This window comes from Enhydra lutris, unplaced genomic scaffold (genome assembly GCF_002288905.1).
Source record: "Enhydra lutris kenyoni isolate GAN:26980312 unplaced genomic scaffold, ASM228890v2 scaffoldscaffold17, whole genome shotgun sequence".
NCBI classification, from domain to species: domain Eukaryota; kingdom Metazoa; phylum Chordata; class Mammalia; order Carnivora; family Mustelidae; genus Enhydra; species Enhydra lutris.
In genome coordinates this window covers 41,971,733-42,043,189 of record NW_019154101.1, presented here as the reverse complement: position 1 = coordinate 42,043,189, position 71,457 = coordinate 41,971,733, and the positions used below count along the sequence as shown (strand labels likewise).

Sequence of the window (71,457 nt, the reverse complement as noted above, 5' to 3'; positions counted from 1 at the left end):
GCCAGAATTCTTTAAGGGCATTAGGAGACCATGGAAAGTAAGTTTATTACTGTTAATAGTGTTGTCAAAATGAACGGCAGGTACTTTGCTGCAGAAAACCAGTATTTATCTTATTCAGGGAAGTGAGGGGAAAGAATAAGTAAGGCAAATTTTATTTTATTTATTTATTTTTTAAGGAAAATTTTGAAGTAAATGATAACTCCTTATTTTGTTTAGACCAAAAGCTATTGCAAGGTTCCCAGAGTAAGAAATAGGCACAGGGTGACCTTTGGAAAGTTGATTTAGAATGAGCTCATATTTGCAAATGTGAACAAGTCGTCTAGTGCAGAACTGCTCCATTGGGTGTATCTGCTACAGAACTTGTATCCTCTACTTCTTGCTGTTGTGCTTAAGAAATTGAGACCTATCTGTCTGTATTGAATGGATACTTTTTTAAAAAGTCATGAGTTGATCTGAAAAGAGACTGAAAAAAACTTTCTTGGACATAGAAAATGTGGTCATGGCTAGCTCTGTACTTATTATTAAAAATTCTTGAAATATTAAATGATAAGCAAGCTACAAAATTCTGGACATTCTTTGAGTACAACTATGTAACAAAAAAAACCCAATTTGTTTGACCTAGAGACTAGCAGGAAATGTATCCAAATACTATTGGTACCTGTGTTGGGGTATAATTATTACAATGTCAGTATTATAACATTGTATTTTTCTCATTTCTGAGTTCCACATTTTTAATAATGTAGTTACCTTTTGTAATGAAAAAAATAACTTGGTGATAAAGTATCCTTTTGCTTATTTTTATTTTTCTTAATACTTTATGTTAGTTGAAAATTAATTCTTAGTAATGGAATTCTTGTGAATTAGAACAGTGGCAGGTAAATTTTTCAGTTACGTTATTATTTTCCCCGACAGGGAGTGTTGATGGTTGGCCCACCCGGCACAGGAAAGACCCTCCTTGCTAAGGCAGTAGCTACGGAATGCAAGACAACGTTCTTCAATGTGTCTTCGTCAACTCTGACTTCCAAATACAGAGGGGAGTCTGAGAAGCTTGTTCGTCTTCTGTTTGAAATGGTGAATGTTTGAGACCACTCTAATGATTCTTTACCTCTAAAAGGGATGGAAGTGAGTCGTAACTATTTCCAGTATGTAGAATAGCTGGGCTGGATGATACTGTGTCCAGAGTGTGATTCCCGTGCCCTTGAAGCTAGAACCCACAAATCCACGAGTAACTGGAGTTTTTCTGTGTCTCCTTTCCTCCAGAGGAAGAGCCATCTCTGTTGGCTTATGGACATGCTCACATTATGGGATCTGCCTTCCTAATCTGTTCTAGGTGTTTGAAATTATTATGTTTTTTAAATCAGTAGGCTTATTTATAATATGATAAGTGCAGTGTTGTAATAGTAATATGAGATGGTGAAAATCAAGTAGTTGTGGAAGTTAGATCCCTCTAATCTATTAACTGAGCTAAATACCTTAAGTTTAATGATCCAGACTTTTGTTCCTCCTTTTCCTATTACTTTGAGTTTCTTTTTTCCCTTCTTCAACTCCCACTAATCTGAGTATCAGTAGAAGGAATTATAATTTAACAAGTTCATAGTAGAGTGGATTAAATTCAACAGCTTTTTAGACTTCTGACTCTGTTAAGCTTCACTGGTTATTTCAGTCTTGCCTCATTTAAGAAATAGTGTAGTTACGTGTATCAGGACAGAGTTATGCTTATTATATGGACAGGGACTTGCATGCTTAACTTTAAAGACTTCACTGTGGACAACCCTTTAGATGACCGTGTTAATGTGACATTAGATCTTACTTCCTAGACTCAGAATAAAACAAAACAAGTAAATGAAAACCCTTACGATTTAATGTTATCCATTTTCTGTAAAGGTTTCTCCCTCTTTGAATTCCCATTTTCTCCTTCAAGTTTGATAATTCATATGGCAGGATGCAAATTCCAACAGGTTCTTAATAGTTTATCAGAAATTTATACTGTAGTAGGGGAATCTGTAGTTTATACTGTAGTAGTGGAGAACCTCTTAGATGAGTTTGAAAAATCAGTTTGCCCTTTGCTTCAGGGGAAGGAGAATTACATTTGCCAGGATTTCAGAATACTCAGGCTTTTAAAAAATGTAACGTAAATAGAATGAACGGCTAAGTTTGGAGTCTTTAGGGTCCGGTGGCCCAGCTTCAGATCCCACCTCCGTCATCCCTTTCCTAGCTGGCTAACTCTGGGCAAATTCCTTTGCTGCTCCTCAGTTTATCTGTAAGAGGATGACTGTAATACAGGAGCTGCCTCTGTAATGTTTGGACGGCACAATGAGCTAATGCCTGTGAATTGCTTACTGTAGAGCCTGACTCATAGGGGCTAAACAGTAGTAGCTGTTCTGTTTCAGGATTATTTGATATATTTTCTAAAGGAGAGTTTATATTAAAAAAAAAATGGCCATTTTTTTCTGTGCCGGGAAGCCTCTTACAAAATCCTAATTTACATTATTTTTTATGGTGAGGGCTATGAAGGTTTATCAAACAGCTTGTTTTTTACTGGCTTCCCTGATGTTAACCATCTTTAAGTAAGTGCCTGCTTCTCTGGAATCTGCTACTTTGAGTTGTCTGCTGCTGAGTAGTGGGGCTGAGTAGTGGGGCTGAGTCACTGGCCAGTTTGGAGCTTCTGCCTTTGGGACTTCTGATTAGGGCTCATATTTAAAACTCAAATTAAAACTGGTTTAATTTTTCCCCCCTGTTCATCATATGGACTCTTTCCTGGAGTGAAGAGTACTGCCTCTCACATCTTGTTTTGTCTGCTCTGTAGATGACTTGCCTCTCCCCCAGGACCCAGCCCCACTCCCCTGAATCTCTCAAAGCAAACATATTTCAAGTGTTATTTTCTCTTTTCTTTTTTCTTTTCTTTTTCTTTTTCAAGGCCTGTATTTTTAATAATGCCACTTAAATACAAATCTTTCCAGGATTTTTCTCATGACATGGTAGCAAACACATAACCAAAACTTAATGGTGTACTTTTTGTTGTATTGTCAAGAACTTTCATTTTCAAGTATCAGAAACCTAATCAAATGAGTTTAAACCAAAAGAATAGTATATTGGATCATGCAGCGAGGACTTTTCAGAATCTATTTCAGCTTTTTAGACCTAGCAGGATCTAACAATTTAGATGTTTTGGGGGATGTCTCTTTGACCTTTGCCTGTCTACCTCTGGGTTGGCTTTGATTTTGTGTGGTGGCTCCGATAGCCATCAGTGCCTTAAGCCTTGTTTTTATTGTCTTTATAGTAATCTCTGAGAAATTAGCCCTCATTGGATATTTCATTTAAAAATAATAACTATGGAGGCGCTTGTGTGATTCATTTGATTAGGCATCGACTCTCGATTTTGGCTCAGATCATGAACTCAGAGTTGTGAGATCGAGCCCCACGCTGGGCTCCATGCTTAGAGGGTTCTCTCCCTCGCTGTCCTCCTCTCGCCCTCTGCCCCTCCCCTCACTCGTGCTCTCTCACTATAAAATAAATCTTTAAAAATGATTATGAACTTCTTTAGTTACTATAATAAATGTATTGTCAAAAAGAAAAATGGCAATTTAATTAGGATTTCTTAGAAGGAATCTATGATTTTATTTAAGGTAATGATTTTCTGTAACCATTTTTTTTCTAGAACTGTAGAACACTTACCAATATCTGTAAATGTTTTCCCACCACTGTTGACTTGTTGTAGCATATAAGGTAATTCTGTATTTATATCACTCATGAATAAATAAATACTGCCAGTTAAAGTACGCCATATCATATTGAAGTCTAGGATGAGTTTCCATTTGAAGCTGTCTTGTAGCTGCTCCAGTTTATCTTCTCCCAATGCTGGGACGAGAGAGAGATGTGTGGTGTGGCGGGCTCCTGGGCTCTTTTCTAATTATTGCCGATTATTTTTTAAATGAAATAAAAACCTGATGTTACATGGTTTCTGTATTTAGGCTCGATTTTACTCTCCAGCCACCATATTTATCGATGAGATAGATTCCATTTGTAGTCGCAGAGGGACTTCTGAAGAGCACGAAGCAAGCAGAAGGGTGAAAGCCGAGCTGCTGGTTCAGATGGATGGTATGTGTATGTCTGTGCGTTGACCAAGCTCTACTCCTAGGGCTAAGCCACACAGCTCCTGCCGACCAGAGAGGGCTGGCAAGGAGGTCCTGGAGATCGACTGTATTGTGGGGACATGCCAGAAATAATGGCTGTTCACAGAGCACTCGTGGGCATATGCTCGGATTTCTTATTTTCAGCATGAAATTGAAATAAATGTAAATAAATTTGCCTGAGGGATATGTATGTTTTTGAAAAACTTTAAGAAACTGGTATGTAGTTAAACTGGGCAGGTCTTTTGGTTAAATCTATTTTGCGTCCTACTTTTTGCATATTAAAACATTTTTCTTGGACCACAAATTCATATATGTACCATTTAGCCTTAGAAGTCTTAGGGAGGCTTAACAGTTACACTGCCTTGCAATTTAGTGCTGAATATGTGATGATCTTTAAGTAGTTGAGCTCTATTTTCTATACTCTGACTTCCTGTCTTTTTACATTCTCCTCTCCCATTTTTTTAGGCGTTGGAGGTGCTTCTGAAAATGATGACCCTTCCAAAATGGTTATGGTTCTGGCAGCTACTAATTTTCCCTGGGATATTGATGAGGCATTAAGACGACGTCTTGAAAAAAGAATCTATATTCCATTACCATCAGGTTATCTGCATTTGAATCTTGTCTGAAAGCTCATGTTAACTCTTAGGTAGTTTTGCTTAGAGATTTTAAAATTTGGTAGTAATTAATTTAATTTCCTTTAAAGAGACAAAAGTAGGTTGTCCTTCCTTATATTAACTGGTACCAGAAAATTTTTTTTCTGAAAGCCTTAGTTCCAGAAAATTAAAAAAAAAAAAAAAAAGATTTATTTATTTGAGACAGAGAGAGCGAGCGATTGCACAAGCCAGGGGAGAGGCAGGAGAGGGAGAAGCAGACTCCCTGCCAAGCAGGGAGCCCAGTGTGGGGCTCAGTCCCAGGACCCCAAGACTATGATCTGAGCTGAAGGCAGACACTCAGCTGACTGAGCCACCTGGTACCAGGAAATTTTAAATTTAGAAGGGCTCTTAAATTTTTAAGCAAATGAGCTCTAAGAATTGGAAAACAACTTCTTATACAAAGTAGATTTGAGAAAAAAATATGTTTATGTTGAAGGCTTACATTTTTTTTTTAAAGTGATATGCTTTTTTTTTTTTTAAGATTTCATTTATTTATTTGACACAGAGAGAGAGATCACAAGTAGGCAGAGAGGCAGGCAGAGAGAGACAGTGGGGGGGCAGGCGGGGGTGGGGGTGTTAGCAGGCTCCCTGCTGAGCCAAGGAAGGCTTACATTTTTTAATTTGTTTCCATCATTAGCAAAAGGCAGGGAGGAGCTGTTACGAATAAGTCTACGTGAACTGGAATTGGCCGATGATGTTGACCTTGCAAGCATAGCAGAAAATATGGAAGGTTATTCAGGTGCAGACATTACCAATGTGTGCAGGTATGAATTATTTTGAAAGCATAGGGTATGTGGGTATAAACTTCTGTTATGAAGTTTTATGCTGAATTAATAAAATGGGTGAAGAATAAAGACCCACATTAGAATTTCTAGTGAGAGACAAGAGTTTTGGGATTAAGTTTGTGGTAAGGTGCTGGTAAGAATTTGGGTATCTTGCATGTCATTGAACAGTCTGCAGTGCTTTTGAAAGCTATAAGTTCAGGAAGCTGATATTAGAACAATTGGTATAATATAGAAAATAAGTAATTTTCTTGGATTAAAAAAATGTTGGTGTACTTCTTCAGTATTTTTCCTAAGAAGTGTGAAATGGATTGGGCATACTCCAGGGGAGTACAATCTCATTTTCAGTGCAGGTTTTTTAAATATGACAGGAACAGGAGTAAAAAAGAAAAAAGACAGTCTCTAATCCAGTTGATTCAAGTAGGTTTTGTCCTATTAGTTCATATGTTTATTAGCAAGGTACTCACTGTAGAGTATACCACACGGGCTTGTTGTGAGCGTCGGTGAGAACGTGTGGATGGAAGGCAGCTGTAGGGTGCTGTCCCTTTGGTGGCTGTTATTAAAGCTGAAACTTGATGAAAGGAGAGGTCCTTGAGTCTAAAGTTTCTTCTTTAGAAACAAAAAAAAAAAACACCAAAAAACAAGACAAAACTAATACAGAAGGGAAAGCTGAAACACACTAACTTGACCATTTAATTTTTCCAACCCGTGTAGAAAATAGTTTTTCAGCCATCTGGTTCTCTCCTGTCTCTCTGATGTTTATTCTTTCTTTAATTGGACACGTACAATGAAATTCAATTGCTAGCTTTTTTTTTTTTTTAAGATTTTATCTATTTATTTGACAGATCACAAGTAGGCAGAGAGGCAGGCAGAGAGAGAGGGGGGAAGCAAGCTCCCTGCTGAGCAGAGAGCCCAATGCGGGGCTCAGTCCCAGGACCCTGAGATCATGACCTGAGCCGAAGGCAGAGGCTTAACCCACCCAAGTGCCCCAATTGTTAGCTTCTTTATTACACCCTTTTACTTTTTCTTGGCTTCCTACTCAGTATCAGTTATTTAAATTGATTAATATCTGTAATTCATCATGGAATATTTAACAGCTAAAAAATATCTCAGAACAGGCCTTATATTCTGATAAGAGTCTATGCAGTACTAAGTGTGTATAGTGGGTAATTACAGAATAACACGTACTGAAAAGATTTTCTGTTCACAGAAAATTATTCAATCAAAATAACACTTTGTTTTAATTTAAAACCTAGGGATGCATCTTTGATGGCAATGAGAAGGCGCATTGAAGGTTTGACGCCAGAAGAGATCAGAAATCTTTCAAGAGAGGAAATGCACATGCCTACAACTATGGAGGACTTTGAAATGGCTTTAAAAAAGGTCTCTAAGTCCGTTTCTGCTGCAGACATTGAAAGATATGAGAAGTGGATATTTGAGTTTGGATCATGCTAAATTCTCACATGTAAACTGTGAGAAACCTGCCTTAAGTGTTTGATTAATAATTAAATGTAGTATTTCATTGCACTGAGTGCTATATTTTTTTAAACTTTGATAATGGTAAGATTTTAAAAAAAAAGTATGATTCTGAATAAAGGCAATTTTTTAAAGCTGCAAGCACACGTGTTTTACTTTAGCATTACCCGATTTTCTCTTTCACGGACCACGTTGTGTTGCAGCACAGGGGCAATTACTTAGCCTGGAAAAGTGTCTTTACATGCACTTCTAAGTACAGCGTCTTCTCTTCCACTGTCCAGCTGCTGTTCCTTCTAGGGAGTAATACTGGCTCTAGCACCTTGGATGCCAGTGGATAACTGAAAATTCCCAAACGTTTTTACAGAAGCAGCCAGTTGATGCACAAACCACGGCCCTGGTGTGCCTTCCTGCTTGGGGTTACAGTAGCTTCCCTCCCCTTCCTGGGAGAGCTTTAAAGACCTTTCATTTCGTAATGCACTAAGAAAAATAAATATATATATATATATATATATACATATATATATATATATATATATATACACATACATACACACGCGCACACACTCTTGCTTGACTTTATTCTGCCCACATTCGAGGATGCACTGTAGGCAAGTGGATGCTCGTAAGCCCGTGCTGCTCACTGTGTTCTAATGAACCCATTCACTCATGGATACAAAGCATAATTAAAATAGTTAATGGTGCAACTGTAGGTTAATAAATGGAATTAATGGTATAAAATCTTATAGGTAAGATACCCATTTAGGATTACTTTTTAAAAAGTAACTTACTGTATCATCCCAACCATAGAAAAGAGCATCATGCCGTGGTCCTGGGTCTCACTGGTAGAGAGGGAAGGCAGACAGGACTCTGCTCGCTGCAAATCCCATACCACACTCTCCAATGGGCCACAGAGACTCCTGCATGGTTCTCCTCACTTGAGTCCCTATATGCTTAATGGATGCAATAAGACCCTGTCATTATTTGCAGTTAGAACTAGAATCTTTAGCATCTCAAGGTGAGGAAGGACATAAAGCAGGTGTTACTAGCTGGGTTACTTTAGGATCAAACCAAATCGCATGCTATTATTTATTCTTCTATAATATGGAGAAAGTATGTTTCACAGGGCTGTTATTCCTTATTAAAAATAGCTAGGCAAAATGAAATCTCACTCCTTCATTTCGCTACCTGTCGTCCTTCCCCATACATACATATCTATTTAGCCTAACTCAAAGGGGGTTTTACTGCCCCCCCCATTTAAGGTGGTTTTAAAAACCAGTCACTACACTCTTGAATGGTATGTTTAAAATGATGGGTTGCATAAATAATTAATTAAACAATAGGAAATACCATTTGGAGTAAAGTATTATATGTCTAGATTGCATAAAATAGATGTCAGTGTGAATGATGGTTAAAAAAAAGACCAAAACACCGCTGAAGGGTAAATAGCTCTAAGAACCACAAGAGCAGGGACATGGTCTAATTCCAGGATGTTGACGGACTCCTTAACTGATTTGAGCCCTGGTTTCAGCCAGTGTATTGTGAAAGGAGCTCTTCCTTAGAAGCAGTTCTTGCCTGGGAAATGTTTTTATACCAAAACTCTATACTGTTTTCCTCAAAAAAAGTTTATTTTAGAGTGAGAACATGTCACTACTATTTTTAAATCCTGGTGCATTCAGGTAAGTAGTCTTGGTACAGGATATAATCAAATCATGAAACACTTCAGTGACTTTATACTGAGTCACATACTTAATATAAAGGCACATTAAATTGAATAAAAAAATAAGTGTTAAATTCTTGAGCTTTTAAATTAGAATTTCATAAAGTGCTTTTCATAAAGTCTCATATATTATAGTAATTAAGTGGATAGAATTTCCTTTACAAAGGCACCTTGAAAAGTACTGGCACATGGCATTTTGTCCTTTTTTTTTTTTTTTGGTAAGTTTGAAGTTTCTTCATGTCTTCTCTTCCACTTCATTTAAATTTCCTTTAATTCATCATCTGAATAGCCAGCCCTGTTACAGAATAAGGTGACTTTTAACTTGTCACTTTAAAGGTCAAGTTTTAGGCAGTTTTAGGAGTTTAGCAACTTCCCTAGTATATAAACAGATTCTTAGCGATTTAAAGAAAATTCTATTCAAGTGGCAAATTTAGAGCCAAAAGACTAATTCAGAGTCCATGATTTGCGATGGTGCTTTAAACACATGCTTTATCTTCAAGGTTTTCTGCTCTTTTTTTCTCAGGATTATCTGGAAATAAGTTGATAGCTGTGACAGGTATAACATTTGCTTTATCCAACTGAAGAATTCCTCTGAAATATAAAAACAGAAATTAAATATTTCCTGTCTACAGTTTCATAGTAAGACAAGGCTACTTCAAGGATCTTTACACAGTATTCTCCCTTTTGTTACTTAAGTACCTGTCCAAGGAGGAGGTCTCTGGATTGGATCCAAGACCCGTTCTGCAAGTTCAGTATCATCCCAATCAAGATGTCAACAGAAGGTAGTTGTTTATGGAACTGATCAAGCTGATTCTGAAAGTTCACAAGGGAGTACAGCAAGAATAGCTGTAACATTTTTTAAAAAGAACAATGGAGGGGCGCCTGGGTGGCTCAGTGGGTTAAGCCGCTGCCTTCGGCTCAGGTCATGATCTCAGGGTCCTGGGATCGAGTCCCACATCGGGCTCTCTGCTCAGCAAGAAGCCTGCTTCCCTCTCTCTCTCTCTCTCTCTCTCTGCCTGCCTCTCCGTCTACTTGTGATCTCTCTCTGTCAAATAAATAAAATCTTTAAAAAAAAAAAAAGAACAATGGAGAGCAGAGACAGTTGCCTGGCTTTATTAAAGCAATACAGTAATTAAAACCGTGCTAGTGGCACAGCACGAGACAAAGCAGCGAAGAAGAGAGTCCAGAAATAAGATGAATGTATGTGGGAACTGCATTCATAATAAGGTAGCATTCTGATTCACTGGGCAAATTACAACTGGAACAATGGCCTCTGTTTTGAAAGCAAAAACTAAATCATAACTAGCTTAACCTATACACAAGTGATGGTAAAAACCTAAGTTTTAAGAAAAGTAATTTTAAGACGGGAAAGGTATACTTAAGAAAAATTTAAAATCCTAAAAGACACAAAGGAAAGCCATGAATTGCTCTGAGCCTAAATTTAAAACTTTTGTATGATACCAGAAACAAGAGCAAAAGACAAATCGTAATCTGGGATTAAAAAAAAAATTGTAATAAAACAAACCATAGGAGACTCTCAATCTCACAAAACAAACTGAGGGTTGCCGGAGGGAGAGGTGGTTGGGTTATAGACATTGGGGAAGATATGTGCTATGGTGAATGCTGTGAAGTGTAAACCTGGCAATTCACAGACCTGTACCCCTGGGGCTAATTAATACATTATATGTTAATTAAAATTGTTTTTTAATTGTAATAGATATTATGTGTGTATAACAGATAAAGGAGCTCCCACATACCAATGATGATAGAAAACAAAAACAGGTAAAAGTTATAAACAGGCATGTCACAGGAGAAATACACAGTCAATTATCACAAAGATGCTAGACTCCACTAGACCTGGGCTAGTGAGGACACAAGGAAAAAGAAAAGGCAAGTTAAAATGAGACTGTATTTTTGTCCACAGTAGCAAAAACAAAAAAGACTGCTGTCAGCTGTTGATAAGATACACATACTCTTTGACCCAGTAATTTCACTTTTAGGAATCTATCTCTGTAAATACACACATGCCAAGACATATGTGTACATTTAACAGGTACACGAGAGCATTATTGAAAAGAACATGAAACTGGAAGATACTGAATGTCTAGTGGAGGAGTGGTTACATGATGGCTTAGCTATGCTGGAAAACACTAGGCAGCCAGAAGGAGGACCAATAAGCAAATACACGTGCTGAGAGGAAAAGGTCTTAAGGCCGAAGTTCCCATATGCACCAAGACCCCTGGGGTGGCGCTGCAGACTCATGGGCCCTACAGACTGTTTTAGATTTTCAAGATTTCATTTGAAGGGTAGCTCACAGTTTCAACATCAGGTTGTACTACACATTCCTTTCAATGAGGTCAGATCTTTGCAAAGCTGGACTTTGGCAGCTGTGATCAAAAGCAACACTGTATAAAAGCTAGTGGTGGACAGGAAGTGAGGGTGGCAGTGTCCCATCTGATTCCAAGATAAGAGTTTTCTATAGGGCCCTAGAGGGCACACACAGCCCATTTGCAAATATACGTAAGAATGATATATATCTCTATGTAAATTAAGAAATAAAGGGGTGCCTGGCTGGGCTCAGTTGGTGGAGCATGTGACTCTCGATCCCAGGGTCATGAGTTCAAGCCCCACATTGAGTGTAGAGACTATTTAAAATAAAAATCAAGCATTAAAAAGAAATAAAAATTTTTCTTTTAATTTTCATCTGGCCTTGATAAGGGGACCAAGGAAAAAATTACTGGCACACTGAGATAGCTATGTACCTGTCATTAAGTGAATAAAGCAATGTGAGGGACAGTTAAGAATCTAGCTGATAAACAACCTTATTATTATAAACATAATACTTTTGTTTTACCCAAATGGGATCATACTGTTTACCATACATTTTTATCAATACACAGAATTTGGATAAAAGATGCACACCCTAAAAGTTAACCATGATCACCTCTAGTTACAACGATTAAAAAACAGGGAAATGAAGAGGTATTTTAATTTATGCTCTTTGTATTTCTATACTGATGAAATATTTTACTACCAGAAAGTAACCTTAGTACAACTGCCATTGACGCAAGTATACTGCAAATCTGGTTTTTAATTTTACACTGTATCTCTTCCCACAGAAATGCCCATAACAAAACATTTGGTAAAAAACAATAAAAAAAAAAAAGTGCAACATGGTTTTCTAGGCAGGTTTGCCTAAAAAGTTCAAAAAAGGTCCCAAGCTTCCTGGCAGTCAAAGGAAAAAGGAAGAAACTATTAAGTTCCAGAATTTTCATTTTCAGAAAGAAATGGGAAATGTGAATTCTTCAGGGGAAACCAAACTAAAAGGTGGGAGAGAGACTAATATTTCTTTACTCCGCAGGCTCTTTGCTTGCATCATGGCCTTCTAACAAAGCCTCTAAGGTTTTAGTTCAATGTTACACATAAAGAAATGGGAGTTTCAAAGACCTTACGACAAGCAAGTAGAAAAGCAAATGTCTGAATTGAATCTTTTTTTCTTTCCTATAAATCCTAGGATTTTTCTAACATGGTACAATATAACTTAAGTCAAAAACTGTGGTCATTTCTATCTACTGAAAATTATTTCTATTAAGACAACTAAAATGACTATTTAACTTATTAAATTTCTTTTCTTTTTTTCCTAAGTAAACTCCACTTCCAACATGGTGCTCCGACTTGCGACCCCAGGGATCAAGAGTTGCATGTTCCCACAACTGAGCCAGCCAGCTGCCCATTGCTTGTTCAACTTGTAAAAATGCTAACAAAAAATTCACTTTTACATGTATAAAATAATTTCTTATGGTTTAAAAAAAAGCCATACAGGGGCACCTGGGTGGTTCAGTTGTTAAACGTCTGCCTTTGGCGCAGGTCATGATCCCGGGGATACCGGGATAGAGCCTGGTGTTGGGCTCCCTGCTCAGTGGGAAGCCTGCTTCTCCCTCTCCCACTCCCCCTGCTTGTGTTCCCTCTCTTGGTGTCTCTCTCTGTAATCTTAAAAAAAAAAAAAAAAGCCATCCAGAAAGGGAAACAAAGTATCTTTACCTCCGTTCCCACTCATTAGAAGTAACTTATTTTGTCATTTCAGAAGTTTCTTGTGCATTTATATACGCATATACATAATACTTTTGTTTTACCCAAATGGGATCATATGCTACGCAGTGTTTTCCCCCACCTAATAGATTTTGGATTCTTTGCTTCTCAGCTGCACAGAATCCCACTGTACATGTGAATTGCTTGCTAGTCAGTCAAGCCACCATTGATAAACAGTTCAGAGGTTTCCTCTTTTGCTTTTGCTTTGTTACAAGCAATGCTGCACCAGTCTTCTAAAATCCACTTCATTGAAAATTGATACTTCAAGGTAGAAGGGCGCCTGGGTGGCTCAGTGGGTTAAGCCTCTGCCTTCAGTTCAGGTCATGATCTCAGGGTCCTGGGATGGAGCCCCACATTGGGCTCTCTGCTCAGCAGGGAGCCTGCTTCCCCCTCTCTCTCTGCCTGCCCCTCTGCCTACTTGTGATTTCTCTGTCAAATAAACAAATAAAATCTTTGAAAAAACAAACAGATAGATGGAGGTAGAAAATTATACATGGTGAAGCCCTTGTTTCACTTGTTAGTCTAACATTGCATTTTTCACTAAAATGCAATGTTTCCTTTCTCTCTCTAATAGGCTAAGATCTTAGAGGGTAGAGTTTGTCTTATTCACATCTGAATCCCCAAGACAACTGTCTTGTTCATGACAGATATCCAATAAATGTTTTAGTTTTGTTAAAGTTGGAAGACAAGCTAGGAAAAAAGCAGACATCATTTTCCCTCCATCTCATCTTATAGCCTTCCTAATATTTATATTTTGTACTCTAAAATACAGTAAATACAACTCGCTTTTTAATCATTAAAAACACTAATGCTGTTTAAAAATAATAACTACTGGGGTACCTGGGTGGCTCAGTCAGCTAAGCAGCTGCTTTCCACTCAGGTCATGATCCCCCCGGGCTCTGGGATCGAGCCCCATGTCAGGCTCTCTGCTCAGTGGGAGCCTGCTTCTCCCTCTCCCTCTGCCTGCTATTCTGCCTGCTTGTGCTCTTTCTCTCTCTCAAAAAAACAAGTAAATAAATAAAATCTTAAAAAAAAAATACTTACTTGTATTCACAAACTGGGAAGAGCACCTTTAAGATGGTTATTACCACAACTGCTCCTATAATTCCAACCACCATGACGTTCAGAAACATAAAGAATACTGGAAAAACACTGCTCCAGAACCTACATAGATCTTTTCTGAATTTTTCCATCCATTGACACATCACCTAAAAGAGGAGTTTTGATTAGACAAGCCAAGTACCATCTGATCTCTAAGAGACTTTAAAAATTATGTTCTAGGTTTAAGCGATGATAAAATTCTGCATCTTGACTGTGATGCTGGTTACATGGGTGCCTACATTTATCAAAACTTACCTAACTGTACATTTTAAATGGGCACTATTTTATTTTAAAATATACCTTGATAAAATTATTTACAATTTAAAAAATTATGTTCTAGTAATACAGGCATAGGAATGTTACTTTGTTATCCTTTACAATTATTTACACTATCGTGTATAAATTAAGTGAACGTTACTGCTAAATGGTAAGAGGTTCAGCTAGTCTATGCCAAACAGACCAAAGGCAACCATGGGTTTCTAATAGTTGGATGACAACAGCAGGAGAGAAAGACAAACATGTTAATGGCTCTTGGCCCAGATGGGAGGTTCACTGGGCACAGAACACGTCAGAACAGACACTAAGGTGCACGGACAGGGAGGGAGGCATGTAGGCAGAGTGAGGGTGCTGGCGTTCAGGCAGCAAAAAGTGACCAGAGTTTCTACAACAACCCCAAGTAGGCAATCCCAACTGTCAGTGGGAACCTAAAAAAAAAGTCTTTGGAATCCTTTGGACCACAGATCTTGCTCACTTAAACAGAAATTATTTCAAGTAAGAGGCTGAGCTAATACATATGGAGGTATCAAGATACTCAGTGTGAACCCCGTATATATATCCTGGCAGCTGTATCACGCCCTTAGTAATATAGGAGTACTTACTAGGTGGAAATACATTCTTACATTTGTACCCGGTGTATTTAATCCTGGTAACAACTGCATGATTTTACAGATTAAAGTGGATGCCCCATTGCACAGATAAAGAAACTGAGGTTAGAGAGCCTAAGAACTTGTTCAAGATCACACAACTAGTACGTGGCAGGACCAGGATTCAAACCCACGCGGTCCAACTCCAGAAAGTACACCCTTCACCACGTGTGCTCGGTCACTGTGAAGATCCTGAGGGCCCTGGGCCTCTGTGTCTCTGTGTGTGTGTCTGTGTGTGCGTGCGAGCACACGCATGTGTGCTCGAGACAGCAGTCGCAGAATCAATAAACAGGAATATGGGAATGACTCTGGAGCTGAAAATCCCCCCAGAATGATATCCAGGGACTTGATAATCATTATCTAACTGTACTATTAAATGGAACTTGAAAAGAAAATGGGAAAACCTGAAAGCCTCACACTGCAACAGTGAGGAGCCCACTATTAACATTTCACACTCCCAGTCCTCGTGGTTTCCACCTCATCTGAAATGCTGTTTTCTTCTACAGAAGTCTGTAATAGAAAGATAATCCCGAATACCGGATGTACCTTGTAAGAAGACGGAGGCTCTGCTCTGAGAGGAGTCTCAGGTAGTTTGCCAGGGAAAGCGTCTTCATCTACGGTGGTTTCCACATTCCTGAGGAGATACTGGCTGGTGGTCTGCAGTGAGCTGACACCTTCTACTGAGAAGGAAGAGCCACGTCACCAAAACGCTAGATACACACTAGTGTCTCTCTTCCTAGTTCTACTGTTACTATGCCAAACACATGTAGGATACTAAGAATATACTTTCCCATCCATAGGAGAAAAAAATAACATTTCACTGTTCATGTTTAAATGCCAGAAAGGAGCCATAAACTCAGACAGTAAGAGGGAGCTACACCAGTTATGATTCTACCACACAGAACGCAGAAGTCCAATTTTCAGAAAGTTGCGTGTTTCGGTGGGAAAAAATAAATTCTTCTTTCTCTAAATGTAGCTAAATGATATTCTGATTGTGTATTTTGTGACGACTGCCCAGAGTAAGGGTAGCAATTTACCACAAAATGTCACTAAGCAGTCACCACTGATCACTTTTTGTTTTGATCACTTTCTATTAAGACTCAAGATAGGTTCCTGGAAGTTCTTAAATGTTATAAAGCATTTCTGAAAGAAGCCTACTTCCAAACATATTAACTATGATTAGAAAGCTATCCACTAAAGAAGTAATTTCCTTAATACTTTAAGTAACAGCCTTTCAAAGTACCTTTTTTGGAGAGGTTGGGAAGGGTAAATAAAATGTCGCTGTCTCGGGAAATAGAATACAGCATGCTTTCCTCCAAAGGTAGGGTGTAGTTTGAATGTCTGAGTATCGCCTGGTTCTTAACTAAAATATCAATTTCAGTAACATCCTTTTGTTGAGCCTAAGAAAGAAAAAAGAAACAATTACTCTTTATTTTAAATAATGGCACAACCCCATAAGAATCTAAAACTAACTTTTCCTCCTTTGTTGTATTTAACTAAAAAACTTATCCAGTTCACAATTACTCTGCATTCCCTGCACTCTGAGGCATTTAATTAGCAACTTTAATCTGAGTGTTTTAGCATTCAGTATTAGAAGCTCGCTCTCTGTCCCATTTTATCTACTTAGCCAGGGGGAAATGTGGCAGAGCTATAAACCAAATTCAATCCCTTCAATCGCTCTATTTACTAATGTTTATAATATTTTAAAGTGATATAAACATGTATGAATATAGTCATTTTTTTAAAAAATTAAAGACTTCAAATGCTAAACAAATGTTAAAACAAGTAAAAAATTCTAAATGCTTGCAGACAGGCAACATCGGGGTAACATTCTTCCTTATCAAGTCAGAAATAAATAATACAATAATGTAACACATGCATAATACCCAGCATAAATCTTTAGGGTTTAATTCCCAATTAATAATCATATTATCGTACCTGTTTTCCATCAATCTCTACTACCTCTTCTTGAATGACAATTAGTTGCAAACTGGAACCAGATGTCATAGGCCACTCATGAACTAAAATCCTTACACTGACAATTCCAAAATATTCTTTTTCCTCCACATTTTCCAGATTTCCATTCTTCACTATAAGAAAAAAAGTAGTGACAGCTTTGAACAAAACAAATGCCACCAAATGTATTGCTGTGTTTGATTATTTTGATAACATTTACATGGAACAAGACAGTTGCAGAACAATTTCTTTGGCTTTCTCAATCTCTGACTTCACCGGTGTTACAGAATTTATGAAAATAAAGACAACTCGACAAATCCTCACCATGTCTACAGTTGCTGAAAAGGAAAAATGCTCGATGGCCTTTAGACTACCACACTAGCAACATCATTCCTATTCCTTTACATAGTTTGTCAAGGAGGAACGAACAAGGCATAACTATTTACAAAGCAACCAGAAGACAGAGCTAATCCCATGTAATAGTAAAGTAAGTACATTCATCCATCCATTCACTCATCACAAACTCCAGGGATCTAGGGACCCCAAAGCAGTGAGGACACTAAGTTGTTTTCTCAATTCTTTCTCCAATAAGTGACCTGTTGCTGTTGGAGGGCAGGGATGAGGGAGAGGCTGGGACCGCCCTGTAATTCCTCTCCACTAAGGGACAGCGGGGCAGGATCAGCTGCCGGCCAGACTCCTCTCTGGCGGAGAGCCTCCGAAACACAGCAGTGGAGAAGGGTCGTGACAGCTGTAGCTGGTCTACAGAGCCAGCGGTGACCTTCCGGAGGCAGAAAACACTACAGGAAAAGATAAATCAATATACATCAGTGAAACCAGTGGAAAAGGAGTATTTAGCTTCTCAAACGTTAGTCTCTCAAATGTTACCATATGAGGATGGTCAGCCAAAAACAAACCCAGATGGATAGTCTGCATACAGATCCAGCTGTTTAAATTGATTCTATGCTCTTCCCTAAGATCCTTAGGGCTCTTCCCTTTATCTGGAATGTTCTCTACTAGTCCCTCGCTTCTCATCCATTTTTAATAAACTCCTACTTAAGAGTTCTAGCTATTGTATCCCTGTATCTCTGAGTTCCTGCCTTTTTTTAAGCACTAACTTTCTTGCAGTGTAGCTCTTGGTTTATAAGCCTGTCTCCTTACTAGGCAGCCTTCCCCTGACAGTATGCGTTGGGTTCGATGTTCTGTGGCTTTTATTCAGCAGTGATTCTATCCAGAATCAGACATACTTAATTTAAAATAAATATGCCATCATCAGTTACAAATACTATTCGAAACCAGTCTAGTGGTTCTAAATCCCAGTCTAGGGGTTCTAAATCCTAACTATGCATCAGAATCCACTGAGGAATAGTACAGACGCCCAAGCCTCATCCTAATCAATAAATCAAAATCTCTGGGGGGTACAGACTACCATTTCTAACTTTTGAAACAGGTAGACATTTCCATTAAGAGCCAAGTGACCTAACCTTTTAGTTCAACCTAAATCTTCACAAAACTGTTCCTCCTTTATTTCCCTGTTTCTGTAAATAAATCCACCCTCCTCCAAACTCGCAAGGACAGAAGTTAGGAGGTTACATTTGACTTCTGCACCCCCATTCTCTGTATCCAGTTAGTTGCTTCCTTCAGGCCACCCCACGTCCAGTCTCTCTTATATTTCTCCCTTCCACCAGGGGTGGGGTTGGGGTGGGGGGGTGGAATATGTGGTTCAGTAAGTACTCAACCAACATATGGTTACCTAACTATTCCCTTCTTCAATCCCTCTCCCTTCAAAGCATTCACACAGAGGAGCCCGACTAATCTTCTGTAACGCGTTCTGACTACACAGCTGCCTTGCTCAGACACCTCCAGCGGCATCCCTCTGACTAGTTTGGTAGTTCTCTGAATGGTCCTTCTTCAGGCTCCTTCTGGGGGCACTTGCTGCTCTCTCATTCTGGTCTGCCTAACCTCCCTCCCTCCCCTCCTCTAAGGCTTCTAGCTGTAAAACTTCCCCTCTCCTGTGGTCCATCTCTGCGTTTTCCCTGGTTGCCCATTGGTCCTGCTCACAAAACAGCATGCTTCTTGTCAGTGTATCTGTCTGCCCAAAGGCTGTGCACAAGGGCACAAGAGATTCAATAGAGGAGAAAATGCAGTCATATAAAGACACCAAGGTGGTGACTCTTCAGCCCCCAAATCTGGCACCCCTGCTGGAGAATAAAATTAAATTAAAAAGCACAAAAGCCCTTGATATTCTGACTTTCCTGACTATGGTAGGCAGCTTTAAAAAATGGCTCTCTACTTCCCTTGAGTGTGGCAATTCATGTCCTTGCGTTATTCCCTTCCACCAAGTATGGTCTGGACCCAGTCACTTGTTTCTAACAAATAGAATAAAGTAAATGTGATGGGAAGTCACTTCTGTGATTAGATTATAAAGACTGCAGCTTCTGTCTTGTGAGGGTTCACTCTTGCTGGCAGCCTCCCTCGTCCTCCAGCCAATATAGCCAGCTGCCATCTCGTGAGATGCCCAACAGAGAGGTCCATGCGGCAAGGGAAGGAGGGAGGCCTCTGGCCAACCTCCTGCAAGGAATGGAGGCCTCAGTCCCACAGTTTTGTTTTTGTTTTTGTTTTTTTTAATTTTATTTATTTATTTATTTGACAGACAGAGATCACAAGTAGGCAGAGAGAGAGGAAAGGAAGCAGGCTCCTGGCCAAGCAGAAAGCCCGATGCGGGGCTCGATCCCAGGGCCCTGGGATCATGACCTGAGCCAAATGCAGAGGCTTTAACCCACTGAGCCACCCAGGCGCCCCTGGTCCCACAGTTCCAAATCCTGTCAACAGCTGTGAGTGAGCTAGGAAGCAGATCTTCCCCAGCAAAGCCTGGGGAGGACTACAACCTTACAGGACAGCCAGATGTCCCAGGTAGGCCAAGCTAAGATTCTTGACCTACAGGAACCAAGAGACTGTTGTCGCCTACTAAGTTTAGAACTAAACTGTTACAGAGGGCAGCTGGGTCACACCCAGTGGCAAATTCCTAATGCATATGCCATCAATGGAATTACTACTTAAACCACCAACAGCACTTCTTTTCCTAGCTATGAAGAATTAGCTTGTTGTATACTAACCTTCTCACTGAGAGCCACCAGAAAAGATGTAAAAAAAGAAACACTCATATACACTCAAAACCCACATCTGTCTAGAGGCAGCAGAGAGCTAAAAAGTCAGCCAGCGCCCCCACAAGGCATTTACTGATTCTCAAGCTTGACAGCTAGAGAAGCTGCAAAGCTCATTTAGGAAGTAAGGACTCAGAGGCAGAGAAGCTGAACAGAGCTAAATGGGCAGATTTGGGCAGTCCCACGCAGAGGGCATAAAATAAAGGTTATGGCTACAAGATCCTAGAGAGAAGGGAAGAACAGAAGTAAGCGAACATTCTATGCAGTCTTCTCCTGCAGAAACATGTGCTGATTAGTAAGTCGGGTGGGCCAAGAAACCAAGCCTCTAAGACACTAAGAAGCTAAGCAGAATGCTGGCAGGCTTATGACAGTGGAGTGTGAGGCCCATACAACAGGGGCCCTCCTAATCACCTCCAGTTGTCACTCGGGACCTACGATGAGCTTCACCTGGGGCAAAACAGTTAATAAGAAATAGACTAAGCCTCACAGAGATAAGAACCCAGCCTTCAGTCAGCCCAATCCTCGACTTAAAAATTATGGTATTGTGCCCCTTATTATCATGACTGCCAGGGGTTAAAGTCAATCCTCTCTGGAGTAAGATAATAATATCTGGAGACTTTATAACTTTTTGTACACAATATCAAAAAAAAAACATATGTTGAAGGAGAAGGATCAAAAGAAAACACAGATCCAGAGGGGCTCAAAAAATTAGACTGGGCAGATTTTAATTTTAAAATTAGGGATGGCTGGGTGGCTCAGTTGGTTAAGCGTCTGCCTTCAGCTCAGGTCGTGATGATCCCAGCGTCCTAGGATCAAGTCCTGGATCAGGACTCAGCAGGGAGCCTGCCTCTCCCTCTGCCTGTGGCTCTCTCTCTCTGACAAATAAAAAAATAAAATCTTTAAAAAAAGAAAGTAAATCTTACTTTAAAAAATAAATAAAGTTACTGAAAGTAATAGGTTCAAGAAAATAGATGATAGTGGCGCCTGGGTGGCTGAGTCAGTGAAGCGTTTGCCTTAGGCTCAGGTCATGATCTCAGGGTCCTGAGATCGAGCCCCCGCGTCAGGCTCCCTGCTAGGTAGGGAGTCTGCTTCTCCTTCGGACCCTCCCCCTGCTCATGCTCTCTCTCAAACAAATCAAATCTAAATAAAAAAAAGAAAGGAAGGAAGGAAAAGAAATAATGGGTGCCTGGGTGGTACAGTGGGTTGGGCACCCAACTCTTGGTTTCAGCTCAGGTGGTGATCTCATGGTCGTGGGATCCAGCCCCCAGCGTTGGGCTCCTATACAGCGCAGTCTGCTTGAGACTCTCTCCCGTGTCCCTCTGCCCCTCAGACCAGGAACCCCCCCCACCCCGCCCGCCGCCCCGCTGCTCATGCACACTCTAAAATAAAGAAATAATCTTTAAATAAAAGAAAATATGTGATAAAATGAATAATTTCACCAGGTAAGTGCAAGCTACTAAAATCAAAATTAAAAATACAAAATTAGGGCACCTGGGTGGTTCAGTGGGTTAAGCCTCTGCCTTCGGCTCAGGTCATGATCTCAGGGTTCTGGGATGAGCCCTGCATCAGGCTCTCTGCTCAGCGGGGAGCTTGCTTCCCCCCTCTCCCTCTGTCTGCCTCTCTGCCTACTTGTGATTTCTGTCAAGTGAATAAATTAAAAAATCTAGAAAAAAATATATATATAAAATTTTTTTAAAAATCGGTGGGGGAGGGAGAGTTGGGCCAATATCTGGGGCCTGAGCAGGAGATGGAAAACAAAAGAAAAAAGAAAAAAAAATTTTAAAGAATAAAATGGACATCCTAGAAGTCCAGTAAATGAAAATAACTCAATTAGGCAGAGCTAATGAATTAGTGTGCAGAGAGAATGAAAAGAAAAAAAGGATAGAAAAAAACAGAAAACAGTATAAAATTTATATGGAACTTTATGAGAAGAGTCAAACATACATGTAAATGAAAAGCAAGAAGGGAATAACAAAGAGGACTTTTGGTACTTTTTGAAAAGATAATGCTCAAAAATTTTCCCAAAAAGACAGGAAGTCACAGATTAAAGAACCCTACACTTGGGCACATCGCAGTAAAACTAATGAAAACCAAAGACTAAGAAAAAAATATTAAAGGCAACCAGGAAAACAAAACAAAACCTTATTATCCATCCTAGAGCAATGAGCCTCAACAGAAACTCCAGAAGTGAGAAGACCATGAAACTGGTCTTTAAAATGCTAACCTATGAAGTTCTATCCTCTGTTTCCCCATCCAGTAAAAAGATCCTCCTAAAATGCAGGCAAAGTAAAGATGTTTTCAAATAAAAGCTCACATAGTTCATGGCTAACAAATCTGCACTAAGGGGATTTCTTGATCCCCTACTAAGGGGAATTTTTTAGGCAGGGGAAAAATGAGCCCTGATGGGAACATGAAACACATATACACTAAGTGAGCATGGGGTTTTTTTGTTGTTGTTTTTTTTTAATTTTATTTATTTATTTGACAGACAGAGATCACAAGTAGGCAGAGAGGCTGGCTGGAGGTGGGGGGGAGAAGCAGGCTCCCCGCTGAGCAGAGAGCCCGATGTGGGACTCGATCCCAGGACCCCAGGATCATGACACGAGCCGAAGGCAGCAGCCTAACCCACTGAGCCACCCAGGCACCCTGAGTGTGGGTTTTGAGTTTTGAGTGTACATGTGTGTGTTTCTTGTTCCCCTTCTTCATTTCTTCATTCAGGAAGGAATGAAGAGTGATGGAAAGGGCAACCATTGAGGTAAACATAAGTGATTACTGGACTACACAAATAATAAGAACAATCATGTTGCATAATCAGGGGCATGATGCATAATATTAAGATTTAAGAACACAAAGAGTTAAAATGTATGACAGTAACAGCAAAAATGCAGAAAGGGAATAAATGGAGTTTCCATGTTCTGAGGTTCTTGCTTTGTTTGAGAAGTGATAAAAATACTAGTTTATTGATCTCAGAGGTAACCATTAAAAGAACAGGAAAATAATATAAAACTAACAAGACAGAGGGAAATGATGAAAGAAAAAATAAAAAACCCAGAAGAGGGCCAAAAGGAGAAGAAAAAGGGACATGGAATAGATGGGACACAAACAGGAAACAAATGATTCAGATTAAAGATTTAAATTTAAAAAAAGATTTAAATCCAAATATATTAGTTATAACATTAATATAAATAAATCAAAATCCCAAATAAAAGATTGACAGATTGATTTAAAATAAGACCTATCAGTATATGCTGCTTATTAGAGATTCACTTGAATTGTAAGGACCCAGAAAGACTGAAAAAAAATGGAAAGATACCACACAACAATGCATCTTCCTCCCACCTGCCAGGCCAAAAAGCAATTGCTGTTAAAATAATATAGATAAAGTTGACTTAAAGGTAAAAGTATCACTAGAGATAAAGACATTTTATAATGATAAAAAAGTCAACCTACAAGGAAGACATACCACTTCAAATCTGTATGCATTTGGTAATATTGTGTCAAAAGATAGAAAGCAAAAATTGACACAGCTGGGAGAACAGACAAATCTACATAGTGGAGATTTAACACACATTCTCAGTAACTGACAGAGCAAACAAATGAACAAAAATCAGTACTTCCCTAACAGACTGAACAACACAATTAACAAAAAATTTCACCCAACATATGTAGAACATCATATCCAAGTAATTATATGATGTACTTTCTTTTCAAGGACACCTGGACATCACCATTTCCTAAAACTGACTATCTTGCTAAGCAAGTCTCTGATTTCAGGGGTTAAAATTATACACCATGCACCTCTGATGACAGAGGTGGAAACAGTAAAAAGTTCCAAAATATTTAGGAATTAAGCACTGTAACTTCTAAATGACCCACAGGACAAGGGACTCTCACTACAAATAACTGGAAGACACTGTGAGCCGAGTGACTATAAAAGTACGTAACAAATTAAGTACAAAATACAATTATTTAGAGAAAAATGTACTGCCTTAAATGCATATATTAAAACAGGTAGTAAGACTACTGTACATATTTCTCATACTCCTTATTTCCTTCAAATACTGTGGTACAACATAACATATCTGCTTGTCTTTAAACAACCCAAGATTTTAAAAGATTAAAAAAATATTATCTGGACATAAGGGTAGAAGCAACCAGAGAATCAGAGCAACAATTCATTTTTCTCTTTATTTTCTCCCAACTGTGATAAGCACTCCTTCAAGATTTTGCCTCTTACTTGTAAATCTCCACTTATTACCCCTCTTTATATTCTTACATTAGTATCAACCAACCAGAAATGCAGCTCCGGACAACGACAATCTCATGAGAAAAAAATGTGAATATGCCAGGAATAACCAAAATAAAGTAGGATTTGAATTTTAAACACATTAGTATTATTATACACTCCAGTAATGATGTATATTATTAATTTAAAACGAAAATACATCACAAAAAAAACCGTGTTTCACAAATTTAGTATTACTAAAAACAGAACAATTATGGAAATAATTCAGTAGTACTCACCTATCAAAGTCTGACAGCTTATTCGGGTTACACCACTATTTACAGGGAAGTCATTTACATATACCTGTCCACTCTCATAGGTTATGTTAAGAACAACCTTAAAATAAAGCAGCATATACATTAATTCCAATGGTGTATAAATGATGACAAATTCTTCATGTCAAAAATACATTATCTAACTAAATTAGATGTGCAGGGAAAAGTAACAGAGGCTACCTACTACTTAGCTCAGTGATACTAAAACATAATCAAAAGGAGACAAACCTGTTCTTTGGATACCTCCCCATCATCTTTCAGGGTAGTTACGTTAATTCTGATGCTGTCCTGCAAAACATACACGAAGTGGATAGGTATGCATTCCACCAAGTAAGAATAGCTCAATTCTTTTTCTTTTCCCCTCAACTATATTTAGCATCATCACTCAAAACATCAAAAGAACATTTTTTAAAACCCAGCATTTTTATTTTTACAGCCTTTATTATGCCCTTATTCACAATTCCACCTTCTCCTAATCTATATTTTTTCCACTTCATTATGAAATGTCACATTTATAAGCATATAATATGCAAACTTAACACTCATGTACCTACTACCTAGGTTAAAAACCAGAGTATCGTCTACACCTTTTAAGTCTCCTGCGTGACCTTCTCTGTCCTGTTCCCCTCCTTCCCCTCCATTTTCATCATTTCTTGCTTGTCTTTATGGTTTTATTGTGCTTGTCTCTCTCCAAACAATATGTTGTTTAGTTTTATCTGTTTCTAGGCTTTATGTAAGTGGAACAATTTTGTACGGATTCTTCTGGAACTTCTTTTACTTAAAACTTTCGATGCATGCAGCTGAAGACATTTATTTACAGTGCTGTGTAAAAGCCCATCATATGATTACCAATTTACTTATTTGTTCCACTATCCATGGACATTTGAGTCGTTTCCAACATTCTCATTTTCATAAACAAAACTGCTCTAAACCTTCTTCTTCTTTTTAAGATTTCATTTTAATTTATTTATTCGACAGAGAGAGAGAGACAGCAAGAGAGGGAACACAAGCAGGGGGAGTGGGAGAGGGAGAAGCAGGCTTCCCGCTGAGCAGGGAGCTGGATATGATGTGGGGCTCAATCCCAGCACGTGGGATCAGGACCTGAGCTGAAGACAGACACTTGCCATCTAAGCCACTCAGGCACCCCCTTTTTTTTTTCTTTATTTTTTTCCTAGTAATCTCTACACTCAACGTGACGCTCAAACTTAAAGGCCATGTGTTCCTACGACAGCCAGCCAGGCACCCCTGCTCTAACTCCTCTGAAATAGGACCCCTTGTGCCCGTGGACAAGTATGTACTGTTCACAATCCTTGAGAGGCACTAAATGCTCAAAAGCAGTTACTCAAATATTTAAGTTTATTAATGACATGCTTTCTAAAGAGAAAAAAAGCACTATTTTAATAAGTATTCACCAATACTCACAGGGTTCACAATTTGTCATTTGAAAAACAAATCCTTCCCTGAGTTGATTCACAGTTAGACACTGTTATCTAGAATAAAAAATATTTTTTTCCAGGGGGTATTCTTTGAGAATAGGAAAATTATTCATAATCAAAATAATATACAAGAGTATCTCTTGGCACCATGACTATCTCTAATACTTTATACACTTCCAACAAATGAGAGAATGAGACTGAAGCACCTGTATGAGGTTGACGTGATTCTACTCAAGGAACAGGACTCTAGCATGGAAAGTCCATACCATACATTTGGTACACTTGCCAACCTACGTGGGGGCCTACGAAGCTTCAGAACCAGCCTGGCTTTCTCCGGGTCCATCCTAATCTAGAACTAAGCATGGGCCAGAACCAATTACACTCATCTCTAGAACAAACCAACACTCAGTAAGTCATCAAACTGATGGTTATAGTTTTTGTGTTCTAATTCCAGCCAAAAATTCCTCTTTTCAAACTAGAGGATCCATCAACTATACACTCTATTGTTCTTCTAACAGCCCAGGGAGAACCCTCCAATGATAGTATTCTAAGGAACCTTTTCATAGCTTCTGCCTTTCAGTAGTGAACATACACTATATTGTTAGTAATTTACTGCACTTACATAGATCACTCGCCTAGTAAAATCTGGGGTTTGTAAAAGACAATTAACAGACACTATCCTGCTGTATTTTGCAAGAACCAAATTCAATTAAATTTTTTAGTCTTCTGAATGATTTCATTTCAGAGGTGACCCGGGTCCCTTACTGCCTTCTGAGCCCAAGTTCAGAGATAGGTCCTATTTCTTGCTCTGAGAACCTCTGACTGAACTGGAAGTTCAAGCTTGTAAGCCAGGATGGCAGAGACTTAAAGAGTGGGTGACTTAAAGAGTGGGTGGCAGAACTGAAGTTTCTACCCACCCATTTTCAATTCTTCCTCTACTTCCTTCACTCACAAGATGCCCAGCTGGTACACATAGCTTCTTAAGGACAAAGGTAATAGACACCTCATTTAAAATAAATGAATTAAGTCTCAGGGAAATATACGAAATAAATATTTACACATATAAGAAAGTATGTGTCCTCTGGATGCCTCTCCTTGGTGACAAAACTATTTTAATATTAGAAGCATGTACTACAAAAATTTGCATTATTTTACAATCTGTGTAACCTCAACTTCTAACAACTGCACATGTAAACAAAACAGAAAAATGCCTATAATCCAGTAGCTCAGCATACTGAGGGGATATGGAGAGAATTTTCCTAACTTTCAGTTTTCTTACATTCACATCACGTTAGATACAAAAATGAACAGATGAGCAGATACATGATAAAGCATAAAGTATAATAAAATGTTAACGGTGGCCAAAGTTTGTGCTATTCAATATGGTACGTACCCAATAACCACATGTGGCTATTTACATTTAATTAAAATTAAAATTTAAAAACTCAGTTCCTCAGTCGCCCTGGTCAGCCACATTTCAAGCACTCACTAACCACAGTAGTCTAGTGGCGACTGTAATGGACAGAGCAAACACCATCATTATACCGAAGTCTACTGGACAGACCTCATCTAATCTGGTGACCACCACAACATTCTTTCAAATGTTCTGTATATTTGAAATAGGGTTGCTTGGGTGGCTCAGTCGGTTAAGGATCAAACTCCTGGTCTCAGCTAAGGTCTTGATCTCAGGGTCTTGAGTTAAAGTCCTCCTGCACTGGGGCTTAAACATTAAAAAAGGAAAAAGAAAGGAAGGAAAATTAAAAAACTAAAACATTGAACAATTTAGATCAAGAGGCTTCAGTTTCCCATATAAACATTTCCAAGGAATGCGATTCTCCCTCTCCCTGCTCAGCATTCTTTCATCTTTGAAATTCTGAGTTTAGATCTGGACTTTCCAAAAGTGGAAGGATGGCATAAAAAGGGAGAACTAAAATGATGAGCTCACTAAGCTCACAGCGCAATGTACTTTCAGCTTGCAGTCAAAATGCATTTTTCTCAGACTATATGGGGACAGACTTAAGTATCCTTGGATTCACGAGGGACTAGGATGAAGCTTTAAAATTTGGAAAACAGGGGCACCTGGGTAGCTCAGTGGGTTAAAGCCTCTGCCTTCCGCTCAGGTCATGGTCTCAGGGTCCTGGGATCCAGTCCCAAATCGGGCTCTCCAGTCAGCGGAGAGCTTACTTCCCCCTTACTCTCTGCCTACTTGTGATCTCTGTCTGTCAAATGAATAAATAAAATCTTTAAAAAAATGGGAAAAAATTTGGAAAACAGTGGAATTCCAGAACCTTAAGAATCATTTCATTTTTATTTGGTGTCTTGGTGCTCAGCGATCACATTCATATTTTTGACCAGTTGCACTGTGATCCATATACAATTTCATATACAAGTGGTTCTTAGGGCTTGCATTGTTGTGCCTTCCCGAAATGCCCCAGCAGAACTGAAAGTGAGATATGCTCATTATTTTTCTTCTCAGAGAGAAAATAATGTCATTCAAAGTAAAAAAAAAAAATTTTTTTTGAAGTGATATTTATGCTGTAAGTCACCCCTGAATTTAGAGTATTCAAGTCTTGAGCGGTAAGAAAAAGTATACCTACATTGTTTCTTATTCTGGAAAAAATCCCATTTTAAAATCTTCAAGCTTTTCCCAACCATACATTCAATCGATGAACGGCAAATACTGGTTTATTTCAACATGACTGCCCCGAGAAAGCGAGAAAAACCAACCACCCTCCAGTACAAGGGCGCAGTGGTTATCCAATTTCAGCTGCTTCACAATCAACCTGGGGGGCTTACCGACACAGATTACTGGGCCCTACCCGCAAAGCATGGGATTAGTGAGTTTCCAGCCTGCTCCCAGTGGATGCTGGTGCGGCTGGGACCCGGAGTAGGCACACCCCGGAGCCCTGCACGCCGCGGGGGAAGGCAGTGCTTCCCGCCGCCGCGGGAGCAGACAGGTGGCCTGGAATCGCTCTTGTCCTCTCTCCCAGCCACTTCGACGTTTCCCAAACACTGCGCAGCCCCAGTGCCGGCTCTACCCCGGGAAGGCGCCATTACAAAAGGCTGGGAGCCCTTCTGATCGCGTACTTTCGACGGCAAAATCCCCTCCGGCTGGCAACGGTTGGGACTGCCCTGAGAATCCCCAAGTTTCGCGGCACTGGGCTTAACCACACATTAAGTAACCCTTTTCGCTCTCTCGCTGCCGTTTCCCAGGCTGCCCCCATTTCCTTGGATGCTTCTCCCCACTCCTCTCTTGGACGCCCGGACCCCTTCCCCTGGCCCGCCGGCCGGTGGCAAGAAGCGTCGATGCTGACACCGACGTCCTACGGCTCCGGCCCGGGCCTCCCCGGAGGATCCGTGCGAAGGAGCGGCCGAGCCGCGCCCGCCCTGCCCTACCTGCGGGGCTTGGGGCCGCAGTGGCAGCTCCTGGGTAGCTGTCCTCAGCCACCCGGCGGCCGGCAGCGCCGCGAGCAGGAGTAGCCGGAGGGCAAACGACGCCGGCGGGAAGCCCTCCATTTTGGACAGGCCAGCGGCGGCGGACGGCCGGGAGCTGAGGGCAGTGCCAGCCCGAGGGGCGGGGCGAGGCTACCCGGGGGCGGGACCCTGGGAGGCTGGACGGAGCGGGGGCGAGAGGAGCCCAGGAACTTGCGGGTGGCCGCGGATCGCCCGGGCCCGGGAAAAGCGGACTTCGCATGCGCGCCTGCGCGAAACGTCGGGAGGGTGGGTGGAGTCAACCGGGGGTAGGTCCTAGTTGGTCTTCAGACTGGCGGGCGGAATTGGAAGGAACTACTGATCCGAAAGAGTGAAAATGTTTTCATTGACATGATTTTAAAATTAGTATATACTAACGAGACTAATATATATACGTATGGAAATAGCTATAGCTCTGCGTGTGCATATTTTACATATGTATAAACTGAAATAATGATAATATCGCAGAATTGTCACGAGGGGGAATATGTCACGAATATGTCACGAGGGGGAATTTTATTAAATCGGTAGTTCTCACCCATGACTGCACATGGGAATTGCCTGGGCAGTTTTTAAAAATTACTGATTGTGGGGACTTATGGGGCACCCGAGTTTCTGATTTAGTTTGTCTGGGCTGCTGTTCCGGCATCCGTAGTCCCCCAAGTGATTTATTGTGTTAGGGTGGAGGATCAACCACGCATCAAAGGTTCAACATTCAGCGGATCCCTGCAGACGCCTTGGGAACAACACTCTCCAGCTGAGCTCTCGGGGCTTTTCTATTCAGTTCCTTAATCTCCTTAATCTACAAAATGAAGATGATAGACTTTTCCCCCCTCTTTCATATTGTTAAAAAATATTTTATGAAACTCTCTAAAGCAGAGAATGCCAAGGAAGGTATTTCAGATTAATAGGATTGAATATTGATTGAGAACTTGGAGACATTGCCATTCAAGGCAGAATAAGAAACATTCAGCCTTTTTTTAACTTTTGACATGGAAACAACACAAATCTCTGTATCCCTCTTAGCCCTTCTTCTTTATCAACCCCTCTCCCCATGTCTGCTTTTCTAGCGAGGGTAATTATAAAATCTTTGTAGGGTATACTGCAAAAATCAACTAGCTCCCTGCTTACTGTGAGATTCACAACAACATTATTAACCTGCAAGTGATTTCTGCAATGAAGTTTCCACCCAATCATGGGTTCCAACTACAACCACCTGGTTTTCACTCAATTTCAGACTTCTGGAATTAAAAACGAATCTGGAGATCAGAACACATGACATGTGGATCTGCATAATTTGAATTAGTAATATGTATAAGATTCTAAACTACATTTATATGAAAAAGTAGACAGGGAAAGTGAAGTAGCTTGTTTCCCAATAGATTCCGCCCCATGGTCTAATGATCCATTATTCTTCCATTTGTCTCCATGGCTAGCTCTGAGCCCCAGGAAGGCTGTGGACAAAAAACAGTAAAAAAGCCTGCTAAAGTTGGAGTTTGTTGGAGGTTTTGGCACATACCAGTAGGCAGTTCTTGGCCACACCAACTAAGTGTCCTACAATTTAATTAAATTCTGATATTATCTACCTAGAGATTGCATCAGATCCCACAGGATCAGGGCTCCCCTGAGACAGCCCCCACCTACTCTCACCCACACATACTTCAGATGCCAGTTGCAAGCCCAGGTTATGACCTATACTTCTGACCAATCAGCTACAGAGCAGAGGTTCTAATGACCCCCTCCAAAGACTGGATTAATTTGCTAGAGCAACTCACTGATCTCAGGGAAACACTTAGGTTTCCCCATTTGTTAAAGGATATAATAGAAGATACAAATGAACGGTTGGAAAGACACACATGGGTAAGGTATGTGGGAGAGGGCAGAGCTTCCATCCCTCTCCAGGCATACCATACTCCTAGCACCTCCCCCTATTCACCAGCCTTGGAGCTCTCTGTACCCTGTACTTAGGAGATTTTAATGGAGGCATCATCAATCAGTAACTCCATTTTCAGCTCTTGTGTCATGTCAAGAGAATGAGGGGCAGGGCTGAAAATTCTAAGCCACATCCTGGTCTTTCTGGTGACCAGTCCTCATCCAGGAGCCAGCCAGAAACCCACCCAGAGTTACCTCAGTAGAACAAAAGACACTCTTAATACCCATGAGATCACAAGACCTTCGGAAACAGAGTCAAAGACCAATATTAGGGGTGCCTGACTGCTGAGTTGGTAGAGCATGTGACTCTCAATCTTGGGGTTATGAGTTGAAGCCCCACATTGGGACTAGAACTTACTTTAAAAAAAGAGATACCAATCTTTTTCTCAGATATTTTTTAAAGATTTTATTTATTTATTTCACAGACAGAGATCACAAGTAGGCAGAGAGGCAGGCTCCCTGCTGAACAGAGAGCCCAATGCGGGGATCCATCCCAGGACCCCGGGACCATGACCTGAGCCACCCAGGTGCCCCAGAGAGAAACCAATCTCAAAATAAGAGATGCTCCTAGTGTTTGTGTCATTTAGGAAATTAACAGGGTTTCAGGATCTCCATGGCAGGAACTGGGGGGCAAAGACCAATATATATTTTCTATTAATTCACAGCATGCCTTTTATATGCAAAACAATCAATCCAGAGCCCATATTTTGAATCTCTTCTTCTATCAGGCTTTTGCAGTCCAGGAGGCAATATTCCTCTGTCCTAATCATCCCAAGACCAGGTACAAGACAACTAGAGATAGCCTATATACCCCAGAGCCCAGCAAAATTATTCACACTAGCCAATTCTAAACCTGTTTATCCTACCTTGTCTCACCTTCCCCATGGAAACTAGAAAAAGGACTCCTGCCTATAGTTTTCTCTTGGCTCCTTCAATATCCTGACCAACACTTGTACTTTTCTATTTAGTCTTGCATGGCATGGTGTGCGCCCCCCCAACCCCATTGTGAATAACAAACTATCTTTTCAATGGCAATCATCTCCTGACCTGTTGGCTTTACTGTACATGCATAATAATAAAGCCCACATTTTAAAACACCATACCTATGGAAAAGGTCAATGCTAAAATAATCACAACAAAGAAAAGGTGGTTGAAGTCCTTGACAAGGACAGGCAGATGAAGAAGCAGATAAAGATTGCTTCCAACAAGGGCAAAATGTCCTGCTTTCCAGCCAGCCAGAAATGGTCTCTAGCCCTCTGACTGCCACTGTCCCAGACATTTTACTGTAAATGTAATGACAACAGTGACTAGGATGAATCTTAGTTCACCAAACTGAGATTCTTCAGGGTGTGAGGGGAAACGGCAGGAAAAGGAACAGAAGTTGAGTAAAGAAAACCATGCTGGACTTGTCAAACACATGAATGCTTCTGCACAAAATAATATTACATATGATCATAAATATGTGTTTTTGTTGTTCATACATTTAGTCATTTAAAATCAGGATTTTACCTTTGGCAATTTTAGTAAAGCTACAGACATTTGAATGTGGTTGTTCAGATTAATATATGAAATGATGTCAACAGAGAAATTGGTTGTAGTGGTTGGTGATGGTGATATTCGGAAGACAATACACATTTACTAATCTTTTCTCTAGACTGAATCTACTTTAGTAGTTACATTTGGTAGAATTGTGAAGGATGTATCTCGTTTCTTTTCACCTATGTATCTACTGTATAAACCACGTAAGTATTTATACCGTTAGAATTTAAAATGTAATAAGATGCTGATAAGCATGAACTATATAACATCATGAAATATTTTCCCCATGAAGGTAGAATATTTGATATTTAGTGATATATCATTGTGTCTATGTGTGTATATATATTCACTATAACATAATTTAAAGATACAGCAAATTGCACACTGAAGAATAAATAAGGTATTCTATCTTAGGCTTAAGATATCACACCTAGGCCTGGAGTTTGCAAAAGAGTCTGGTCATATCATTTATGGTGATTAGTGAATCACTTTATATGTGAAATCATTCCTCATATTTATTATGTCAATTTCTCATTATCTTTGAATAGTCCAAATTTGTCTTTAAAAAATATTTAATTTTTCCAAATCTTCTCTTTCTCTTGATCTATGTCTTATAACCATACACAGAATTTTTAAAAATTTAGATTCAATTAATTGTGCGTGGGTGGCTCAGTTGGTTAAGCTTCTGTCTTGGGCTCAGTTCATGATCCCAGGGTCCTGGGATCAAGCCCTGCATCATCGGGCTCCCAGATCAGCAGAGAGGCTGCTTCTCTCTCTCCCTCTGCCTCTCCCTCTGCTTGTGCTCCCTTCCTCTCTTTCAAGTAAATAAATAAAATATTAAAAAATAAATAAATTCAACTAACATATAGTGTATTATTAGTTTCAGAGGTAGAGTTCAGTGATTCATCAGTCGTATATAATACCCAGTGCTCATTACATCACAGGCCCTCCTGAATGTGAATCATCCAGTTCCCCCATCCCCTCACCCTCTCCCCTCCAGCAACTCTCAGTCTGTTTTCTATGATTTAGAGCCTCTTATGGTTTGTCTCCCTCTCTGATTTCATCTTGTTTTATTTTTCTTTTCTTTCCCCTATGATCGTGTTTTGTTTCTTAAATTCCCCGAATCAGTGAGTTCGTATGATAACTGTCTTTCTCTGTTGACTTATTTCACTTAGCACAATATTCTCTAGTTCTATCCACGTCATTGCAAATGGCAAGATTTCAATTTTTTGATGGCTGCATATTCCCCCTATACTACATCTTCTCTATCCATACATCTGTCAATGGACATTTAGGCTCTTTCCATAGTTTGGCTATTGTGGACATTGCTGCTATAAACGATGGGGTACCTGTGCCCCTTCGGATCACTATATTTGTGTCTTTGGGGTAAATCCCCAGTAGTGCAATTGCTGGGTCCTAGGGTAGCTCTATTTTAAACTTTTTGAGAAGCCTCCGTACTGTTTTCCAGAGTGGCTGCACCAGCTTGCATTTCTGCCAACAGTGTAGGAGGGTTCTCCTTTCTCCACATCCTCACCAACATCTGTCCTTTCCTGACTTGTTAATTTCAGCCATTCTGACTGGAGTTCTATGCACTGTCCAAAATAGCTCTACCATTTTATATTCCCATAAACAATCTCATTGTTATTTTAATATGCATTTCTTTAATTAATTGCCAATATTCATTAATTCACTCAATGTTTAATCACCCATTATGTGGCAGGCTGTCATAGACACTAAGGATACAGCAATAAATAAAACTTGCAAAATTGGCTCTAGCCTTCTAGAGCTTACGTTTCAGTAATATAAAAATATATTCATATTTATCATAAACAAATTCATAAATAGCATGTTAGGTAATAAAGAGCCATGTGGAAAAGGCTTTATGCAGAAAAACAAATGTGTATGTATGTGGGCTTAATTTTAATTATGGTAGTCAGGCAAGGAAGGCTTCACTGAGAGGTGACAAGTGAGCAAAAGACCAAAAGGAGGTGAAGGAGAGCCATGAAAATATCTAGAGGAAGAGGGTTGTAACCAGAGTGGGCAGCCAGCCCAAAGGCCCAGAGGCAGAAGTGTGGCCAACAGTGCGCAAAGAACAGCAAAAATGTAGTGTGGCTTCAAAGTAAGAGAGAAGACAGGTAGATTAGCAGCAAGAGTATCATGTAAGGCCTTGCAGACCATTGTAAAAACGTTGGGTTTTAGTCAGATGTGAAGTAATTGGAAGCTATAATTGTACAAAATGGTACAAAAGTGATCTGTTTTGTCAGAATTGGGGGGGTGGAATAAACTTCACGTGGAAATCCTCAACAGAGGCCAAAAATCGTTTTTTTAAGTCTTCAAAGTTAAAGACTACTGATAAAACCAGTAGAAATTTGGGGCTGAAGCCTACTGTTTTTTTAGCTTGTCGCTCTAAAGACCAGTCGCTGTTACGGCGAGCAGAGCTTCTATCCTGGGCACGATCAGCCAGGGAAGAATTCCCTGTTAGTCACCTTTCTGGGTAACAAACTATACATTTAAGGCCTAAAGGTTTTGATTCAGGACGACGAAAACCCCTGATTACGAAATCCAGAGTAGTCGTCCCAATAATAACGTGGGAGAAGCAGGCGCCGCGGTCGCTCTCAATGCTTCCCCAGGAGCAGAGAAAAAAGGGCCGCTCGAAGGTCCCCCTCCGTTCTTGAGGTGGACACAAAACCCTTTACAAAAGTCCTTTTAAGCTACAGGCTTCCGCGCCAGTTGCCCTGGAAGAACCAGGATTTTCAAACGGGCCGCGTCGGAGGCGAGACACACGTTCACCACGCCAGCACAGGGAGGGCCAGGCGCTGACCAGGCCGGCCGCCACCGGAGGGTCGTCGCCGCAGGGATGACGTAAAAGGCGTCGCGCCAAGAGTGACGTGAGGCGTAGACCCACGACGGGCTGCGCCTGTCACACCCGCGGCTTGTTGCGGAGGAGGAGCGGGCGCCATGGCGGTTTTGCTGGAGACAACTTTGGGCGACGTCGTCATCGATCTGTACACTGAGGAGCGGCCGCGCGGTGAGACCCGGGCCCCGGTCCGGTCTGGCCGTGGCCCCGATCTCCTTTCCTCACTGTCTCTTCGCTGCCCGGTCCCTTTGACTGGGTTCAAGCTTCTGGGCTACTGGTGCCCACGACAGGGCTATTTTATTAGCGGGCCGTGGTTCGAAGAAAAGTTTTTGTGACGAGCAGCCTCTCTCCTGTATCTGGGGCGAGCCGATCGGGTGGCGGGTGCTTGTGGCATTAAATGCCTGTGATGTGTGCTTGTGTGTGTTGGGAGAGGGGTGGAAATGCAGGCTGCATATACCATGCGCATAGCTTTTGTGGGTATTTACTGAGTTTTACTCGTGAGAGGAACACAACCTGTATTCCTTGGTGTGTAATCAGTAATTCCTGATGGAAGCGGGAAGGATGCTGTTTGAAGCAGTGAGTATGAGCATCCCTCCTGGGCGGAGGAAGGGCTGTCCGGAGATGTGCTCGGAGCCCTAGCAAACACTCATCGTTTGCTGTGCGAGACTGTGCCAAGCTCTGGGATAGGCATCTTGTCCTTGACGGTCTAATTTTCTACTGGGAGAAATAGACCTGGGAGCCCCTTTAATTGTTGTATGTCCATTGTAAGTGTTGTAGTTGAAGAATGTAAGTTGCTATGGAAACCAGTGGAGGGAGTAATTCTTCCCCGTTGGGGTCAGGGAGAAGCAAAGCAAGCCAAGAAAGTAGAACACTTGAACTAGCTCTTTCAAAGATGAGTGGGAATGAGGGTGGTTTTTTTGTTTGTTCGGTTTGTTTGTTTGTTTAGTTTGCTTGGAATTTTCTGGAAACAGCAAGTAGTTTGGTATGGCTTGAAGGAATGATACATGAGGTGGAATGGCAAAGTATGAGTCTGGTTGTATAAATTATGTTGGTTAGGTCAGATGTGAATAGCCTTGTGTGCCCTACTGATGCCTAGCATCTTTGAAGGTTTTAAAGGCAGGATTGAGGCATGGTAAATATGTTCTAGAAAGATGACAGGCAACAGTGTGGAGACGATGTCAGAGCTGGGAGAAACTAGAGGCCACAGAGATTAGTTACAATCAGGATCCTGTCCCCCTGGCATGTAGTCTGTCAAAGAGGATGAAACAGTACATACTTCTGCCATATTACACTCTGTCCCACACTGAGTTGTACCCCCAACCCCCAACACTACATGCTCAATTATACTTCCATGCCTTTCTCGTACTGTTGCTTCTACTTCCATGTTTCTTTCTACTGTTGTCCTTTTGGCAAACTTCCTGCTTATCAAGCATGATTTCTTCTGTGAAGCTCTCCCTTATCCCTGGGCAGAATTAGGTATGTTTCTTCTGCTCTGAGATCTTTTAAAACAGCACGTAACACATTTTGTTATATCATTTACCTGTTATCCTGGAATCGTTTGCAAATCTTGTCTCCCTTCAAGAATGTAAACTCCAAGAGAGCAGGGACTATGCCTTCCTTCCTTGTCTTTCTATGCTAAGTGCCTGGTGCAGTGCCTGCCACTTTGCACACACTAAAGGCTCATTACATGATTGATTAATGTATATAAATGTGTTTATTAGTTAGGATTCTCAGTGCAGATGATAGAAACTCAAACTGGCTTAAACAAAGAAAATAATTGAGTGCCTTCTGTTACTGAGGTAAGCTTGGCTTTAAGAATGGTGGGATCCAGGGATTCAAAGGATATTATAGGCAATTGTATTTTTCATCCCTTGGTTTTCCTTTCCTTTGAATTTGTTTGATACTCTCTTCATGTGGGACAGCATCTGAGGAACTAAAGGGGAGGTAGGGTTATCCTACCTAGTTAACACAGACAGAATAGACAAACAGCGATTCTTTAAAGATAGTTTGGAAGACTAAAAACATAAGCCCACCCCATTTGTATGTATTTGTAAGCCCGTGACTGGATATTTACTTACATGTATAACTACTTACCACTTTATAGTAAATATATCCAGACTTAATTTTCTTCCTCTTTCCCTCCCTCTCTCCCTTCCATTTCTTTCCTTTTTTTTTACTTTTTATTATAGAAAACTTATATACAGAAGGAGAAAGAGTCTTGAAAATGAGCCCTCCTGTGCCAATGACCAGTTAATGAACTTGTCAACACATAACCAATATTGTTTCATTTATACTGGATTTTTTGGGAATAAATCCATTACATGGGACTTATTTAATCTGCGGTTACTTCAGTTTGTGTTTCTAAAAAGTGATAAAAAAAATAACCACAAGTGGCTCAGTTGGTTAAGTGACTGCCTTCGGCTCTTGGGATCGAGTCCTGCATCAGGCTCCCTGCTCAGCAGGGAGTCTGCTTCTCCCTCTGACCCTCCACCTTCTCATGCTCTCTCTCTCTCTTTTATTCTCTCTCTCTCTCAAATAAATAAATAAAATCTTTAAAAAAATAACCACAAATCATTATCACATCTGAAAAAATTGGCAATAATTTTTTGGTATCATTCATATTTCCCTTTGTCTCATAAGTGTTTAAAAAATACTTGGTAATTTAAGGACCCAAACAAGGTTCATTTATTATATTGGCTGATATAGCTCTTAAATATCTTTTGATCTATAGAACTCCCCCTTGCCTTTTTTAAAAAAAAACCTGTTTGAGTTTAGTTGGCACATAATGTTACATTAGTTTCGGGTGTAAGATAGTAATTCAATTTCTCTATACATTATGCTCTGGTTACCGCCCCTTTTGCCTATTTTTAAAAACTTTATTTTTTAGAGCAATTTAAGGTTCATAGCAAAGCTGAGGGGAAGATATGTAGAGAGATTTCCTGTATACCCCCTATTGCCACGTATGTGCAGCCTCCCCCATTTTCAATACCCCCCACCAGAGTGTACCTTTGTTGTACATTTGTATTATTTGTACTATGTAACACTGTACACACATTACAGTGATATATTTGATGAACCTATGCTGACATGTCATAACCCATAGTTTACATTGAGGTACACTCCAGGTATGGGTCTGGACAAATATATAATGCATATATCCACCATTACAGTATCATACAGAAAAATCATGCTCTCCCTATTTATTTGCACATCTCTCCGCATCTCCTGGCAACCAGTGATCTTTTACCATATCCATAGATTTGTTTTTTCCAGAATGTTACATGAATGGAATCATACAGTATGTAGTCTTTACAGATTGGTTTCTTTCAATTTGTAATATACATTTAAGGTTCTTTCATGTCTTTTCATGGCTTGATAGCTCATTTCTTTTTTGTAGCAAATAATAATATTCCATTGTCTGGATGTACCACATATTATTTATTCAGTCACCTGCTGAAGGACATCTTGGTTGTTTCCATATTTTGGCAATTGTGAACAAATCCGCTGTAAACATGTGTGCAGGTTTTTGTGTGAAAATACATTTTCATTTTCTTTGAGTAAATACCAAGAAGTGTATTTGCTAGATTGCTAAATTGTATGGTAAGATTGTGTTCAGTTTTGTAAGAAACTGCCAAGATCTAAGAATGGATAAGGAAGATGTGGTCCATGTACACTATGGAGTATTATGCCTCCATCAGAAAGGATGAATACGCAACTTTTGTATCAACGTGGACGGGACTGGAAGAGATATGCTGAGTGAAATAAGTCAAGCAGAGAGAGTCAATTATCATATGGTTTCACTTATTTGCGAAGCATAACAGATAACACGGAGGACATGGGGAGATGGAGAGGAGAAGGGAGTTGAGGGAAATTGGAGGGGGAGATGAACCATGAGAGACTATGGACTCTGAAAAACAACCTGAGGGTTTTGAAGGGGCGGGGGTTGGGAGGTTGGGGGAGCCAGGTGGTGGGTATTATGGAGGGCACGTATTGCATGGAGCACTGGGTGTGGTGCAAAAACAATGAATTCTGTTATGCTGAAAAGAAAAAAAAAAAAAGAAAAGAAACTGCCAAAATCTATATGTTATATTGGTTGATATCTTTTAATCTATAGGTTCTTCCCCACCCCACCCCCATTTTTCCCTTAACAACTTCACTTTTTTAAAGAGTTTATTTATTTATTTATTTATTTGAGAGAGAGAGAAAGAGAGAGAGAATGAGCAGGAGAGGAGCAGAGGGAAAAGGACAAGCAGACTCTGAGTGGAGCCATCACAGGGCTCAGTCCCAGGACCCTGAGATCATGACCTGAGCTGAAATAGAGTCAGAGGCTTAACTGACTGAGCCACCCAAGCACCTCTACCTTAACAATTTTTTGAGAAGGAATCTGAGTAATTTATTTTATAGAATTTCCCTCATTTTGGATTTGACTGATTTTATCCTTGTTGTATATTTAAATGTATTTTTATCTATTCTGTTTCTCATAATGGCCACTTAAATCTAGTCTTGATAAAGTACAGGTTTAATGTTTTTGGCAAGAATATTTTCATATAAGGTCTTTTGCACTTTAGCTGCATCACATTCAGGAAGCACTTCATGTCTGGTTGGTTCTTCCTGTGAAGTTAAAATTGGTTGGTGGGTTCAGGCTTTTCTACCTGTTGTGTCTGTTGCAGTGTCCCCATTAGCTTTTCATCTAAACATTTTGGCAGCCATTGATGATCACTGCCTAGATCCATTATTTTTGTTTTCTAGTTAAAGAACTACTTTTTTGTATTAAACAGTAATCCCAGAAATGTATTTTTCTAGGCAAACAATAAAAATCCTGATACTCAAGCACTTTCCATCCCATGGGCCCATCTTGCCCTGCTGGTCTATTTACACTCTCTCACTTTGTATTACCTGTGTTACAGAGCTTAGACTGGTCTTTTGGACCCTTTGAAAAACATTTATATTTGCACATCCAGGCTTATTCCTACTGTCTTCCCAACTTGAAATGCTCACTCTCTACTCTTTGCTTGTCTAGTTCTTTTAATGCCCACCTTAAGCCTCTTCTTTTTTAAGATTTTTATATATTTATTTGACAGACAGAGATCACAAGTAGGCAGAGAGGCAGGCAGAGAGGGAGAGGGGGAAGCAGACTCCCCGCTGAGCAGAGAGCCTGATGCGGGGCTCAATCCCAGGACCCTGAGATCATGACCTGAGCCGAAGGCAGAGGCTCAACCCACTGAGCCACCCAGGTGCCGCTTCTTATTAATTGTTTTTAGTTAAGGTCTTCTAATTTCCCTGGCCAGAAACAATCTCTTTTGAACTCTTGTGGCTTTTTAAAAACCACTTTTTACCATTTTATTATATAAATGGCACAGATGGTATTAGATATATCTGGTATTGTAACTATTTTTTCTTGGGTGTAAGGACTCTGGATAGCCTCATAGGTCTTTCTGTCTGATTTCTAGCTTAGTGTTTGGAGAGTTTGTTAGTGTACAGCTAGACTATGAATTTCTTGAGGGGAGGGACTATGGTTTAATGGCATTTGTGATAGCAGTGCCAAGCACCTAGAAGAGACTCTGTAAATATTTATTGAGTAATGAGTGCATTTATATGAGAAAGCTGCTACATGATAAGTATATGGATTTTTGTGAGGAGCTATTTAGTCATTTAAGAAATTGGTCTCAGATACTTGATTTTCTCTAGTTTATATAATTTGTACACCTTTTCAGGTACTCAGATTCTTTTCCATCATAGTATCCTCTTTGGGTTTTTTTTTCTCTTGCAGAACTAATCCATTAATAAATGGTTGCCTATCCCAAATACTTATCAGTTTACTGCATTAGTTCAGATGCCCAAGAAGTCCTAAGACAAAGAGAATAAAAAGATAAATATATTGAAATATAAAACTTATTGCCTTTTTGTACACTTACACCTTTTTTATGATTTAGGATATTTGACTATTGGGGGTGTTTGGTTGATAATTTAGAAATTAAATTATGCCAACTATGCATTTACTTGGTTTAAAATGTTTTTGTGAACAACTATGATAAATTTACTATTTACTTCTCTTTCAGCCTGCTTGAATTTCCTGAAGTTGTGCAAAATAAAGTATTATAATTATTGTCTTATTCATAATGTACAGGTGAGTTGGTGGATATTAGTCATGTCCTATATTATTGGAACCATTTAGCAAACTCGGAATTAACTAAATATCCTATTTATTATAGAGGGATTTTATCATACAAACTGGTGATCCTACAGGGACTGGTCGTGGAGGAGAGTCTGTTTTTGGGTGAGTTCTTTTATTTTTAAAAGAGAAAAAGTAGAATTGCCTCAACAGTGTTATCTAACATATTTCAATCTGCATTTTAAAATACAGTTCAAATACAGATTTTTTTTCAGTCTCCCTAAATGTCTATAGCAAAAAAAAAAAAAAAAAGTATTTTAATCATAGTGGCATTCCTAAAAAGAAATGGTAATCCTACTTGTTACTAGTACTTTGCATTTCATGTTGAGAGTACTTATATTTTATAACTTTATTATATGTATTTTCAGTCAACTGTATGGTGATCAAGCAAGCTTTTTCGAGGCTGAAAAAGTGCCAAGAATTAAGCACAAGAAGAAAGGCACCGTGTCCATGGTGAACAATGGCAGTGATCAACATGGATCTCAGGTTAGGAAATGAGTAAGAAGATGAGTTTTTAATATTTTTATTATTTTTTTTTATGTAGAGAATATTTTTTTAAAGATTTTATTTATTTCAGAGAGATTGAGAGCATGAGCAGGGGGAGGGGCAAGGGACAGCAGACTCCCTGCTGACCAGGGAGCCCAACGCAGGGCTTAGTACCAGGACCCTGGGACCATGACCTGAGCTGAAGGCAGAGACTTAACTGACCGAGCCACCCAGGCACCCCAAGATGAGTTTTGTTTTAAAATGAAGGACTGGAAAGAGTCACAAGGTATCTTTTTAAACTATTCAATAAGAAGAGAATTTCAGGGGCGCCTGGGTGGCTCAGTGGGTTAAAGCCTCTGCCTTGGGCTCAGGTCATGATCTCAGGGACTTGGGGTCAAGGCCCGCATCAGGCTCTCTGCTCGGTGGGAAGCCTGCTTCCTCCCCCCCCACCCCCCCGCCTGCCTCTCTGCCTACTTGTGATCTCTGTCTGTCAAATAAATAAAATCTTTAAAAAAAAAAAAAAAGAGAATTTCAACGATAGTTGTTAGAAGAAAAATATACTGTATATTTTTCTATATAAAGAAGTTATTTTGCTGGGTGCCTAGCTGGCTCAGTCCGTAAAATGTGTGACTCCTTGGGGGTGAGTTTGAGCCCCTTGCTGGGTGTAGAGATTACTTACAAATAAAATCTTTTAAAGAAATTACTTTGTTCTTTTTAAAAAAATTTAGTTAGTTATATTTTTTTTATTAGAGAGGGAGGGTCAGAGGGAGAGAGAGAATCCATGCAGGCTCCATGCCCAGCACAGAGCCTGACTCGGGGCTCGATCTCACAACATTGAGATCATGGCCTGAGCTGAAATCAAGAGTCAGACGCTTAACCAATTGAGCCACCCAGTCACCCGTACTTTGTTCTTTTAAATGTAAGTCATGTCCAGTGTCAGGAGTTCAGAAAATAGAGAAAAGTACATGGGAGAAAAATAACATTATCCACAATCCTACTATCCATGGATCATCAATGTCCACATTGTGGTCTGTTTTCTTTTGGTATTTATTACTTCAAAACAGATCATGTTGAGAATCTTTCATTCATTGTCTAATCCTGACAACAACCCATTTTTTTCCCCTCACAGTTCACATGTGAAGACACTGAGCTTTGGTTTGCCCAAGTATTGTATTTTATTGTAGAGAAGGAAACTCTTTTTTTTTTTTTTTTAAGATTTTATTTATTTATTTATTTGACAGACAGAGACCACAAGTAGGCAGAGAGGCAGGCAGAGAGAGAGGGAAGCAGGCTCCCTGCTGAGCAGAGAGCCCGACTCGGGGCTGGATCCCAGGACCCTGGGATCATGACCTGAGATGAAGGCAGAGGCTTAACCCACTGAGCCATCCAGGTGCCCCTTGCCCAAGTATTTTTAAGAATCAGAGAAGCATCTATGTGTGTATTGATATTTTTCATATAAGCTTGTACTTTTTAGTTAGTACTAGTACCAAGTGGGTAAGAATCCATGCAGTGAATGTAGAGTATTGCTTTTGTGTATTTTTGTCAGTCTGTAACTGATTTCAGTTTGAATTACAGATATATATGTATATTTTTCTATGTTTTTCTATTCAGTTTCTTATTACTACAGGAGATAATCTAGATTACCTTGATGGTGTTCATACAGTGTTTGGTGAGGTGACAGAAGGCATGGACATAATTAAGAAAATTAATGAGACCTTTGTTGACAAGGACTTTGTACCATATCAAGATATCAGGTGTGGTTGCTATCCCAGTGTACTATCCATAAAGTAAAAAAGACCTTTTGTATTTTTATACTTTTAATAATTATTTATAATTGCTTATGTTGGAGAATTATTAATCCTTAATTTAGTTTTTAAAAATGTATACTATTGAGAAATATGTCAGAAATAGAGTTAGACATATTAATATTAGAAATATTTTTAGAGTAATGCAGAGTAGTAAATCTAATATGGAGCAATGAGAAACAGTAACACTAATTGTGAAAGTATACTCTAGTAACACATACCTGTGCATTAAAATTTAAATGCCTATGATTTTTGGGCATTAGAAATACTTAAGACATTTGTTATAATCTTTATAAAGAATAAAACATGGATTCTGAAATAATGCAAATGGAACCTTTGACCCGGTTTTATTTTGTAAGGATAAATCATACAGTGATTTTAGATGATCCATTTGATGACCCTCCTGATTTATTAATTCCTGATCGATCACCAGAACCTACGAGGGAACAGCTAGATGTAAGTAGAGTCCTCTTGTGATTAAATGTACATGCATATTAATGCTTTGCATAGATTTTGCTTTTTAGTCTATTAAAACTTCTTCAGAATGACCGTCTTTCTTGATCAGTTCTACTAGGACAAGTTTAGCATTCTTTTTCCCTTCCATAGAGATAGTCATTTTTCTAGCTATCTTTTCATATCCCTAATTTCCTTTTTTCAATTTCTGTTCCACTAGAAGAGCCTTAGCTCTGAAAGCTTATGTAAATACCTTGCAAAAATGTTTTTTCTTGTCTTCTAACTCTAGGAGTGTAGCTTTAAGGCTAGGGTAAACTATTATCTTGTAAGGGAGCTTTTCAGCTGGGAACACTCTGGAGCCATGATAGAACCCAGAAATTTTTGTGGAATAATGCAGACTTTTCCTTCAGATATTTTAAGGTATAAGTTTCTGTTTATGAAGCTTTCTCAAAGCTGAATTGATCTTCATAGTTGGGATTTGGTGCTTAATTTTTAAGATCATTTATTTTCTGCATTCAGCACTGAGTTGGATACCAGATAGTTTCTTTATAATGCTTATCTTGATTTAACAATAAATTAGAAGCTTCATCTCGCTCATATTATCAAATTAATTTAAATCAATTTTTAGAGGCTTGTAAGTTTCAGTTTCTATTCTAACACATTTGATGGAACTAAGGATAAAGCATCACATCTCCCATGTTTGTCAGATTTTTCCATTTTTTCACTATATGTTTAAGTAACTTCTGCCTTTACAGAGTGGTCGAATAGGAGCAGATGAAGAAATTGATGATTTCAAAGGAAGAACAGCTGAAGAAGTGGAAGAAATAAAGGCAGAAAAAGAGGCCAAAACTCAAGCTATTCTATTAGAAATGGTAAGATGATTATCTTTGTTCAGATAGTTGTTCTGCAGTTTATTTCATATATAACTCATTATGAGTTTACTTTTGGCTCTTTTTTTTTTAAGATAGGGAGAGGGCAGGACTTTGGGGGAAGAGAGGGGAAGAGAATCTCAAGCAGGTTTCACACACAGCATAGAGCCCAATGTGGGGCTCGATCCCCAACCCTGACATAATGACCCAAGCCTAAATTAAGAGTTGGATGCTCATTCAAGTGAGCCACCCAGGCATCCCTATTTTTGGCTCTTTGATAGAGTAATAAAAATTTAAGATTTTCTTTTCTGGATTAAATTTTATATGACATAATACGTGATAGTAAACAAATTTGGTTCCAAAATCATATAGTGCCAAGTGCCTTTTTAAAAGATGAGTAGTGGATGTACAATTTACAAATATTCATTGAATTTCAGTTGTTTATATTCATCTCATTTTTGAAGAGTGTTTATTGGACCAAATATTATGTATATTAAAGAATAATTCTTTTGGGGCACCTGGGTGGCTCAGTGGGTTAAAGATCTGCCTTTGGCTTGGGTCATGGTCCCAGGTTCCTGAGATCGAGCCCCACGTGGGGCTCCGTAGGGAGCCTGCTTCCTCCTTTCTCTCTCTGCCTGCCTCTCTGCCTACTTGTGATCTCTGTCAAATAAATAAATAAAACTTTATTTTTTTAGAGCTGTTTTAGGTTTATTTATGTATTTAAAATATTTTATTTATTTATTTGAGTGAGAGAGAGAGAGAACAGGAGCAGGGGGAGGGACAGAGGGAGAGGGAAAAGCAGACTCCATGCTGAGCAGGGAGCCAGATATGGGGCTCAGTGGCGGGACTCTGGGATCATGACCTGAGCTGAAAGCAGATGCTTAACCTACTGAGCTGCCTAGGTGCCCCACTGTTTTAGGTTTATTAAAAAAAACAGAACAGAAAGTACAGATAATTCCTGGGTACCTCTCTACCCCTCCCCCACAGTTTTCTTATTAACATCTTGCATTAGTGTGGTACAGTTGGTAAGCCAATATCGATATATTATTAAGTAAAGTCCATAATTTACATTAGGTTTTATTCTTTGTATACATTCTGTGGGTTTTGAGAAATGTATAATGATATATATCTACCATTATAGTATCATAGAGCGTAGTTTCACCTCCCTAAAACTCCCTGTATATTCATCTCTCCCTGCCCCGAACCCCTGGCAACCACTGATCTTTTGTTTTGTTTTGTTTTTGTTTATTTAAAGATTTTATGTATTCATTTGGGGTGGGGTCGGGACAAGAGTAGCAGGGAGAGAAAGAGGCAGAGGACAAGAAGCAGGCTCCCTGCTGAGCAAGGAGCCTGATGCAGTACTTGATCCCAGGACTCTGGGATTGTGACCTGAGCTGAAGGCAGATGCTTAACTGACTGAACCCCCGGGAACCCCCACTGATCTTTTTATTGTCTGCATACTTGTGTGTTTTCCAGAATGTCATACTGTTGGAATCATACAGTATATAGCCTTTTAAGATTGACTTCTTCCACTTAGCCATATGCATTTAACTTTCCTCCATGTCTTTTTGTGGCTTGATAGCTAATTTCTTTTGATCACAAAATTGTATTCCATTGTTTGGATGTACCACAGTTTGTTTATCCATTTACCTATTAAAAAATGTCTTGATTGCTTCCAAGTTTTGGCAAGTATGACTAAAGCTGCAATAAACTTTTGTATGCAGGTTTTTGTATAGATAGACGTTTTTAACTCATTTGGATAAATATCTAAAGGTGCAATTACTGGAATTTATGGTAAGATTGTTTATCTCTTTAAGAAGCTGCCAAGCTGTCTTCCAAACTGGCTGTCCATTTTGTATTCCCACTAGTAATGATTGAGAGTTCCAGGGACGCCTAGGTGTCTCATTTGGCTAAGCATCTGTCTTGGACTCAGGTCATGATCCCAGGGTCCTGGGATTAAGTCCCCCATCTGGCTTCTTGTACAGCAGGGAGCCTGCTTCTCTTCCTTCCTCCCACTCCCACTGCTTGTATGCATGTACTCTCTCGCTCTCTGAAAAATAAATAAAATCTTTAAAAAAAAATTGAGAGTTCCTGTTGATCAACATCCTTGTCAGCATCTGGTCTTGTCAGTGTTTTGGATTTTTAGCCATTCTAATAGGTGATCCTGTGTTGTTTTGATTCTCAGTATTAACAGGTTTCATCTTTTTTTTTTCTTTTAAGTTTTATTTATGTAAGTAATCTTGGGGCTTGAACTCATTACCCTAAGATCAAGAGTCATATACTCCTCCAACTAAACCAGCTGGGTACCGCCGTTTTCTTTTTTGAAGTAAGCTCTGTTCCCAGCCATGAGACTTGAACTCACGACCATGAGATTAAGAGTCACATGTCTACCACCTGAGTCAGTCAGGTGCCCCTCTATCTTCTGTTTTTATTTTTTAATTTTTATTATTATTTTTTTAATGTGGGGCTTGAACTCATGACCCTGAGATCAAGACCTGAGCTTAGATCAAAGGTCGGACGCTTAACTGACTGAGCCATGCAGGCATCCCTAAGATTTTATTTTTAAGTAACCTCTACACCCAGTGTGTGGCTCAAACTTAGAACTCCAATTATCAGGAGTCACATGTCCCACTGACTGAGCCAGCCAGGTGCCCCCCTTATAGTATTTTAAAGTTACTTTTGACTAAGTAGTGTAGCAAGTTCTTTTTTAACTCAGTAACCTTTTTTGTTTTTCCTTTTGTGCTTCCTTTAGATGTAGTATTATAGGTGCTTTTCAGAATTTTTAATGATTTGCTCTTCCCCTTACATACTGGGATATTGCTTATTGGACATAGATTATTTTCTTTTTTAAAAAAAGTTTTTTTTAAAGTAAGCTTTATGCCCAACATGGGACTTGAACTCACGATCCCGAGACCAAGGGTTGTATGCTCTACTGACTGAGTCAGCCAGGTACCCCAGATTATCGTCTTTTGATAGGCTTCAGAAACACTGAGCAGATTATACTGGCTCTGTTGCTTATTACTGTTTCTGATTAAAACAAATTTTTTTTAGGGCGCCTGGGTGGCTCAGGCATTTAAGTGGCTGCCTCAGGCTCAGGTCATGATGCCAGGGTCCTGAGATTGAGTCCCACATCAGGATCCCTGCTCAGCGGAGAGGCTGCTTCTCCCTCTCCCTCTGCCTGCTGCTGTATATACTTGTGCTCTCTTACCTCTCTGTCAAATAAATAAATTAAATCTTTAAAAAAATTTTTTTAAAGTGTGTTTTAAAGAGGAGACATTTTACATGATAATGTTATCAGAAATTATCTCAGAGTTTTTGAATATATGTATAAAGCAATATTGTTTTTTTATCTAAAGATCCATGGGAAATACAGTTTTCCCACGATGAAACCAATTCCATCATCATTGTTTTCTCCCACAGTCACCCTCAACGGTTCTTCCGTAGGAAGTGGAATTCCCTGTGCAGTGCAATAGTTGTCTGTAAAGTTGACTTCAGTTTGGCCAAAGTAGAAGATGATAATGAGGATAAGAGTAAAAAGCTAGAAACACTGTCCAGGAATTGTTGCCGTTTCATATCAAACAACAGTATGAAAGAATGGGACATTACTACTGCAGAAGTCTAGAGTCAGGATAATAATATTTTTCAAAAGTTTAAAAACAAACAAAACTAAAACTGTATTGCTGGGGATACATACTTATGTGGGAAAACTGAAGATGCAGAGGAATGGCCAAAAAAGAAAACCAAAAAGTAGAACATTCGGTATTCTGGGGAGAAAGGCAGAGTCATAGTGAGATCAGGGGACATTTTGGTTCTTAAGCTTTTTATTTTCATGCTTCTTAACTTAGATATACTTTATATAAATTCTTTTTTTAATAGATGAAATACTTAAAAAAAGTAAAATAGGAGATAAAATTGGGACTTTGAAGCCAGATAGATCTTGGTTCAAATCCCAACTCTGTTGCTTACTGCTATGTGGCCTTAAGTTATTTAACATTTTTGAATTTAACTTTATTCATTTTTAAAATGGAAACCACATGGTTGTTTTTTAAGAATTGGTTGGTAGTGTATATGAAGTGCCAAGCATGTTGTTCATACAAAGTCAGAGGTAGATAAGTATTAGCTATTAATATTACTACCAGGAACATTGTAATTCCAATTAAAAAAAATTTTTTTTTTAATTTTATTTATTTGATAGAGATCACAAGTAGGCAGAGAGGCAGGCAGAGAGAGAAGGGGAAGCAGATTCCCCACCGAGCAGAGAGCCCGATGCGGGGCTCGACCCTCGGACCCTGGGATCATGATGCGAACCGAAGGCAGAGGCTTTAACCCCGCTGAGCAGAGACCCCGATGCGGGGCTCGATCCCAGGACCCTGAGATCATGACCCGAGCGGAAGGCAGAGGCTCAACCCACTGAGCCACCCAGGTGCCCCTAAAAGATTTTATTTATTTATTTGACAGAGATCGCAAGTAGGCAGAGAGGGAGGCAGAGAGAGAGGGGGAAGCAGGCTTACTGCTGAGCAGAGGGCCTGATGCAGGGCTCGATCCTAAGACTCTGGGATCATGACCTGAGCCGAAGGCAGAGGCTTTAACCCACTGAACCACCCAGGCGCCCCTGTAATTTCACATTTTGAAATCATACTTAGATTTCTTTTACTAAGCCTATAGTAGATTTCTTTCTTTCTTTAAATTTTTTTTATTTTATATATATTTTTTCTGCAGTAGATTTCTAATATAAATTTAGTTGTTTAGAGAAATCAGCATTTTGGGCTAGATAGGGTATTTAGAAAAGAAACAACAAAGGAATTGATTTAAATTTTTGTTTACTTATAATTTAGGTGGGAGACCTACCTGATGCAGATATTAAACCTCCAGAAAATGTGCTGTTTGTGTGTAAACTGAATCCGGTGACCACTGATGAAGATCTGGAGATAATATTCTCAAGATTTGGACCAATAAGAAGGTAATCTCTAGAGTTAGTGAGAGATTTAGAAAAGCTAGGTATTGGTGATTTTCTAAGTACATTTTTTGATGACTCTGTGAACTCTAGAATTTTGTAGTGATGGATTTTACAGATAAATCTTTGTACAGTGGGGAAGAAAAATATGTATGTATATGTGTGCATACAAATATATATACATAAGTACATATATATACACACACACATAATTGACTGATTGTCCCACTTCCAACACACACATTTTTGCTTTAAAACAAGAAGTGGGGGCGCCTGGGTGGCTCAGTGGGTTAAAGCCTCTGCCTTCAGCTCAGGTCATGATCTCAGGGTCCTGGGATCGAGCCCCGCATTGGGCTCTCTGCTCAGCGGGGAGCCTGCTTCCTCCTCTCTCTCTGCCTGCCTCTCTGCCTGCTTGTAATCTCTGTCTGTCAAATAAATAAATAAAATCTTAAAAAAAAAAAATAAAACAAGAAGTGAATGGAACAATTCTCCTCATTTCATGTTTTTAAAATGAGACTTATGGGGCACCTGGGTGGCTCAGTTGGTTAAGTGTCTACCTTCGGCTCAGGTCATGCATGGTTCTAGGATCAAGCCCCACATCGAGCTTTCTGCTCAGCAGGAGCCTGTTTCTTCCTTTCCCTGCTGCTTCCCCTGCTTGTACTTTCTATCTCTTTGTCAAATAAATAAATAAAATCTTAAAAAAATAAAAAAAAATAAAATGAGACTTATGTGAGGAAATGGACAAGCTGCATGGTTTTCAACTCCCATCTTATTGGCTCTTTTACTTGATTGAAGTCTAATAGCTATACTTAGGGGTTGAATTTAAGCTTGATTTATATATATATATATATATATATATTTTTTTTTTTTTTTAAGATTTTTATTTATTTGACAGACAGATCACAAGTAGGCAGAGAGGCAGGCAGAGAGAGAGAGGAGGAAGCAGGCTCCCCACCGAGCAGAGAGCCCGATGCGGGGCTCGATCCCAGGACCCTGGGATCATGACCTGAGCTGAAGGCAGAGGCTTTAACCCACTGAGCCACCCAGGTGCCCCAAAGCTTGATTTATATTAAAATTCAAAAACTACAAAGCATAAACTTATTAAACATGTATATATGTATGAATGTGCCTACATTATTTTGTAGTAACATAGGTATTCTATAATTCATCTTCATTTGGACCAGAAGTGAATTATGACTTAAAAGAGTTTTTTAGCAGGGGTTTACTTTTGGCACAGTAAAGTAAATAATTTTATCTTATACTTTCTTCAGTGCATTAGAAATTGAGGACTGTAGGCCAAGATTGGGCATTTAGAGGAGAATTGAGATAATTTTGTTACTATACCAGTGAACTATTTTTTTTAATTGTTATTGAAGAAATTTGGAGGAATATAGTTCCATGGTTTGACTTTTTTTTAATGAGGTTTTGTGTTGTTGTTATTTTTTTTTTTAAAGATTTTATTTATTTATTTGTCAGGGAGAGAGAATGAGCAGGGGGAACACCAGGCAGAGGGAGAAGCAGGCTCCCTGCCGAGCTAGGAGCCGGATATGGGACTTGATCCCAGGACCCTGGGATCATGACCTGAGCCTAATGCAGTCACTTAACCAACTGAGCCACCCAGGTGCCCCCATGAAAGGTTATTTTTTGAGGATATATTTTTTAAAGGATTATTTGTTGATTGATTTATGTGTGTGAGAGAAAGAGAGGCAGAGGAAAAGCAGACACCTCACTGAGCAGGACCCGGGGATCCTGACCTGAGCCAAAGGCAGATGCTTAACTGACTAAACCACTCAGGCACCCCCTAACTTTGACTTTTAATTACTGGCTTATTTTGTTCTTCACTTTTGAAGAGTAAAAGTGAATGATTTTTCTTTAAAAGTCACTTTTTCCAAACTTTTTCAGTTGTGAAGTTATTCGGGATTGGAAGACAGGAGAATCCCTCTGTTATGCTTTTATTGAATTTGAAAAGGTAGGTCATAATATACATTCTTCAAGTTTATATTTATTTTGTTCTTATATAGTGTTAAAATGTGAAAACTTATAGAACTCTGTAGTCTCTGAAATTAGAAAATTAGTTTACCCTTTCTCTAGGCACCCAAGAAAGATAATTTTATATATTCAAATAGAGGTTAAATTTAACATCTTTTGGTGTTAATATGTATACCTTTACATGAGGGTCAGGTGCAGTCTGAGTTTATGTATCTTTGAAACTTTAAAGTTTTAGGTGAAGTCCTTCACATTGTATAAATGATTTTTCAGCATTGTTTATGTAGATCCATAATTGAGTAATAGAGAACTGGGCTGAGTATAAAGTTCTAGATACTAGCCAAAGTTCTGTCACTGACCACCTATTTTATGGTGTTTGTCAGTTTGTATAGAACTCTTATTTCTAGGCATTACCCTCCTTATAAATTCAACTTGAATATTGGATTAAATAGTATCTATAATATGATAGCTTATGTCACTCAGCTAACTTTCTTTAAGTCAGGCATTATATTATTTGACCTGCATTTAACCCTCACAACTCTATGAGATAGGTACTTTCCTCCTTTTCCAAATAAGTAAACTGAGACATATAGTAGTCATGTGACTTGATTAAAATCATGCCCCTAGTGAATGTCATAGCTGGGATTTGAATTTAGAAAAGTCTGACTCTGTTCCTATTGCTTTTAGCCACTATCAGAGGCTGTGTCATTTCTTTAAGCAGCTTTGGACCGATGTGTGTCCAGTTGTAGCTCCTTCCAACTGATAGTTATTCCAGAACATTTATCAAATACCTTCTGTATATCAGGCACTGCGATTAGAAGAAAAAAACTTAGAAGAATTCCAGACGCCCTCCTGTATCACTGCTACTTCTAACATCATAGACCTGTTTTGTCTAATTTTAATATAGTAAATGTAACATAATATATAGTATAATATAGTAAATGTAATATAAATGTAAACACAGTACGTGTTTTTGTCTCCAGCATCTTTAGCTTAAGTGTTATATTTGTAAGATTTATATATTGTTACATGTAGCTTTTTTTTTTTTAAAGATTTTATTTATTTATTTGACAGACAGAGATCACAAGTACGCAGAGAGGCAGGCAGGGCAGGGGGGTGGTGGGGAAGCAGACTTGCCGCCGAGCAGATAGCCTGATGCGGGTCCGGATCCCAGGACCCTGGGATTGTGACCCGAGCCAAAGGCAGAGGCTCTAACCCACTGAGCCATCTAGGTGCCCCGATTACATGTAGCTTTTGTTAACCTTTTTTGTTAATTTCCATTGACATGGTATTTCATTGTGTGTATATGGATTTTTGTTGCCATATAGTATTTTATTATGTGTATGTAAAACAATTTAGATTTCTATTCAGCTGTTATGGACACTTGGGTCCTTTGTAGTTTTGAGTCATTATGAATGGTTCTATGGTAAACTATTTCTTTCATATGTTTTGGTGTACATATATATGCATTTCTGTTGGGTATGTACCTATGAGTGAATTACTAGGTCATAGGATAGTTGTGGGTATAGTAGATTATTTCAGTCAGTTTTCTAGAGTGGTTATACTTTTTTTTTTCTCCAAAGTGGTTATACTAATTTTCACTTCCATTAGCAATGTGTGAGAGTCCCTGTCATCTTGTATCTTTACCAGTTCTTAGTTTGATCAGTCTTACATTTTTATCCATTCTAGTGAGTGTGTAGTGGTATCTTAATGATGGCTTTTTTTGCATTTCCTTTGTTGTGCCCCCTTTCATATGATTATTGCATTTGGATGTCCTTTTTCTTAATTTTTTATTTTTTATTATTTATTTATTTATTTATTTGACAGACAGAGATCACAAGTAGTCAGAGAGGCAGGCAGAGAGAGAGGAGGGGAAGCAGGCTCCCCGCCGAGCAGAGAGCCCGATTCGGGGCTCGATCCCAGGACTCTGGGATCATGACCTGAGCTGAAGGCAGAGGCCTTAACCCACTGAGCCACCCAGGCACCTCTGTCCTTTTTCTTTTAAATGAAGTAACTGTGAAGACTTTCCCACTTTTTGATTGGGTGTTTGGCTGCCTTTTTCTTGATTTATAAGGATTGTTTACATTTTCTGGATATAAGCTCATTTTTTAGTTGTACATGTTACAAGTATCTTCTCTATAGATTTGCCTTTTCGCCATTTCTAATGGCAACTTTGGATAAGCAGAAATTTCTGATTTTTAGTTCAGTTTGTCAATATTTTTCTTACGGCTAGTTTTTAAAAGCTTTGCCTACCCCACAGTCATGAGAATATTCTTCAGTGTTACCTTTAGAAGGTTTGCTGTGAAATTATCTTTCCCGTTTAGATCTGTAAGTTGATTTTTGAGTGTTATGTGTATCATATTAAATTTCATTTTTTCTTACATTGGATAGCAAGGTGACTCATAGTTTATTAAAAAGGTTTTCCTATTCACACAGCTTGGCAGTGCCATCTTTGTCATAAATCAGGTGCCTACATAAGTGTGAAGTATCTGAGAACTTTCTCTTTAGGGAAATGGTGTAGTGATGCAATTATGCCTGTCCAAGTATATAGATTCATCAAGCATGCATTGATTGTTGGGACGTCTGGCTGGCTTGGTCAGTAGAGCATGCGACTCTTGGGTCATGAGTTTGAACCCCATGTTGGGTGTAAAGGTTACTTAAAAAAAGATGGGGCGCCTGGGTGGCTCAGTGGGTTAAAAAAAGAAATACGCTGATTGCCTATCATGCGCCAGATGATGTTCTAAATGATGTAGTACAGAGATAAATAAAGCTTTTTTGTATCTTTATGCAGTTTATAATCCATTTAACTCTTGACATACATGGTAAATAAATAAATTATAACTAGTTGTTTTTTTTTTTAAATCTTCTTCTCTGAATTGTCTCTAGTAAGTTGTGAGCACACCACCAAAGAATATGTTTCCAGAGTGCCTGGGTGGCTCGGTTAAGCCTCTGCCTTCAGCTCAGATCATGATCTCAGGGACTTGGGATCGAGGCCCACATTGGGCTCTCTGCTCAGCAGGGAACCTGCTTCCCCCTCTCTCTCTGCCTGCCTCTCTGCCTACTTGTGATCTCTCTCTTGTCAAATAAATAAAATATATATATACATATATATATATTTCCAGGAATATAGGAGATACTTGTTCAGCGCTGGGTTGAAATGCATCACTTCTAGTCTTCAGATGTCAGAAATGGAGATACAGGGTTTGCGAAGTTGCTGACAGGAAGAATCTTTATGTAACACAGACCTTGGTATCTCCGGCCCACAGTCCATTATCCACACCCTTGGGAGTAGCTAAGTTTCTGATTTCAGGTTTTTCAGAACTTAGAAAGGTAAAGTGTGTATGTGTGTGTGTCTACACACACGTCTATGGACTATATAATACTCTTCTGGGTCAGCACTCCATAATCATTCAGAGAATATTTCTGCACTGAAACTAATGCATATTCACACTAAGTGGAATAAGTCAAGGCCACGGTCTTCTGTTGGGTCCAATTTTGTTGTCAAATGGATTTTAACACCAAGTTTATAACAACAGCTTTCATCTTTCAGAATATTTTTGGGTTTTGAATGAAAGGGTTTGTGAAGGGACGTGGACAGCACAGTTTGTAAGCGTATGTATGTCCACTACAGTCACACTGCCTCAGCTCAAATCATGGCCCTCCCCTTTGCCAGCTGACCTTTGGCAACTTCCGTACCTTTCTAAACATATGTGTTCTCTTCGAGAAAATGGCGATAATGGTAGGTAATACTTCATACGCTTGTTATCAGAGTTAACTGAGCCCATAGATGCAGAACGTGCAGCAGCACCTGGGGTGTGACAGGCACTCAAAATTAGTGTTCATAACAACAGACGTGTGATATTTTCAATATTTGTTCTCGCTGCAGAAATCTTTCCCATAAAGATTTATGCTTGAGTTTTTATAATTACTATCAGGAAGAAGATTGTGAGAAAGCGTTCTTCAAAATGGACAATGTACTTATAGATGACAGAAGAATACATGTGGATTTTAGCCAGTCTGTTGCAAAGGTTAAATGGAAAGGAAAAGGTATGTTGTTCAGCTTCCTTTGTTTCTATTCACTGTGGATGTATGTGCATGCGTGTGTGTGCGTGTGTGTGTGTGCTGTACCTCCTTTGCCTTAGTGCTGTTTATTAGGAGAAAAGTTCACTGATGGAACTTCTGCCATTTATGGTTTCATGTAGCTGATAACAAGAATCTAGGGTACTAGGGGAGTGTGTGTGAGTGTGTATTTGTGTATGTAAGCTGATGGTGACTATATTCACTATCTTTGTGTTATAAATTATAATTACCCATTGCAAATGCGGCATATTTGCAAAGTAATGATTTTGGTGGTTGTGGTGGCTTGGTTCTCCTAGGAGCAAAACTCTTTTAAGTTTTTTTCGAAGTTTGTTTTAGTTGTCATGTGGTACAAAATTGAAAAGGTGGTGTAAAAAACTCTCCCTTCCATTCCTGCCCCTCATCTTTCCAGTTTCCCTTCCCAGAGGTAACTGCTCTTATCTGTTCTTGTATTATTTTCCACATATATTCTTTGAACATGCATACATATATATTTACTTTATGTTAGAATTTCCTCTTATTTCATATTTTTATTCCCATGTAGGTTTTATGTAAATTTATAGCTTTTTCTTTTAAAAAAGGAAGTATGTATATTTTATACATATATTTTTCAACTTGGGAGTAGAGGGGCTGCATAGGATGCTTTTTCCTGGCCCTGCCAGTGAAGGCCAGTCAAGACATAACAGTAGGTCCTGTTTTTCTGAAGGGATTGTTGATTTCATTTTTGGCACTTGGGAGGGACGCTCCCTTTTCACACCCTTTAGTGAATGTCTGTGTACATTCCTGATGTCGTGCTATCTGCTTGGTGCTCTGTTGAGATTTTGGTCCATGTCTCTTATGACAGATCAGAGAAGTTTAAAGCCTCACTTATTCCAAACTTCTAAGCCTCTCAGATCTCAGACTCCAGTCTCAAGCCCTCAGTTTCCTTTGGACCTAAATTTCTCATGGAGTTAATGGCTCTACTTAAATACTGCGTTATTTCCCAGTGAATGTATTCTCTTGGTAATTGAGAATTTTAAAGTTTGATGTTGTAATACTCACACACATCGTTAGGTGGCAATGTACAGCTACTTAGCAAAATGGGTATCTGATTACATTTAAAATAGTAATGGAGAATGAATTACTATTCTTTTGTTTTCTTCTCAGCCTTTTTCTGCCTGCCAATATATATGCCACTTACAAAATAGCTGATATATTATATGTCTTACAAATTAGTTTTTGTTCTTCAATAAATTATTTGAGTTTTCTTACTAAGTCTTTTTTCTTTTTTCTTTTTTTTTAATCAATAGGTGGGAAATATACCAAGAGTGATTTCAAGGAGTATGAAAAAGAACAGGATAAACCGTCTAATTTAGTTTTGAAAGATAAAGTAAAGCCCAAGCAGGAGTATCCTTTACAAGAACCAGTTGGTCGCTGTGGATAGACCATCTACTCTGTACATCTACACAGTAGAGTACTGTGTAATATGTTAAAAAAGTCACAGTCTGTAGAAGACAAGTTTTCTAAATCTGGTGGTTTGTGAAGACATCATTTAGATTATTGTAGTCCTTTTTCACCATCTTACATATACTTTTCTTTCTCTGGTGTATTCTCTAATGTATGAAGAAGGTTAGGGTTGAAAAAAATCTCTGGCCTAATTCTTTTCCCTCCTTACTCTTAGGTTAAGATTAGCACTTATTCTGAAATCTTAGGTAAGAGTCATATTTTGTATATAATTGTAATGTTTTAAATTTCTCATACTCAGAAATTTTCTTCATATAGGTACGCTAAATTCTTGGTGTTAACCTTTTGCATAATATTTAACTTCTTTGGAGATGGTGAATATGTAGATTAATAAAATCCTGTTGTTCTCTTACATGATTAGGTTGCTTCTTTCTGCTTAGTACATTGTCAGTCCAGCAACGACTATTTATTGGGCTCATTTTGTATGCAAGAGTTGGTTTTTATAGGATTAAAAAAATCCATTGACTTGACCATTTAATTTAGGTTCTTCCAACTTTTAGGTTGAGACAAGTAAAAATCAATGAAACATACTATTTACATTATGTCATTTTAATTTGTTCATTGATACTCTCATTATAAATCTATCACTCTACACATTGCGAAAGTGATCATTTTGTGATTCTTTCTGGTAAATGGTTTCTTTGTTTCCTAATTTCTGTTGGTGTTTTAGGGATTCTCTTTTCCCACATTGTCTTAGACATTTCTTTTCCAAGTATTCATCAAGGAAAGATGAATATCAGGTTGACTTATTATATACTCATTTTAAAAAATGTGTTGACTGTCTATAATGCATAAAGCATTGTAAGGCATAAGAGGCACAAGAGGTGGATAAAGTCTGAATTGTACTGACATGAGGAGGAAGCTTTCTCATGCAGGCACACCAAACAGTAAACAAAGATTTAGTCTAAAAAGATGAACATTAGGGCGGATGTGATTGAAATATTAAAATTATAAAAGGCCTGGATAGAATACACTTGAGATTTATTTAACAAATCTTTGAAATTAAATTTAGGCTAGCCACTGGGGTGCCTGGGTGGCTCAGTCGTTAAGCTGCTGCCTTCGGCTCAGGTCATGATCCCAGGGTCCTGGGATCGAGCCCTGTATCTGGGTCTCTGTTCAGCGGGAAGCCTGCTTCTTCCTCTCTTACCACTCCCCCTGCGTGTGTTCTCTCTCAGTGTCTCTCTGTGTCAAATAAATAAATAAAATCTGTAAAAAAAATAAATTTAAGCTAACCATTAATAGCTGCAGCTGGCAGATGTGTAGGGCAAATAAAAGGAACACAAGCATCAAGTATAAAATACAAGGCGATATCTTTTGTCTTTTCTCTCATAGAGGTAAGTAGTTCAGGCTGAAAAGAATGAATATGTAGTCATAAAATGTTTTAAATTCAAGGTGATAGATTACTGAAAGTTAAAGAAACCAGGCATGTTTGAGAATAAATCTGTAGCCCAGTACTGTCCACTAGAACTTTCTACAATGGTGGAAAATATTACCCTCCAGTGTAGCTACTAGCCCCATGTGGTTTTCAGCATGTGAAAAGGACTGAGCAACTGGATTTTTTTTTTTTTTTTAAGATTTTATTTATTTGGGGCGCCTGGGTGGCTCAGTGGATTGAAGCCTCTGCCTTCGGCTCAGGTCATGATCTCAGGGTCCTGGGATCAAGCTGCACGTCGGGCTCTCTGCTTGGCAGGGAGACTGCTTCCTCCTCTCTCTGTGCTTGCCTCTCTGCCTACTTGTGATCATTGTCTGTCAAATAAATAAATAAAATCTTTAAAAAAAAGATTTTATTTATTTGACAGGCAGAGATCACAAGTAAGCAGAGAGGCAGGCAGAGAGAGAGGGAAGCAGGTTATAGCCATTCACATGCACACATAATTGAAACAGAAATGCCGTGGTATTTTTATTAGGTGCCATGTATTCTGTTTTCTATTCTACCTTATTACAAAATGCTGGCTGTGATGCACTAAATGGATTTTGGACTGAAGGAGCTGCATGTGTACAGCAGCACAGGAAATGAGATCCTGGGCAAGGGCTGTTGGATCCGTACCTGAAAAGGAGAGGCTCCAGAAGCTACTCTGGAAGCAGTGTAATGTAATATAAAGGAGAAAAGAAGTTAGAGATAATGAAGTAGGAATAGGATATGGTGCAGGCTGACTGGCTGTCTTTAGTCATCTTGTGAAAAGCCAAGCCTGTTCAATGTTACGTAGAAGTGAGATGCCCCAGAGGAAGGCATAGGGCTTAGGCGTTGTTAAAACAGACCTAACAACGCTAGTCCTGAGTGTCTGCCATTCCTCTAGTTGCACATGCCCCTAAAACAGCTCGCATGTTGGGCTTCCTCCGAAGCTGTTTTTTTGAAAACCGCTATTCTGGCCCTTGTCAGCCTTCCTCAGATACTATTTTAGAATTTGAGATTATTTTCAACAGAGAGTGCAGCAGTTTTGCATTTTTTCTTATTCCAAAACATAATAGTATATTAGAATTAAATTACATTACCATTACTGAATTAAAACACATTACCATAACTTTTATAACACATTTATGTGTGGGCTTCTGGGTGGCTGAGTGGGTTAAGCCTCTGCCTTCAGCTCAGGTCATGATCTCAGGGTCCTGGGATCGAGCCCCGCATCAGGCTCTGCTCAGCGGGGAACCTGCTTCCCCCTCTCTCTTTGCCTGCCTCTCTGCCTACTTGTGATCTCTGTCTGTCAAATAAAAAACTAAAAAATCCTTTTAGATTTTTTTTTTTTTTATTTATTTGACAGATCACAGATCCTCGATCCCAGGACCCTGAGATCATGACCTGAGCCGAAGGCAGAGGCTTTAACCACTGAGCCACCCAGGCGCCCCAAAAATTTAAAAATCCTTAAAAAATAACACATTTATATGAAGTTAAGACAGGATGCACTCACGTCTGTAAATGTGGAGTCACTGTGTTGTATACCTGAAACTAACACAATATTGTATGTCAGCTACACTTCAACTAAGAAAAAAAAATCCACTCACAGTTTACCTAGACAAATGATAGTTTTCTCATTGTTTCTTTCAAATCTTGATCTTTTATGTTTTTTTTGTTTTTTTTTTTTTTTTTTTTGTTTTTTTTAAAGATTTTATTTATTTGACACAGAGAGAGAAATCACAAGTAGGCAGAGAGGCAGGCAGAGAGAGAGAGGGGAGGAAGCAGGCTCCCTGCAGAGCAGAGAGCCCGACACGGGGCTCGATCCCAGGACCCTGGGATCATGACCTGAGCTGAAGGCAGAGGCTTTAACCCACTGAGCCACCCAGGCGCCCTGATCTTTTATGTTTTGTAAAGTTATGATTACCATATGGTATAGATAATTTTTATTTCAAGCTTTTTCCACTTTTAATTTTTCATAGTCACTTTTCTGGGTGTTTTTGTAACATTCATTTATCATTGCTAATAACTTCTTTGTAATAATATATCTTGTTGAAGTTCTACAGTATATTTAAGAATGTCTTTATTACTAGGCTTTTGTTACTCTCAGTTTCTGTTACAAAAAGTAATTGTTATGTATACCTTTATTTAACTTATTTTAACCTTTTATAAATTCTTCCTTCAATTTAAATATGGCTGTTGTGAGGCCTTGCTAAATTTTCTCCTATAGAATTGAACTAATTAATACTTGAAAAGAGGGGTCACATGAATGTCTTTTATCTCCTGTAGCTCCTCTATCATTGGGGTTTATAATATCTTAACTTTTTCCAGTGAAACATGTACTTCATTTTCTAAGTTTAAGTTTTTTTCATTATTGACAAATAAGTTTCCTTATTTTTTATGGCTGCTTAAATTTTCATTTGTGAATATAGGTTTCTTTGCCCCCTGTTTTTTTTTTTTTTCCCCCACTCACTTGCCAATTGTTAATTGTTTACTTTAGGACAGGGTCCTGTCCATTTTTCCTGAAAGAAAATATGAAGTAGTTTTGTTTCAGAAATAAGTTCTATGCTTGTGAGGTGCTTTTTGCTTTAAAAAATTACCTTTAGCCTCATGGCCTCCTTCGTTTACCAGATTCTTACATTTTGTTGTATTATCAGTGTCAGTTCTCATGTCTGTCCTTAACTAGTTGCTGCAGTGCAAAATATGATCTTGTGCTAGATGAGCAAGCAGAAGATTCAAAATCAAGTCATTCACACACAAGTAAAAAACACAAGAAGAAAACTCGTCACTGCTCTGAAGAAAAAGAAGATGAGGACTACATGCCAATCAGAAATACCAACCAGGTACTTGTAATGTCCAGCCTTAGCTGGAGAGAGAAATATTTCATCCCTCTGTAAATTATTTCTTAGTGGCATAATATAGGGGGTGCGGATATAGTTCTGAACAGGGTGGTTATGTTCCTAACTCTAGTACATAGAATGGTTTCTCTGAGTTAAGGGACTTGAGTGTTCAAGAATATAGATCACAAATGGTAAAAGATTGTCTTCAGAGTAACTTAATATATATCATTCAGTTCCATATTGTGAAACGAGTGATTTCTGAACCTGTGGACACTTACTCCCATCAGAAGCAAGTGTGGTTGTGCTCATTTGTCATTTTAACTTATCACCTAGTGTTATGGATAGTGCTTATAGCTATTGAAGTTTTTTTTTTACTTTATTTTTTATTATTTTTATTTTTTTAAAAGATACTTATTTTCATTTATTTATTTATTAAATTTTTAAAAAAGATTTTATTTATTTATTTGGCAGACAGAGATCACAAGTAGGCCAAGAGGCAGGCAGAGAGAGAGGAAGGGAAGCAGGCTCCCTGCTGAGCAGAGAGCCTGATGCAGGGCTTGATCCCAGGACACTGGGATCATGATCCGAACCAAAGGCAGAGGCTTTAACCCACTGAGCCACCCAGGCGCCCCGCCTTTTTGCTATTTAAAGAGTCCCATCTTTAATGCGCCGCTGTAAGCGTGTAAGTCACACCTTTCCTCTGTTACTCAGTTCTCCCAACTAAGACGCACATGCCTCAGTGACAGCTAGTGGCATCTGTGTGCTTGACAATGTGAGGTGGATACGATTTTCCCCATTTTACAAGAGAGGGTGAAAACTGAAGAGTTTAAGTGACTTGCCCTGGTTTTTCAGAGCTGATGAGTAGCAGAGCCACAGTGTAAATCCAGACTTGCACTCCTAGCCACTCTGCTGCTGCTCTGACCTCGAGTACATTCTGACAGTTTTCTCTCCTAAATTCTGTTGCTATCCTAATAAAATTTGTCTCCTCGTGTAATATTCCAGTGTGATCTAACTGGCATGTCTCCCTCTTAATTTTTGTACTGTATTAGTTTAGGCTAAGACCACCCCAGTCTTTTGAAATGGTGGCTACATCACATTTCTATGAATATTTAGCACGTTTTCCACTAGAATTCCTTATCTCCACCCCCTGCATCACCCCCGACCACTGTGCTGCCTGTTGCTTTTAGCTATGGCTTCTCATCCTGTACTTGTACATTGAATTTTCAGTGAATTTAGGTGTGAGATACATATTGGTGTATTTGAAATAACCAGAGGTCTAAATAATCCAAAATCTGGCTGCATTTTAAGTGTGTGTTTCCCCCTTCTTTTTGTACATCTTTTTTATCCTGCTGTTTGATTACTTAAAACTTTACAATAGAAAATATTTTTCTTTTTTGGCATGGAGTAAAAGCCATTAAGTGGTTTTTGGGGGCAATGTTAGAATTAAAAAAAATAATATTAAATTACTTGGCAGTTATAAAATTGTTAAGTTCCAAATAATCATCTCTTAACTTATTTCTCCCCTCAAAGCAAATGTTTTTTTGTTTTGTACTTTGATTTAATAATACAAGTACACTAATTTTCTTTTTCTTCCCAATGAAATAGCATCTGTATTTAAGATTTTAGTGGGCCCATTTTTTTGTCTTATTATTCTGATTTTTATCCTTTTGATTTCAGTCTCAAAAATATAATCTTTAAAGGGAATTTTCAGTACTAGGTCATGCTCAAGTGTAGCTCAGATTTTCCTGTTTGTTGGTATTTTGCTTGGTGAGCCTAGTTTCCTAAGAATGTTTTAACTTATTTCTTCAAATTCTTTGTTTTGTATTGATTGACAGCCTCACTGTTCAATTTGAAAACTTCTCTGTTTAATTTTTCCACCTTGTGTCTTAATTCCAGAGATGGTTACTATGTTGTTGAGGTTTGGGTTTTACTGGAGTTTCGGGAAGTGAGTTTTGGGCTGTGGGTTGCCTGGCGGAGAGGATGCATCCTGGTTGTCAGTTCTCCTCTGTGGCTTTCATAAGTGGTTATTTTCTTATAACTGGGGACTCTGTTTTTGCTGTCATTTTAATCAGTTAATGTTATTTTAGTGATTTAGACTTAACTAAAATCTTTGATTTGGTCCTAGAGACCTGAGCAAGGATAGTTTTTAGTTTAGATTTTTTTGGACTGCTTTATATGAAATCATTGGATAGGTTAAGGTGATTGCTTTAAATTGGCCACTTAAAAAAATAAATAAATTGGCTATTTTGTGGTGTTTCTTTCTTTCCTTTTTAGCCACATGCTAGTTTTGTCATTTTGTCTTACGACTTAAGGGTATAAAATGATAGAATTTTTTAAAGTCTGCACTGGAGAGGGCTGACAGCTCATCTAATTCATTGCCTTTCCCTTAGATGTAAAGATTTTGACCCCACAGGCCTGTGGCCTTTTATAGTTTAATGAGAGAGCTAGAACTTTAACATTATATTGATTCAGTCAGGTATGGGGTTTTTCATTGTTCTCTACCACCCCCTTTTCAATTTTGTATGTCAAGTGACTAATCAGTTAAATTTTCTCCACCCTGTATAGATCTCTTGAGTCTCACTTTCCTTATTTTCTAGAATGAGGGTAATATTGTATTCCAGAAATACTTAGCACTGTGCTAGCACACACTTAAAGGTCTATTCTAATATGGCTTCATCCAGCCTCCTGACCTTTTCCCCTTCGTGCACATGGTGCTGAGTCTTCCTTTTTAGTTTTCACTTCCACTCCGTGCATGAGCCTTCTTGCAGCCCATCTGCAGCCAAACCTGCTCATTCATTGAGGTTAATCTCAAGTCCCAACTTCTCTATGAAACCTTCCCTGGGAAATCTAATCTCAAGATTATTTCTTGTTTGACACCTCTCTTAAATAACAAAGACCATTTTGAACCTAGAACTGCCAAACTTTAGTGTAGCTTCGAAAAATACTCCAAGTAGGAAAGGCTTTTTTTTTTTTTTTTTTAAGATTTTATTTATTTGACGGGGAGAGGGAACACAAGCAGAGGGAGTAGGATAAAGAGGAGCAGGCTTCCTGCTGAGCAGGGAGCCCAATGTGGGACTCGATCCCAGGACGCGGAATCATGACCTGAGCAGAAGGCAGATGCGTAACAACTGAGCCACCCAGGTGCCCCAAGTAGGAGAGGTTTTAAGGTTTCAGTGCATTTCAGATTTTCAGTTTCATCAAGTTTTTCAGAGAATTAAGTACTGTATAATCTTTTATCTCTTTCTGTTGTATTTTAAACACTCAAAGCACTTAAGTGCCTATTTGTATAATTACTGAAGATTTTATAGTTCTGTATCTGTTAGCCGTCTCTCCATTTTAGAAGTTTGTTACCTCATCTAATACAGGACTTAAGTAGACAGAGAGAATAGTACATAGATATTTACACTTTGTGTATGTTAAAGGAAGCACAAAAAATTCTTTTATCTAGGGATGTCATATATTGCTCGGAAGTAGTTGTTAAAGAGTTAAACCATTCCTCTGGGACTTTATAGAGTGAAAAGAACTATTGGGATTGTGCAGGAAATCATGAAATGGCTTATAAAGTTGTATTCCACAAACACTGATTATAACAATCCTGTTAGATCTATTTTCACGTGCTGCAGTCTCCATGCCAGGTGTAAGGTACAGTGTCTAGACAATATATGGAATAATTATGAATAATTATGAATCCTTAAAACCCAGTTATTAACCATGGGTATTCATCACTCTAGATTTGAAACCTTGACATTTACATCTACTATAATAATGTCTGTGGTGATAGAGTTGGGACCCTTGGGAACTCAATCCTTAGGATTTTGCTTTCCTCTGAGAGAAATCTTTTAAGGAAGTTGAATTTTATGAACTGTCTCTTGAAAGAGCATTGGCTCTGGTCTCTTTTTAGATTTCAGCCACTTGCTGAGATTCTCATTTTATTTTATTTATTTTTTTAAAGTAGGCTCCATGCCCAGAGTGGAGTCCAAGGTGGGGCTTGAACTCACAACCCTGAGATCAAGACCTGAGCTGAGATCAATAGTCAGATGCTCAACAGACTGAGCCACTCAGGCTCCCCTGAGATACTCATTTTAATTAGGGATAGAATACAAAGAGAAATAGAATTGTTGTAACTAGCTCTCTTCAGATAGGAAAATTATTACTGTTACTTAGTAAGAATAGAATGTAGGGGCACTAGGTGGCTCACCTGCTTCAGATTCTCTCCCTCTGCCCCTCTCCTCTCTCTGTCTCTGTCTCTCTCTCCCCCTCTAAAAAAGAAAAAAAAAAAAAGAATTTAATGTATCTACTCTGTTGGCCCATTGTTTCTTAACTCATTTTTAAGAAATATGTAAATAAAGGATTTTATTTATTTGTTTATTTATTTAAGACTTATTTATTAGAGAGTGAGTGCATGCATGTGAGCAGGGAGGGACAGCGGGAGAAACTCTCAAGAAGACTCCCCTCTGAGGGTGGAGCCTGACACCAGTCTCCGTCTCCTGACTCATGACATCGGGACTTGAGTCAAAATCAAGAGTCTGATGCTTAACCGACTAGGCCACCCAGGCATCCCAAGAAATGATTTTAGTAAAACACATATATCAGCCTAATGTAAACAAGGGAAATATATTAAAGATTTGGAGAGAAGCTATTAAAAAATAAACACTTTAAAAATAATCACTCAGGCGCCTGGGTGGCTCAGTTGGTTAAGCCTCTGTCTTCAGCTCAGGTCATGATCTCAGGGTCCTGGGATCGAGTCCCACATCAGGCTCTCTGCTCAGCAGGGAGCCTGCTTCCCCCTCTCTCTCTCTGCCTGCCTCTCTGCCTACTTGTGATCTCTCTGTGTCAAATAAATAAATAAAATCTTAAAAAAATAAAAATAAAAAAATAAAAATAATCACTCAGACCAAAGTATGCAGTATCTGTTTTCTTTTTAGACTGATTGACTTGTCTAAAACCTCTTCTGGCTGTTATTTAAATGTCTTCTTTTTAAGGTTTTTATGGGAGTTTTAGTAATTCCATTGCAGATCAGTTGGGGAGTAGAGAAGGGGGAGGTAGAAAGATGACTAGCCACAGCCAGAATTCTTGGTATTGTGATTTTCTCTAAACACTTGTTCTGATTTCAGTTGGGTGATTTCAGTTCTTTGTTTTGGGATCTGATCCTTCAGTTCAGCTGAAGTAGTAGATAGAAAGCAATGAGATTGATAAGAAAAATGATTAAGTCTTTCTGAGTTATTTTTGCTAATTTAGAAGATTCTCAGCATTAGTGGTAGTGTTCAGATTTGAGCTGTTACAGCTGCTTGGTATGGTAGACTTTCTGAGTTTTATCAATTGACTACCTACAAAATGATTATTTTACGGATTCACTTGTAACTCTCTCTCCATTCCTTTGACAGGATATCTACAGGGAGATGGGGTTTGGTCACTATGAAGAAGAAGAAAGCTGTTGGGAGAAACAAAAGAGTGAAAAGAGAGACCGACCTCAAAACCGAAGTCGTAGCCGATCTCGAGAAAGGGACGGCCACTACAGTAATAGTCACAAATCCAAATACCAGACCGACCCCTATGAAAGAGAACGGAGTAAAAAGAGAGACCGAAGTAGGAGTCCCAAGAAATCCAAAGATAAAGAAAAATCTAAGTACAGATGAAAAATGAAGAATCAGACATGAGTGGCTAATGTATTTACTGTTGTCTAATGTAGAGCCTCAGATATTCAGATTTTGTGTCAAAGCCCTTAAAGACTCTGCTCATTATTTTTTTTTCATCCTAGGGTTATGGCCCTTTTCAATTGATACTGATTGTATAGGGCACAGAAAGACTATATAAAGAACTGAACATTTTTTTGGGTATACTTTTTTACACTAATTTTATTGTTATTCATAAACAGTAGTCTTCATTTTTAAAGTCTTTCACATTTCCCACTCTTTTTTTTAAATGAAGTATTTCATACTTAAAAATTCACAGACATGTATATATAAGGTATAAAGAATAGTAAGTATTTGTGTGCCCATGAGCCAGCTTAAGAAATAGAAGATCACCTGCATTTTAGAAACCCTCTTTGTGCTCTCTCCTCAAGTGATGATTATTCTGAATTTTGTATTTGTCATTCTCTTGCTTGTTACAGTTTTACAACAATGTATGTATTAAAAAATAAAAAGTTAAATTTTGTATGTTTTTGAATTTTATATGTGGCATAATGTATGTTTACTTCTGTGACTTGCTTTTTCAACTTAGTATTTCTTTAGAGAATCATTCATTTTTATTGCTTTATTGCATCATATGAATAGACCACAACTCTCCCATTCTTCTGTTAATGAACATTTGGAGTTGTTGGTTTGTTTTTGGTTTTGCTGTTGCAAACAGTGCTGCCGGGAACATTCTGTGTCCAGGAGTGATATTGCTCGCTCATATGGTGTGGATATCTTCATCTTTACAAGATAATGCCAAATTATATTCTGCAGTGGCTGAACCAGTTTATGCCCAGACCAGCGCTATGTGAGTTACCTTCATTTTACACCATCTTGAACACTTCTTAGTTTCAATCTTAAATTTCACCAGTGTAGTGGATGCTTAGTGGTAACTTCTTTTGGTTTCCAGCAAGGAGATTACTATTATTCTTATATTTGTTCTTCTATATGTAACTCGTTATTTTTCTCTGGCTGCTTTTTCCCACCCTCCCCCCACCGCTGCCCGCTGCTTTTAACATTTTATCACTGCTATTGTGCAATTTGATTATGATGTGCTTGGTATAGTTTTTTCATGTTTCTTCTGCTGGGGCTGTTTACCTACGGGTTTATGATTTTCACCAAATTTGGAAATGCTGTGGGTATTATTTATTCAGTTACTTTTTTCTGTCCCTCCCCTCCTCTCACTCCTCTCCCAGGACTCCAGTGACTTGTATGTTAGGCCATCTGAGGTTGTCACACATTATACTGATGCTGCATTTGGGTGAAGTCTTTTTCTCCTATTTCATAAATTGAATAGTTTCCATGGCTGTGTCCTCAAGTTCATTCATCTTTTCTCCTGAAGTATCTGATCTTCTGTTAATCCCATCCAATGTATTTTTCACCTTAGATACAATATTTTAATTTTAGAAGTTCCATTTGGGTCTTTTTTATATCCTCCGTGCTTTTCCTTAACAGGCTCATGCTTTCCTCCATTTTTTTTTTTAACACCTGGAGTACATTAATAATAGCTGTTCTAATGTATTTGGCCATTCTGTCATCTGTATCACTTCCGGTCTGTCTCTGTTGGTTGATTTTTTTCCCCCACCCATTATTAAGTTGTGATTTACTTTGCATGCCTGGTAATGTTTAGATTTTACATTGCTGCATACTAGAGTTTTTGGGTTCCTTTAAATATGTTGAGCTTTCTCTGGAACATAATTAAGTTACTTGCAAACAGTCTGATCCTTTTATAGCTTGCTTTTAAGTGTAATGAGGTAGAACCAGAAGACCTTTTCGGGCTAATGTGGCCCGCTACTGAGGTAATACCCTTCTGAATAATCTCCCCTTTGCTTAGTCTCTTCGGAGATTTCTCCTCTCTGGCTATTGGGAACAAGAACTATTTTGAGCCCTATATGAACTCCCAGGTTGTGCTGCCTACTCTCTCCTGGTGGTTCTTTCCCACCTTTGGGTGGTTTCCTCGTGTGTATACACCAATGAATATTCAGCTGAAGACTCGGGCAAACCCTCTGCAGATCTGGAACTCTTCCCTCTGTAGTTCCCTCCTTTTTCCAGTATTCTGCCCTACAAACTTCATCTTGCCTCCGCCAACTCTCCTCCTCCCGGAGACTCCCAAGCTCTTTCGAATCACATCCCTGTCATAGTCCTACAGTGTGGAAATTGCACATCAGCTCAGGCAATTGTCGCTTTCTTGTTTGTTTTCCTTCTCTCAAGAATCACTGTCCTGCACTGGCTGCTGTCCAGTGTCTGAAAAACTATGTAGTATATACTTTGTACAGGTTTTTTTTGTTTAAAATGGGGAAGGTAAATCCTGGTCCTGTCACTTTCTTTTTGGCCCAAGTGGAAATCTCAGTATTTAAATTTGCATTTCCTAAATGCTAACAAGGTTGAGCATTTTTTTCATATGTGTTTTATTAATTCCTGATGGCTCCCTCTGAAAAGTTTTACATGTCTTTTCCCCGTTTTATGTGAAGTTACTGTCTTCTTCTTACAGAATTTTATGGACTGTGGATACTAATCCATTATTACCATGAGATGTTATGAACATATTCTCTCAGTTTGTGGCTAATTTTTTCACCTTCCTATTGATGCCCTTGGAAGAGTACAAGTTATGAATTTCCCCTCAACTTTGTAATATGAAAAGCTTCATACATATATAGAAACACAAAACTGTGAACATCCATATACCTTCCATCCAGATTTAACAGCCAATAACTCTTTGTTGTTGAACGGTTTGTAAGTAAGTTGAAAATATCATGACCTTTCACTTTTCAGTATTTCACCATGCTTTCCTAAAATGCAAGCATCCTGTTTAACCACAATATTATTATCACACTTGAGACAATTAATAATAAGGGCTCCTGGCTGGCTCTGTTGGTACAGCATGCAGCTCCATATCAGGGTCAGGAGTTGCAGCCCGACACTGGGCGTAGAGATCACTTAACAAAGTAACAATAATCCTATAATATATAACACATAGTCAATATTTGAATTTCCCTGATTGTCTCAGGAATGTCATTTTTAGGTGTGGATTTTGTTTTTAAACCCAAACTCAAGGTCCAGGCCTCGCATGTTGTTGTCATTTTGTTTTCTTAATCTAGAAGAATTTCTTAACCATCCATCCCACCTCTTTTTTTTTTTTTTTTTTAATGACATTGACTTTTTGAAGAGTTCAGGCCAGAATATTTCACAGAATGTTTCAGATTTGGGGAATTATTTGGTGGTAACTTCATGGTGTCTTCTCTTCTATTTCCTATGAACTGGAAGTTAGGTCCAAATGTTTGATTAGAATTAGGATATATATTTAGGCAGAAATTTTTAAGTTGAATGTCAAATTTATTAGCTTTTCTCTGTGTGTTTTGTGATTTTTGTATTTTAAGATATCCTTAATAAAGATATTCTACATTCTAAAAGTTGTAAGTAAAGCTTTTTTTAAAAAAAATTATTTGGAAATGAAAGAATGG

At 38.9% G+C, this 71,457-nt stretch overlaps 3 protein-coding genes across 4 annotated transcripts in view; 2 read left to right on the top strand and 1 right to left on the bottom strand.

The window, feature by feature from the left end:
• Window positions 1-7,185, top strand: part of LOC111147838 (katanin catalytic subunit A1) — a 34,693-nt gene extending 27,508 nt beyond the window's left edge. The window contains exons 6-11 of the mRNA XM_022504090.1: window positions 1-37; window positions 913-1,071; window positions 3,972-4,098; window positions 4,599-4,733; window positions 5,424-5,550; window positions 6,825-7,185. The exon at window positions 1-37 is cut by the window's left edge and continues 69 nt beyond it. Coding sequence (XP_022359798.1) covers window positions 1-37; window positions 913-1,071; window positions 3,972-4,098; window positions 4,599-4,733; window positions 5,424-5,550; window positions 6,825-7,023 — 784 coding nt within the window. The 3' untranslated portion in view covers window positions 7,024-7,185. The remainder of the gene's footprint in view (window positions 38-912; window positions 1,072-3,971; window positions 4,099-4,598; window positions 4,734-5,423; window positions 5,551-6,824) is intronic.
• Window positions 7,186-8,648: 1,463 nt separating this feature from the next.
• On the bottom strand, window positions 8,649-29,575 carry LOC111147789 (glycoprotein integral membrane 1). Of its 2 annotated transcripts, none has more exons than XM_022504024.1 (8): window positions 29,384-29,575; window positions 24,780-24,839; window positions 24,516-24,612; window positions 16,813-16,964; window positions 16,118-16,274; window positions 15,421-15,551; window positions 13,895-14,058; window positions 8,649-9,352 (listed from the first exon to the last, which is right to left on the bottom strand). In XM_022504024.1, the coding sequence occupies exons 1-8, from the start codon at window positions 29,501-29,503 to the stop codon at window positions 9,238-9,240; spliced, it is 996 nt and encodes a 331-aa protein (XP_022359732.1). In that variant the 5' UTR covers window positions 29,504-29,575; the 3' UTR covers window positions 8,649-9,237. The 2 variants fall into 2 exon arrangements, with proteins under 2 accessions (XP_022359732.1, XP_022359731.1); XM_022504023.1 differs by having other exon boundaries at window positions 15,421-15,554; window positions 29,384-29,574.
• A 6,286-nt stretch (window positions 29,576-35,861) lies between these two features.
• On the top strand, window positions 35,862-68,477 carry LOC111147577 (peptidylprolyl isomerase like 4). Its single transcript, XM_022503688.1, has 13 exons — window positions 35,862-35,957; window positions 41,846-41,913; window positions 41,999-42,063; window positions 42,327-42,444; window positions 44,056-44,198; window positions 44,609-44,705; window positions 45,458-45,574; window positions 50,407-50,531; window positions 52,428-52,494; window positions 56,447-56,558; window positions 57,878-57,974; window positions 62,177-62,324; window positions 67,706-68,477. The coding sequence occupies exons 1-13, from the start codon at window positions 35,888-35,890 to the stop codon at window positions 67,955-67,957; spliced, it is 1,479 nt and encodes a 492-aa protein (XP_022359396.1). The 5' UTR covers window positions 35,862-35,887; the 3' UTR covers window positions 67,958-68,477.
• The last annotated feature ends 2,980 nt before the right edge of the window (window positions 68,478-71,457 follow it).

Excerpts from the sequence above, each read along its gene's own strand:
- LOC111147789 (XM_022504023.1), bottom strand. The coding sequence starts at position 29,503 with ATGGAGGGCTTCCCGCCGGCGTCGTTTGCCCTCCGGCTACTCCTGCTC. Across the intron at positions 16,965-24,515 it reads AAGCTGTCAGACTTTGATAG|TGAAGAATGGAAATCTGGAA; the intron begins GTGAGTACTACT and ends TTTTTCTTATAG. Across the intron at positions 9,353-13,894 it reads TTCCCAGTTTGTGAATACAA|AGGAATTCTTCAGTTGGATA; the intron begins GTAAGTATTTTT and ends TTTATATTTCAG.
- LOC111147577 (XM_022503688.1), top strand. The coding sequence starts at position 35,888 with ATGGCGGTTTTGCTGGAGACAACTTTGGGCGACGTCGTCATCGATCTG. Across the intron at positions 42,064-42,326 it reads GGAGGAGAGTCTGTTTTTGG|TCAACTGTATGGTGATCAAG; the intron begins GTGAGTTCTTTT and ends ATGTATTTTCAG. Across the intron at positions 44,706-45,457 it reads CTACGAGGGAACAGCTAGAT|AGTGGTCGAATAGGAGCAGA; the intron begins GTAAGTAGAGTC and ends CTGCCTTTACAG.